This window comes from Pistacia vera, unplaced genomic scaffold (genome assembly GCF_008641045.1).
Source record: "Pistacia vera cultivar Batoury unplaced genomic scaffold, PisVer_v2 Contig497, whole genome shotgun sequence".
NCBI lineage: Eukaryota > Viridiplantae > Streptophyta > Magnoliopsida > Sapindales > Anacardiaceae > Pistacia > Pistacia vera.
In genome coordinates this window covers 127639-199727 of record NW_022196331.1, presented here as the reverse complement: position 1 = coordinate 199727, position 72089 = coordinate 127639, and the positions used below count along the sequence as shown (strand labels likewise).

The 72089-nt window shown below is 32.9% G+C and overlaps 3 protein-coding genes and 1 pseudogene across 5 annotated transcripts; 1 reads left to right on the top strand and 3 right to left on the bottom strand.

Annotated features, from left to right (window-relative positions):
• Positions 1–10853: 10853 nt before the first annotated feature.
• Positions 10854–16064, top strand: LOC116105321 (phosphatidylinositol 4-phosphate 5-kinase 6-like). 2 transcript variants are annotated; one of them, XM_031391757.1, is made up of 8 exons: positions 10854–12042; positions 12675–12842; positions 13078–13243; positions 13618–13734; positions 13851–14044; positions 14631–14770; positions 14871–14940; positions 15423–16064. In XM_031391757.1, exons 1-8 carry the CDS (start codon positions 10874–10876, stop codon positions 15709–15711), a joined length of 2313 nt encoding a protein of 770 aa, XP_031247617.1. In that variant the 5' UTR covers positions 10854–10873; the 3' UTR covers positions 15712–16064. The 2 variants fall into 2 exon arrangements, with proteins under 2 accessions (XP_031247617.1, XP_031247616.1); XM_031391756.1 differs by having other exon boundaries at positions 14862–14940.
• A 17620-nt stretch (positions 16065–33684) lies between these two features.
• Positions 33685–41111, bottom strand: LOC116105304 (annotated as a pseudogene).
• Positions 41112–45736: 4625 nt separating this feature from the next.
• LOC116105303 (protein LATERAL ROOT PRIMORDIUM 1-like) lies at positions 45737–48390 on the bottom strand. The gene is made up of 3 exons (XM_031391743.1): positions 47679–48390; positions 47081–47381; positions 45737–46049 (listed from the first exon to the last, which is right to left on the bottom strand). Exons 1-2 carry the CDS (start codon positions 48388–48390, stop codon positions 47083–47085), a joined length of 1011 nt encoding a protein of 336 aa, XP_031247603.1. The 3' UTR covers positions 45737–46049; positions 47081–47082.
• A 10731-nt stretch (positions 48391–59121) lies between these two features.
• Positions 59122–71312, bottom strand: LOC116105320. Of its 2 annotated transcripts, none has more exons than XM_031391755.1 (8): positions 71045–71312; positions 63415–63699; positions 62716–62775; positions 62409–62615; positions 61001–61116; positions 60761–60858; positions 59825–59949; positions 59122–59751 (listed from the first exon to the last, which is right to left on the bottom strand). In XM_031391755.1, the coding sequence occupies exons 1-8, from the start codon at positions 71231–71233 to the stop codon at positions 59590–59592; spliced, it is 1242 nt and encodes a 413-aa protein (XP_031247615.1). In that variant the 5' UTR covers positions 71234–71312; the 3' UTR covers positions 59122–59589. The 2 variants fall into 2 exon arrangements, with proteins under 2 accessions (XP_031247615.1, XP_031247614.1); XM_031391754.1 differs by lacking the exon at positions 71045–71312 and adding an exon at positions 67195–67488.
• Between the last annotated feature and the right edge of the window lie 777 nt (positions 71313–72089).

Genomic DNA, 72089 nt, shown 5'->3' with positions numbered 1-72089 from the left:
TCGGTTCCCTTGGTGACCGACCTACGGTCCCACGATAAGAACTGGAAAGACCGCTTCTTCTTCTTGAGGGTCAGGCCGTCTTTGGGGAGAGGGGCCCGGCGAGATCCCGTTCGGCTGGCAAGCTACTGGTGAGAACTAAGTTTTCCTTCGTACTTTGATTACTAAAATCTTGATTGTGTTTTTTTGTTTGTAGCTTGATTTCAATCGGGCTGGTCAGAGTGGGGACGGCTTGGACGTAGTGACCCAGAGGGTGTTAGCCATCCCATTAGAGCAGAGGGACTGGCGAGTAGTGCTAGCAGAATCTAACTTAGGACCAGCATTCTTTGGCCAGGGTAGAAACGATCCGAGAGGTACTCCCTTCCCCACGCTGAGCACTTGGGATGTGCTCCTAAGTCGTAACTGCAACCATGTCATTTTTGGTGAGTCCGAGCTGAACCCCCTACTTTTTACAAACGAGGGAATCCTACTCCATTCTCGTAACCTTACTCATCCCTTTCTAATCTCAATCTCATCCTATCCAATCCACAAACCGCCATACCCTAGATCAAATATCATTTATGTTTATTAAAAAAAAAAAAAAAAGTACTCAATTAAAACAAGGGAAGTGATTTTAGCCCCCACTTATTTGATTAATATGCCCTAGGGCTGTCAGTCGAGCTGAGCCGACTCGCATGTTAAATACTCGAACTCAACTCGACTTCGACTCGAGTAAGTTACCGAGCCAAGTTCGAGTCTACCGCGACTCGGCTCAATTCGGCTCGCGAGCCAATAGTGGCTCGTTTAGGGTTTTTCTAAGCATAATACAAGTTTTTTGTTTGTTTTGTAATTTGAGATGTAAAAGACTAAAAGGTTTAAAAAATTACAAATTAACCCTTAACCAAACAGTCCCAATTAACCCAAATCAAATCGCGTAAATTCATTCTCCCCTAGAACAAGAAACCCGAAAAACAATTTCCCGATTATCACACCAAGCCACCCACAAACACAAGAACTACCCAATCACCGATAACCACTGCTTCTCGTCACCTTGTTCGTCGCCGACGACGCTGATTTTTGCGAAGAATTTGTAAGGAGTTGTGTACCTCGACGGCAACAGGTTCGTTCCTTCATTTGTAGTGGGGTTTCTATTTTGGATTATTGTAGTTGCATTTGGTTGTTTGTAGTTGGGTTAGTGCAGAAATGTTTAGAAAATTGTTTTGATTTAGTTTAGGGAATGGACAACAACTGTAAAATTGTTTTTTGGTGTGATCCGCAGCTATAATGGTTATAATCTATTTATTACTTAGATCATAATCTCATCATTGAGTACTTTCTTTTTGTCAGTGTTAACCTGAAACATTTTGTTCTAAGTGTAATAATATTGAAGATTATGTTCCCATTAATGAATGATGGTTGTTTTTAAGATCTTGGTTTATTGTTTCAGTCACCCCTGCCCCTGATTATGTTCCCATTAATGAATGATGGTTGTTTTGACGATATATGAGATCAAAGTGTTGTGTTGTGAAATAAGGAACTAATATTTTTCTGTCAAATTTATATGGATCTTGCAAAAGTAGACTCTGGCTCTTTAGTTTAACACTTAACTAGATGATTATTGTAGACGTAAAAATCTACCTGTACGGAAAGGAGGGTCTGATCCCGTGAGGTTGAGGCCACTAGCGATCTGCTGTACCTATACACGTAGAGAAACACACGCGTGAAGCGAACGGGAAACACCAGGGTGGTGTTTGCCGTAGGCACTCCGACGCTCAAGTCAGCAAGGCTGAAAGGCTTAATATAGTGAGGGCTAGGGAACAAGAAATTACCGGAAGTCTAGTCGGGGACCGTGACTACGGCGAATAAGTGAAACTCTCAAGTAAAGAGTCTCGGGTATGAAGGGGTAATGTTGATGTCCTTTGTGAGAGGGCTGGCCTCTACTTATATAGTGATTATTTGGTCTCCCAATCCTGGTAGAAGTAGGAGTCCTAGCGTGACTCTGATGTCAACCCTAGAAGAATCAGGGCCGTAACCAGCTGTCTTATCAACGTCCGAATAGGAAGTTAACTTTGATTAGGAGAACTCCGAACAGAAAAGTGACCAGGAATGGGAGGTGAGTTCGTGGGTTCTATACTCGCCCATAGACTTGAGAAATGGGCTGGGATTAGGAGACTCGTGCCCACGTGGTTCGGGCCGGCTACACATTGTACCAAATGGGCTTAACGCAGTAGGGTCATCAGGATTGGGCTTTGCTGTTGCTTCAGTGTCACGCCTATTTTCCAATTTGGGCCAAGGACGATTTTTGGCCCTAACAATTATCCAAGTCTCCTTAAACATTATTATCATACTATGTTTATTGCTTCCCAATTTTTACCATGAGTGTATAGTAAAAACTTAGTTCTCCCTAGCCTTAAATGGTCATTTTCCTTTCAATTATTGGTTTTTGTATGTTGGCCCCCTAACAGATGATGTACATCGTCCTTCAACTACATGTGCATTTTTCTCCAGATGGATCTTATTTCAACTAACAACATAATAATATCATAAAAAAAAAAGAATTTCAGTTTCCTGTAGCACCAACAAGTTTTTGGTAATCTTGCTCTCACTTATTGTGCTACTTACAACTTGACCCTTTTTGCCTAATTTGAACTTTTGTGTTGTGCACTAGTTTTGATGAAATCTGGCAGGAAAGTAATCTATTCATTTAATAGTAATGCTAATATATTGCTGACAATTCAAACTAAAAAGAAGAAGAATATTGGATTGGATTGGATGGAATAGTGGTTCGTGGGTTCAGGGCACTTTTAATTTAATCATAGCATGTGAGAGATATTGGTTGGATTATTAATTAACTAAATATTGATATTAACTTTTTTTCTGTTTTAAATTTCAGATACAGAAAGAACCATTGGAGATTCAACTTCCGGAAGTTTAAGTTCTATGCAGTTTTGATGATAATTTTGATGTATTTTGATGGACATTTTTTTTTTTCTTGGATTGTATAATTTGTTGTGTAATACATTGTTTATGTTGATTTAGATGTGATTTATGTTGATTTAGATGCAAATTTATCAAAAATTGGATCTGATTTGTATAAAACAAAATCTCCAGGTTATATTAAAAAGTCAAACGAGCTGTAATGGAGCCATAATCGAGCCAATTCGAGCTCACATTAAACGAGCCGAGTCACGGGCTGGCTCATTTATAAACGAGCTGAGTCACAAGCCAAATTTTCTTGACTCGGTCGACTCGAACTCGTCTAATACTTAACTGAGCTAAACTCGTTTAAGGTGATACCCGGCTCGACTCGACTTGTTTACACCCCTAAATTATTATGCCCCATTACTAAATACACCAGTTTTATATATAAAAATCTCTCTTTAAACCCCTTTAATGGCCAAAAAACCCTTCAAACCTTAATTAGATTTTTTTTCTTTACACCCCTTTCTCCAATTTCATTTTTAGAATCAAACTATCAGTTTTAAATGGCATGAAATCTAAAAAATGGAAGTATTTTTTCATTAAACAAACAATTTCTATGATTATGATTAATTTAGATTTAGAATTTATGCAAAAAATAAAGGCTTAAATTATAAAATAGAGTATTGGTGTACTTAGAATTTATAATTTCTTTCTCGTAATTGCCTAAACTAGAGTTAAATGTATTTGTCGGGTGGGTGTGGCCCATGAAAGTTGTGTTAGGCCCAAACTTGNCATTTTACATATTTTATTAAATTCATTTATCTTAACCAAATTTATTTTTTAATTAAAGTTTGTTTAGATTTGTTATGTATACGTGTAACCTTGAAAAGGTATATTTGTAAGTTCAAAGTTGGTTTTGTGGATTTGGTCTATCTGGATATTTGAGTGAAGGTTTTAAGAAATTGTTTTAAGTCGGCAGCAAGTGATAAGAGACTTCTGAATTTAAAATTGGATGAAACCCTAGTATATCATTAACAGTAGAGGTGTTCTTAATACTTTTTTTAACGGAGTTTAATACTAATTGATCTCACGAGGGTGTAACAAATAAACCTAAAATTATGGGCTATTTTATCGAATTCAGTTGTAATAATGGATTCCATAATGTAATAAAATATACATATACATTAAATTGTTAATTTAAGTTGGATTGTATTTTCATTAAAAAATGTATTTCATTCATTAACTTTTTTTTATTTTTTTATTACAAACAAGGGAATCCTATTCCATTCTCATAACCTTACTCATCCATTTCTAATCTCAATCTCATCCTATCCAATCCACAAACCGCCATACCCTAGATCAAATATCATTTATGTTTATATAAAAAAAAAAGTACTCAATTAAAACAAGGGAAGTGATTTTTAGCCCCCACTTATTTGATTAATATCCCCCATTACTAAATACACCAGTTTTATATTTAAAAATCTCTCTTTAAACCCCATTTAATGGCTTCAAACCTTAATTAGATTTTTTTTCTTTACACCCCTTTCTCCAATTTCATTTTTAGAATCAAACTATCAGTTTTAAATGGCATGAAATCTTAAAAATGGAAGTATTTTTTCATTAAACAAACAATTTCTATGATTATGATTAATTTAGACTTAGAATTTTTGCAAAAAATAAAGGCTCAAATTATAAAATACAGTATTGGTGTACTTAGAATTTATAATTTCTTTCTCGTAATTGCCTAAACTAGAGTTAAATGTATTTGTCGGGTGGGTCTGGCCCATGAAAGTTGTGTTAGGCCCAAACTTGTAAGTTACATGTAAATCCAATGTTTAATCAATGTTTGGATACTTACAAATTCCAAAAGTTGTAAGGTTAAAATTCTATATTATTAATGAGTATACAAATTCAATTTTTTTTTTTTTTTTTTTTTAATCTTTGTACCTTTGGTTCTAAAATCCCAACTCCGTCTTCATTGATCATGGACATTTTCTGCTATCTAAAAATATTCGAGCAAATCTCATTCAAAAATTTGCCAAATAATCGCCCCTAAAATTCGATAAATCTTTGAATGATCCAAATCATAAAAAAAGAAAGAGCTTCTGCTTGGGAGAAGACATTTGCTCCTTCACACCCTAAATGGTTAATCTTAGACATTCCCTTCTTCATTCTCTTAAACTTCTTTCTTAGTATCTCTGTCTCACACTCCTCTTTGCACGTGTATAATATACAAACAAAATCAACAACTTTGTTATTTCAATACCAACTTCCTTTGATTTTACACGTGTCAAGAAAAGAGTAAAAAAAAATATATATTATTATCATTTTTTAGTGAAAGAAAGTATGAGTGTCAGTGGTTGATCTTTTTTCTTGACTCCTCTTCTATTTCAATGTAATATACATCTACTTTAATTTGTGTGATGTCACATAAGTTTAGAAAAATGTTAACGACGGCACTAACATCCCACGAATAAATGACCATAACATTGCACACATTGGATACATAAAATAAAAGGTGGTTGCATTGCACATACAATTAATGAATGTACCTAAAAACCTTCTCTTCTATTGAAAATGAAAAGAAAGCAAAGACGACAAAAAACAGTAAGAAGGGCTTTTGGCTAAAATCAGGTTTTAATTGGTGAAGTAAGAAAGAGGTGGAGACAGCGCCGCCTAATGCCTGCCAAGGCAACTGAGGATGAAGATGGAGTATTTGAAATAGAAATGGCTCAGACTTTTGACTCTTGATATCCTTTAGGTAACTTATGGTGTTAGTAAAGAGAATGAAAGTGCTGCTGCAATTAACAAGTTTGTCAGTTTCACTTTTCCCCATTCATGCTTTCTCATTTCTCAACATTATTTACTCTTTTTGTCTTTTCATCTATCCCTTCTTATCTACACTCTCTACTCATCCAAATTTTCTCTAGGTTATTGTAATCACAAATGGAAATATAAGCAACTTCCTTTACAGGTTATAGTATATAAGAGGATATAAATAGAAGAGTTAAACTATATACAATAAATTCATATTAGATCCAATAATTTTAAAAAGAAATATATATATATATTCTTCAGTGCCATAAATTCAACTTTAACTTTCTCACCCAACCACTCACTTATAAGTTACTCTAAATTCCAATTAAATGCATATCATGAAAATGGTCCTTCTCTTTTTATAAGTCTACCCATGGCTTGTAATAAATTTATTCACAAATCTACTCCAATCTTACTTTATTATTTAATCACTTTGACACAATCTCAATTCAATGCTGCCCCCTCTTCTGCCTCGTTCAATTAATTCATATATTTTATAATATCATGTTTGGAGAAAACCCATTAAATAAATTAAGAAGAAAATGTGTGAATCTTCTAGCAATCAGGAGGAGATTCCCCTTTATTTTATTAAATTAAATTAAAATGGAAAGAGAAAGAGAAACATGGAGGGCAAGTAATATGAAAATAATGCAGCAAAATAAATTGTGCACAAAATCATCTCATGCTTTAAGTTAAGTGTGCTTTCATATATGAAAATTGTACGTGATATTAATTATTTAATGAATAAAGCTATGCTTCATATGACATGATTAATGATGTGTCACTACCGCATTAGTTATAAATTATATTTGAATAATCTTTTGCTATAAATATTATTTGTATATTATGTTAAGAATATTCTAAGTCATTAAAAAAACATTATTTTACCATCAAAGTAGGCTCAGATAAGAAAGGAATTCATTCAATCTCGATGAACTCTCAGGTTCAAGTGTCTGTCCCATTGACCTTTGAAGAGATAGTATATTTATGTTTATATGCCCACTCACATACCTTAGTTTCGATGCCGGCATAGATGCAATGGAGTTATCTTTAGATGTATGTGTGGAGGAAGGGTGGGAATGGCCCAATATTCTCTGTCGATAAAAGGGTCAACCCTTCTCCATACTCCTTTTTTTTTGGCAAAAAAAATAATTCAATATGAAGAATAGTAGTAAGCAAAATCCTAGGGAGTATATTGATTCAATATAATAATACGAAATACAGCTTTCAAATGAATGCAACGACGTTGTTAGTGAAATCTAAGTGGGATTGGGATTCATTAAAAGCAAAGTTGAAACTAAGTTGAAAATGGGTCCTCAAATTGAAGAGGAAAAAGAAGTTTGCGGCTAAGATTAGATATGAAATTCAAAGTTTGAGGTTTGAAAATGTTGTTTTGCCCTTGTCTCCTACTAAAAGATTGAAGCTCATAGTTAGAAGAGACAAAAGGCTATTCCTTGTTCACATAAATAAACCTTAGAGGAGACAAATCCTTAAATTGTAGAAATCAAAATAAATTAGATGGCAATGTGAGCGTGAAACATATCACTACCAATTGCCTATATTTATGTTGACAACACTATGCTTGTGTCTCCTATTTTGTATAGTTTTTGAATAAGACATTATTCAATCCTTCGATTCAAGAATAAATAATAAAATTATTTAATTGCTTCTGAAACAGCAGCTATCAAGTGTTTTACAAAAAGGAAAAAATATATATATTACTTAATAAAAAATTAATTATATCTTATAGGCAAGGCAGCAGCCTCCTGGGAATTATAAAATGTGTTTGCCTTTGTTAAACCTTAAACACAGCAAACTCACATAATTAATTGAACCCAACTGCCCAATTCAAATCAAAATTGTTTGTTTAATTTGGATTGGGTGGTGTGGCATTCAAGATGCTAGCTGGCTCGATGGTGATGAACAAATTAAATTAAATTCAGAGGCAGCCTCTCCAAATGTCATCGATACAAGTCTCAACCAATTACTATTTACTACATTATTTAATTAAAGTCAATCTTCATATTACTACTTAAACGACAATATCTGTAATTATGTTACGGGGTTTCTCCAAAACCCACCAAAATCGCTTTTAGTAAATCAACATTATCTCCCTAAACACTGTTTCCCTAATGGTTTAAAAGGTAGAAACTAAAGTTTAAATATAATAAAGATTGGTTCACAGCTCAATCCTACAAACTTTTTCTCATAACTTAGATATGACAGTTCTCAATTGAACAAACGATATCTATTATTAAGCAGATATGACATATAACGAAATGACTAATTACAAATTATTACGTTAAAGTTTTAAGAAAATATTTATGAGATTGAGTTGTAAGTATAATATTAATCTTTTAAATAAAGTTTTAATATCTTTCTGTTGACCGATTGTCAATTTTGGAAAAACAATTAATTATTTTGGCATTGTTATAATTTTTAAATCTTAAATGTAAAAATGGTCGATTTTTCAATCAACACTATAAGCTTTTTATTGAAAATTAGAGAGATAAATTTTTTTCTTTTTTTCACTGAACCTCAAAGGTCATAATTAATTAAAAAGATGTTATATTATATGATTGATGTTACATGAACATCGATGTATATGATCTAATCAACCTTTAAACTATAATCTAAAAGTTTGGATAAATATAATATTATCTTCCATATCGTGGTTTACACTTGATCCTTAAAACAATTATTTATAATATTAAAAAGTTTTTTAATCGATAAATTAATACAATGTAAAGAGTCTTAATTAGAAAAAGAGAAATGGGATTCAAATTTAGAAAACGTAGGATGAGTCGTCATGTAGACATAGAATGAGACGGAGTAAGACGAAACCATTAACTATTGTATTTGTTTGTTGTTAAAAACGGGACAAGTGTCGAAAAAACATAGCATCCAAACAAGGCGTAACTTTTGTGGGTCCCAAAGATTTAGGGTTTAGGTTTGACCTTGTCTGAAATGTATTACAAGACCAGGCTGCACGATTGGGACCATCTCGACGCGTTGTCTTTCTGATTCTGTTTGTGATTCCCATTACCTCTTTCTTTCTTTTCTTTTCTTTTTCACTTTTTCCCCTTTTACTTTACTGTATTATAATTTTCATCTCCTTTACTTTTAACATTTTGCATTTATAACCCTTTCTAGAACACCATTTTCTTATTTATTTATATATAGGGCTATTAATTGGAGGACACTTATTTTAAAAATTAGCAAAAGTAATGCAAATTCCATTTGTATTAATAAACGAATATTTTATTACACTTTTTATCAATAAACGAATACTTATTTAGAGAAATATTTTAAAAAGTATTCATTGTATGATAAAAAAAAAAAATTATTTATTGATACAAATAAAACTTCTCTCTCTCCCTCTCTCTCTCTATCTATCTATATATATATGTGTGTGTGTGTGTTTTTTTTTTTTCTTTCTTCCTTTCAACTCTTCAAATTACTAATGTTAAAAACATTTTTATTAGTTTGTTTTTATAATAATATTTCAAATTAATATACAAAAAGCATTCTTAAGCATTAAAGATATATACATTAATTTATTTATTTTTATTTGAAAAAGTTTAAAAAAAAAAATATAGAACATTAAGAATGAACATTGAGTTGTTGCTTGATTTGTATATGCCTCTAGAAAGTAATAAATGATTTTAACAAATTTTTTAAATAAGTTTTTACATTTATTGAATCATTTTGGTTGATTATGTGAATTCTTTTTACAATATTTCTCTTTATTAAGAATTAGATATTTAGATCTTTAAAAAAGTCTTATAATGCTATAAATTCTCATCAAACCACTTTTTTTCTTTTCCAAAAATCAAAAACTTCTTCCTTTTTATGATTCTTGTACTACATTTTTGTAAGAACTAGAATAATAAAGGAAAAATAACTTTGACAATTTCTTGCAAATTTATTTATTAATTGTTGATAAGAATAAATCCAATATTACATTTTAACAATATTATCTATAAAAAAAAAGTAAGAAAAGAATAATTTTATGTTTTTTCTTAAAATTTGCAAGTGGTGACTCATTACTTTTTCTTTTTAAGTTTAATACTAGAAATTAAGAAATAAATTTAGTGTTTTTCAAAGAGTTAAAAAAAAAATAGACTTTTTGAAGTATGATATAAGAACAAAAATTCTTCTGAAATTATGCAATAACACTAATTAATATGCTATTAATGAACTGTTAGTAAATCATTAAAATTTATATTGTTATGAAATAGCAAATATTACCAAATTATCCTATTATTATTTTTTTTTAATTTTCAAAACCTCAAGAAGATTAATGTCATTATACATTATGAAAAAATCATTTTAAATGTTTCCTACAACAAAATTGTGAAAAAATAGAATGAAGCAAGTGAAATTATAAGAAAATATAAGGACAAATATGCAAAGTTATGTTTAGATAAGAATGATTAATTAAGACAATTGATAAAGTAATACTAAAATTAGCGGCATTTGGTTATCGGGTTCGGTTGGGACACTAAAAATGGGAGTCACATCATCCAATAATTCTCTTCTTCTCCCAACTGTTTGGTCTGCTAGTCATTTTAGGAGCCAAATCAGGAAACTAAGAAAATTGTTTTGTTGAATCACAACCAAGCAAACCAAAAAAACATTTCCCAGAAACCGAAAAGAAAAAAAAAAAGAGTCAGTGATTGGTATCAAACTCTCCTTTTGGCTTTTGCTTTCTCTATCAATCTATCAGCTTTTCATTTATTTTTCTTTTTCTTTTTTATTTGTTTGAATATTGAAAAATACCCATTTCTCAAAAGTTCCCTAGAATCACAACAAATCATTAAAAAACACTTCTTTTTTATTTTCTGTACCCCCTCCATTGTTTCCTCTTATGAGTTTGTTAAAGTAATGCCATTGATGTTATAGACTTATAGTAGAAAGAAGAAAGTTTTGTTTTTGTTTTTGGTTATGGTTTTGTTTCTGTTTTCATGCTACTGGGATTGTAACAAAAATGCTTTTTTTTTTTTTTTTTTTTTAAGTTTTTGAAAACATGCATTGGAACATTGGAGGAACAAGAAAGAGAGAGGGGTTAAAAATTTAATCTTGATGTGGGTAGTATTAATGAGAGGAATGAGAGAGAGAGAGAGAGAGTTGTGTTACTGTTGAGAAAGAGAGAATGAGCAGAGAACAAGCAGGCGTTGCAAAGGCCTGGGAAACCACAGTACGAAAAACACAAGCAGCTGCAAAGAAAAAAAACAATACATTCTTTGGTACAATGTCTGTGGCTCATGCTGATGATGATGAATATGGTCCAGGTGAAATTTATCACGCAGAGAGAGTTCTTGCCAATGGTGACTTTTACACAGGCAAATGGGCTGATAATCTTCCCCATGGTTATGGTAAGTATCTTTGGACAGATGGTTGCATGTATGTAGGTGAATGGTATAGAGGTAAAACCATGGGAAAAGGCAAATTTAGTTGGCCCTCAGGTGCCACATACGAGGGTGAATTCAAAGGTGGGTATATGGATGGTAAAGGGACTTATACAAGTTCTTTAGGGGATACTTATAGAGGTTATTGGGTTATGAACTTGAAACATGGACAAGGGACTAAGAGTTTTGCCAATGGGGATTATTATGATGGAGAATGGAAAAGAGGGTTGCAAGATGGTCATGGAAGGTATCAATGGAAGAATGGGAATCATTACATTGGTCAATGGAAGAATGGGAGTATTAATGGTAATGGAACCATGATTTGGAGTAGTGGAAATAGGTATGATGGTTTTTGGGAAGATGGTTTGCCTAAAGGAAATGGAACTTTTAGATGGGTTGATGGGAGTTTTTATGTTGGTGTTTGGAGTAGAGATCCTAAAGATCAAAGTGGAACTTATTATCCATCAGGTTCTCCAACTGGGAATTTAGATTGGGATCCTCAACAAGTATTTTTGGTGGATTTGAAAGATTGTAAGATTTGTCCAGGAGAGAAAGTTTCAATCTTGCCATCACAAAAGATGACTTATTGGCCTGGCATTGCAGGGGAAGTTAATACCAATAATAGTCAAGTGCCTTTTAAGAAATGGAATGATCTTGGCAGGCTTAGGAGGACTTCAGTTGATGGAAGGACTAGCAACTATGGTAGCGAAAACGATGGCAGTAACCGTGGTTGTGGTGTTAGTGATGTGGATTTTAGGGATGGTGATGAGGGTTTGGAAAATCTTTACCTTGAGGAATCAGATTCAAGGGGTAGGGTGTTGTTGAAATTATATCCTACAAAGAAGCAGGGGGAGACAATATCTAAAGGGCATAAGAACTATGAGCTCATGCTAAATTTGCAGTTAGGGATCAGGTATAAGCAGTTTGTGTTTGTTTGCTAAATTTTGCCTGCTCTAATTATTATGTTCCAGGTCTGATTTTTTTTTTTTCAACATGTGTTTGACCAATGTTCTGATAGAAGAGTTTCTTGATAAAATATGTTTGCTTTATATCTATCTAGCATAATGGATTTTGGTATGTTGTTTTAAATTAGTGTTCATCAGTTTGATCATGTTTAGAATTGAGTGAAATTTTGAGTCTTTTCAATATTTCGAATGATTTTCTTGCTGCTTTGGAGGTCTACTATTTGTTTTCTGTTATTCCGCTGCAAAATATATATTCAGATCTTTAATTCCCTTTTGAAACAGTTTGTAGTCAAGTTTTTTTGTAGTAAATCTATGTGCCTCAATTTGAAGAAATGTGCAGCAGCCATGAACAGTAAAGTTAGAAGAAAGTCTTCCTTTAGCTGAAAATTGTTGCAGTTTTTAGTTGATGACAAAACCAAACAATTATGAACTCTTTGTTTCCTATAAATGAATCAGTTGGGTCTCGGTTTTTGAAATTGGTCACAATTTCCGAAAACACCATTCGAGTTTAAATATGCTGTCACTAGATGCCTCTCTACATCTTTGTCACAATTAGTTGACTTTTCTTGCCGTGGCACAGACACTCTGTTGGGAGACCTGCTCCAGCTACATCTCTTGATCTCAAGGCTTCAGCTTTTGATCCGAAGGAGAAAGTATGGACAAAATTTCCACCAGAAGGATCAAAGCACACTCCTCCCCATCAATCTTGTGATTTCAGATGGAAGGATTACTGTCCAGTGGTTTTTAGGTATGGACATCATGCATATGTCTTTTACAATGAATTGTCCTCCATTTTGAAAACATTCAAGTCTTAATTGTTTTGCATAAGGCTGTCTTCACTTAAGTGGAATACATTCATATTGTATGGTCCATTATTTCCATAACCATATAAAACCATAATGACACATTTACCTTCTATTATGATTGCTGGTGTTTGAGACTTCTTGGTAGAACCTAACAGTTTTTTATATATTTATTTTCAGGACTCTCAGGAAATTGTTCAATGTGGATGCAGCTGACTACATGATATCTATATGTGGAAACGATGCCCTTCGGGAGCTTTCATCCCCTGGAAAAAGTGGAAGCTTCTTTTACTTAACAAATGATGACAAATACATGATAAAGACCATGAAGAAGGCAGAAGTTAAAGTAAATTCCCGTCTTCATTTTGTTTAATTCGGTTTTTCTGTTTTGTGTTTTTGTTGCTATTGTTGTGTTCAATGATTTCAATTTGAATCTGAGACTGGCTACTGAGTTTTGTAACTCACTTTAATTTGAGTCCCATTAAAAGCTTTATGACTACATTTTCCAAGTCCTATGTACTTTACAAAGGATACCTGACTCCATACTTCTTTTTCCTGAGGTTATTACCATGTTCTGCCATTGCCGTTCTCTGCTAAACACTTTCATGATATTTGTGAAGCACTACCAGAATTGATTTTTCATTATTGTTATTATTTATTATGATTTCATTTTCGGTGTGTTGACTGATATAGAAAATTTGATTGGCCAACATATTTTAGGTTCTTATAAGGATGCTACCAGCCTACTACAATCATGTTCGGGCCTTTGAGAACACTCTAGTCACCAAATTTTATGGCCTGCATTGTGTGAGATTAACAGGGTCTGCACAGAAGAAGGTACAGTGATGAAATCAGAGCCTTAAATTCAAGATTTAAAGATTCTGATATCTCATGAACTTTTGTTAAATCATTTACATTTCACACTTCACTCAATTTTGGGATTCATGCGCCAGGTACGATTTGTCATTATGGGGAATCTATTTTGTTCTGAGTATGCCATCCATAGGCGCTTCGACTTGAAAGGTTCTTCTCATGGTCGGACAACTGCTAAACCTGAGTCATCAATCGATCCAACGACAACACTTAAAGATCTAGATCTCAATTTTATATTTCGATTACAAAAAGTTTGGTTCCAAGAGTTTTGCAGGTGAAGCACATTCCTATATATATTCTTTCTTTCTTTCCTTTGGATTGAAGTGTTATTACTTCTCTAGAAAATTCATATTCTATAATTAGACCCAATTTAGCCTGGATATGATTGCAGGGGAGTGTAGAAAATTTTCCTCTTTCATCTAAGGTGCTGTACTACTTGCATATAAAATTTGTAAAATGGGAATTCTAGAAGATAGTGTCAGATTGTTGTAGGTATTTGAAAGCAATTTCTGTTGTACACATTCAAAAGAGATAAGTATTCATCCTAATAATGCCTAGCTAGTGTTTCGGAAAATCAGTTCAATGATCCTCATATTTGTCATATGTATACTTTTTCCCCTAGTTCTTGTGAAAATCAAGTTAAAGGTCAAAAAAATTTATAGCAAACTGTGACTTGACAATTACATGAGTTGTTGAAGCTGAAATACATCTAACATTTCAAATCAACACTTATGATGATGATAATTGTTTCAGTGTTCTCAATATGGTGCCTAACTAGTAATTTTTATGTCTCTATCTTAAATGACTCTTCAACATTGAATGTGGTTCTTTCATTATTAAGCTGGTCTCCCTTTGTGCAGGCAAGTGGACAGGGACTGTGACTTTCTTGAACAAGAGAGAATTATGGATTACAGTCTTTTGGTTGGTCTTCACTTTCGAGAAGCTATTTCATATAGGGATACTCACACTCCTCGCACTTCTGGAGTCCACACTCCTAAAGGTTATTTCAAGTCCCATCCAGAAATGCATTTTCCACTTAAACATCAGTCACTGCTGAAAATATTCACATCTCTTTTGAATTTATTTCGTAGGATATGCAGAGGATAATGAACCAGGAGCCCCTCGCCTTTCAAGAGTAGACATGGATCAGCTTCTTTTCGACCCAACTCGGTAAACAAATTAATGACATCCACCTAAAACTTCTCATTGTCTTGGAAAACTAGTGATGCCTCATTTCATTTTCTCATTAGTAATCCAAATTTGCCCTGCACATTTCTCAAGTCTATGAGTCAAAGATAAACAAGAATTAGAAATAGTTCTCTATTTACAGAATGATGCCTCAAACGATGCATTGTTACTCCTTAAATCTAATATCAACTCTTTATTTTAACTTTCACTGACTTAAAGTTACTTTCTTTAGAGTGCTCAGTAACAGTGTTAGACACTTGTTAATCTAAGCTTTTACCTCATGTGGTTATTTAACAACTTAGCTTTCTAACCTCATCAAACTACTAATTCAACGTTCAAGTAGTCTTTATGTATCATGAATTTCAAATAGTCGCCATGTTTACTGGAATTGCTCGGTAGTACTAATGTAGATTTTCAGCTCTAAGGTCTAGCTTTCCTCATAATTTTCTTATTGCATGATGCAGTTGGGCTTCCATAAAGCTTGGTGTAAACATGCCCGCACGAGTTGAACAAACAGTGAGAAGAAGTGACTGTGAAACTCAGCTGATTGGAGAACCAACTGGTGAATTTTACGATGTCATTCTCTTTTTCGGTATAATTGACATACTACAAGACTACGATATTAGCAAGAAGCTAGAGCATGCATATAAATCAATGCACTATGATCCAACTTCAATCTCAGCAGTTGATCCAAGGCAATACTCAAAACGCTTTCGGGATTTCATTTTCAGAGCATTTGTAGAAGACACTTGAAAAGATATAGGGTTGACACAGATCTTCAACTCGCAGCCAGTAGCCATTCATGTATAGTCGTTTTTTCTTCATAATCCTTATACAGATGAGAGTTAAGTTACCGACGATAGGTATACATTTCAGTTTTTGACATGGCCACGAAGGATGATTTATGGCTGCCGGAAATACAAGCTTTTGTCACACATACTAGCAGTTTCTCTCACTCTTAGTCACACTGGCAAAGTATATGATATGTTTTAGTAAAGGTATAGAAAAATGTCAGAACCAGAGCTACCGAAACCTGTTTTGATTGTAAAATTGATTATTAACAAAGTGGTGAACGTGTAGCCTCACTGATTCTTTTTGTACGTAATTTTTTTTCCCAGAAGGTCAGGTGTCTTTGGGGTTGACAAAAAGACAAAAAAAAAAAAAAAAAAAAACAAATGTACAGAAGGATGATCATACTGGAACTAGCCTTTAGTTTACTTATTTGTCTCAAATGAAATTCTTTGTGATACAAGCCTTGTTTCTGTCTATTCTTGGTGCATAATTCTTGTGATACAACTTAATCTCTCACACTTCCAATCTAAGATCTATCCTTGTGTTCATGTTTGCACAACTGAAGGATTGAAATAAAGGTATGAGTGGATCATTAGTCACATTGGGACCAATGTTTTAAAATCCAACTCGGGGTAAAACTTGGCAAAGTTGCTAGGTCCCAGGTTGACCGATTTGACTGGCCGATTAAACAGTGTGACCAAACTTTTAAAATTTAGCAAATACACCCCTGAAATTACATTAATTCCCTATAGATTTGAAATTTAGCAACACACCCCAAATACAAATCGGCCAACGACTGGTTGGTGGTGACAACAACACCCCAAATGCAATCTCAATCGTCCTTAAACCCATTCCCCTAAAAATATACCCAAGATCTAGCAAAAATCGGTTCGATTTCGGCCAGATATCACCGACATCGACGTCGACATTCCAAGCTAGATCTTACTAATGCTACCGTCGAAAACCCTCCCCATCACCCCGAAAATACTCCCCTTTTCCTCTCAACCAAAACCCATCTTACTCCACCCCCGTTAGCCTCGCCAATCGCTGGCAAAAGCTGGCTATTGCCGTCGCCAGTTTTTTTTCGATTTTCGGTCGATTTACTCATCGGAAATCAACTCAGTCGCCACCATTACACTCACTAGCACTTTCTCTTCAAAAGCCCTAACATCCCGGCCTTCAATTGTTTACCAATCATTATCCCAAATTTTAGGGTTTTAGGTGAATAAGAAAAATGTAAACCCAGTCCAATGAAGTTTCTGGGTCCGGATTAAACCGGTTGGATCGGGCCAGGTTTTAAAATAGTGATTGGGACTGAGACACAACCCAGATTCTTACAGAAGGCAGCAGTGGGAAATTTTTTGCGATGGGTGAAAAGCCTGACAGAGAGTCTTCAGGTTGGGATCCAATTCTCTTTTATAATTTATCAGTAATATTCCATGTTCAGAAATATAATAGATATATGTTTACTGCTCTTTGATCTTTTCATGGATCATATGACAATAAAATAGATGCCCCAAGTCCAAATCATTCAGCCGTGAAGAGTTGGTTGATCTATTTACGCAGTGGCGAACTAGAAAATTATGATCGGGAGGTCAGAGTGTGAAATTTAATGAATAAGGAATCTAAAGTTGTATAATCTTTCGAATCCCCACAACTACTAACCACTAAAAGCTTACTTGGCCGTTAATTTCAGGACCCTGAGAGAAAAGTCGAGGTGCGTGCAAGTTAACTTAAATACCCTCGGATATCCCAAAAAAAAAGTTTTATAATTTTCTTTAAGAAATTGCATTTAAGGAGGTTAAAATGAAAGTTTCAGGAACAACTGGAGCCGTTGCTAAAAAGATTTTTTTAGATGTTGAAATTGCAATATTCATATATAGAATTTCAAAATTTTTGTAAACTAGGGTGGCCTCCCCAAGCAGCAGCCGCAATCCACCGGGTGAAGTTTTGGACTATGATTCAAAGGTTTAGAGAGGATTATGTTACGATCTAGTAGGATTAGGGGCGGTGGGGCACAATGTTATTGATCTAAAGGTTAGATTTCATCCCCTCAGCATAGATTAGATCTTATTATAGTCCAAGCTTCTATAGTTTATATAACAATTGCACATTGAGTTTATAATTTAAAGTGGATCCATTGTCACCTGAACCTCACTAATTAACTATAAAAGTCCCATTTTTTAATATATTTTATAATAACAAATTTATCCATATATTAAATTAATTAAATTAATTTTATTATTCTAATTCTTTTACCAGCAATTTCAACACTCTACTATTATCTCATAAAGTCTATTTTTTTTTTTTATTATTCAAATCATTCTTAGAACAAAAATATTACGCAATACAAATTTATAAGTTTTTAATTGCTCCACATATAAATTTATTGTTAATTTTTTATTTAAAGTCTTGGTAACTATTTTGACCTATATCTTTTTGTGTTGTTTAATTATATTATATTCTTGGAATTATTTGTTAAAAAAAAAAAAATTAGCTCTAATTTTTTTCTTTTTAAACTTTCAATTTAATCATCTAAAATTTTATTTTAAGGATAGCAAAAGTGGAGAGTATATAGTATAAGTAAATGAAATGAAATGTTAACTCTTTTGATATATAAGAAAATAGAATGAAGGGCATTTATGGAATTTATGGGGTACCACAATAAAAAAAAATAAAAATTTAAACTTTGATTATAGGGGTGTTAAAAAAACCCGGAAAGCCAAAACCGAACCAAAAAAATCAGGTGCCCAAAAATTTGATACGGGTTTGGGTTATTGTGAGAAGGAACCCAGATTTTTTGTTTGGATACCGGTTTAACTGTGCATAAAACTGATTACCCGAACCAATCCGTTTTTCTTCCAAAAATTAAAATTGATGGGTGCATTTGTTTCGGTATTTTACTAATATTTCGAATCTGATTTTGAAAATATGCGTTTGTTTTATTAGTCAGGATTTGATTCCTAACTCAAATAGCCGTTTCGATTTAGGCGGCACCTACAGTTTTTTCTCTCTCTTTTTTCTTTTTCTTTTTTTCCTTATTTCTTCAGTTTTTTCTACTTCTTCGTATACCACAACAGCTTCCACCTTCTTCTTCAAAAATCAGAACCAGCGACCGCCACCCTCTTCCACGTTTCTTCTTCAAAATTACAACAGAAACCGCCACCCTCTTGCATGTTACAACCTCCCTAACACCCTCTTCCACCTGCATTCAAAAACACCACCCAACTGAGGACTCAAGAAACACCATCCAACTGAGGACTCAAGAAACACCACCATCTTCCGGTTTCCTTCGACAAACCGAGGCCAGCAGGTACGACCATGATCGCCGGCCACCATTTTTGAGTTCTTCGAACCACCGTCGGCCACCTCCTCCAAGCCTAGGCCACCAGTTTTGAGCGCCACCACGGGCGCCTCGAACTCGAGATCCGCCAGCATCGTCAGTTCCCTCATCCAACCCAAGCCCACCATCTTCTTTAACCACCGCTGGCGCACCTTTTCCAGTGAAGTTCACCTACCTTCAGCCACCCTCCTCCAACCTAAGGCCACCATCTTCTGATTGCCACCACCGGTGCACTTTCAAAATCCGTTAACCTATCATCAACCACCCTCCTCCAACCTGAGGCCACCAACTTCTGGTTGCCACCATCGGTGCACCTTTTCCAGTTAAGTTCACCCACCGTCGACCACCCACCTGTACACCCACCTCCAACCAAAAGCCAACAAAGTATTATTGACGAAATTGTGCATGTGCGGGATAACATAATGTCATAGTTGTTAATAGAGTATAGTTGTATAAACAATCCTAAGGGTTGACAATCAACATTGAAATATGGGAAGAAGATATAACCAATGTCATATTGTTAATAGAGTATATCTGTATAAACGATTCTAAGGGTTGGCAATCAACAACTTCACCAAAGATGTATTAATGTGGTGTGTTTAAATTATGTATTAGTATTTGGAATTAATAGTTCCAAATTTTTTTTAAAGTTAGTGATTATGAAATTAACAATCAAATATTTAATAATATTAAAACGTTAATTGATAAGTTTTTAAGGCTATAATAGTAAATTAATTTAACAAAAAGCAACAAAGAATTCTATCAGTAAATCATTTATAAAAAAATATATCAAACAATTTTTTTACCATTTATTCAACTCTAATATACTATTCTAAATATTTTATCAAACATTAAATCATATTCCCGTAATAATAACCAAACTAAATACTCTACCAAACATATTTTCTTCAAATCATATTTTCAAAATAATAACCCAACTCAATTTTACAATAATATTTCAAAAATAATACCCAAAATAATTAAACAAATGCAGCAGATATCAATTTTGTTTTTTCCTTCGAATTAGTTTACGAATCCTAACCTAGTTATCAACTTCTCTAAGTTCTCTTCTGAAATTATATGAATATCTGATCCTCTCACTTCTCAACATCATCATCAAAACCAATAGAAATTATCTAAAACCTAAATTGGAAATTTAAAATCTGCTCCTCAACATCAAAAACACTACTGCTGCACCGTCACTCATCACTGCATCTACGCACCAAAAACACCATGATAATTTCTTATCCATAGTTCACACAACCTACCACAACACACCCATATTTACACCAACCATCACAAGAAGATAAACCCAAAAAATTAAACCACTCTAAGCCACTATAATGTTCGAGTCCCTTCATGCAACCGTTGCGACGGTGGACTACGCAATCGCTGCTACCGCCACGCCACGCACAAGACAAGGCAGTGGTTGCTGCCACTTCGTTGGCGGTTGTGCCCAATAGCCTCAGTTCATAATTGGGTTATGCTTATGAACTCTTTTATTTTATTTTTTCAATTGAGGGCGGATCTATATATAAAGGTGGATTTAGAGTTGGTTATTAGATGGGTGAAGAGCCGGGTGTTTGTGTTAGTGTATACCCTAGGAACCAATCGTGTCGTCGGTTCCAAAATATTATATTTTGTATATATATATTAATGTATATATTTTGTATATACATTTTTATCTTATCAATAGAAGAAAGTGTTCTTATTTCACATGTGGTTTATTACTTCATTTATATATATGTATTACATGTGAAATGTCTGGATAATACAAATCTTTAGAATATCAAAATCATCGAAGTATTCCCTACATAGATAATATTAATTGGGCAATAATATTATATAGTAGGCATGCTAAATACCTCCGCAGAATATTATATGATGGTATTAGTGTGGGTGATTAGAAAAGTTATATCACTAGGACATTAGCATGGATAAGCGGTTAGTGAACTGTTTATCGAATATGACCATTTATGATGAATCACATGGACATTTAAAATGTAGTCAATGATTCATCATAAGATCGTACTAGTGTATTATTAATCCTTAGACTTGAGATATCATTTTTGGATTTTGTATAAACGCATATGGTTCATATGGTGTATAAACACGAGGCTAATCATGTCATGTGTTAATAAGCCGATTTGGCCACGTGTTATTTATGTGTGAAGACAAGTGATAGTCAAGATGAGATCCGTTGACTTGGTATAGATTGATATCAAGTTCCTAGACAAATATCAAAATACATTGGAAAAGGGAAATCTCCGACCATGGTACATAAAATGTTATCTGAAAGGTTGTTTCATGGTGACACGTTCCATATGTATTGATTGTCAATTTGATATAAAATTAAGATAAAGATTTTGACATACCATGAATCCATTCTTAATTGGGATTAGACAAAGGAAGGATTTGATTATACAGTGCGTATGATTATAAAAATGTTCATTGGAGTATATCTTCATTGTAACTTAGGGGGTATGGAGCATTGCTAGATGCCTACCATAATCGGTGAGAGTTTTGTTCATAAAGAGTTATGACAAAACATATCGAAATAAACTATGATATTGGGCCCACGGCTAGGTCATAGTGAACCTAAGAGGTCACACATAAAAACTGAGGAGAGTTGAGAAATAAACAAAGAGAGTTGATTATCCAAGGTTGGCTAGCACCTACCAATAGTAACAAAGTTATTTATATTATTATCATTTAATTAGATTTGATGGAGGGTTATATTAGTTATTATGAATAATTTAAGAGTTAAATTGCTAATTGTAATTAAATGGAATTCTAATTCATAATTAATCATTTTCTTTATATTAAATTGAATTTAACAATGGGTTGTAATTGTAAACATATGAACAATTTAAGGGTTAAATTGTTATGTAAACAATTTAAGAGTTAAATTGTTAATTGTGATTAAATTTTAATCTAATGTTATTATTTAAGGAAGTTTAATAACTTCATAATAATTATGGAATTATTTACAACTCCAAAACAATGATGGAATTGTTTAAGAAAGTCCAAAACAATTATTGAATTGTTTACAAGGCTACATATATATAAAAAAAATGATATACCAATTTTAAGATAGAAATCAAAATTTCTAAGAACCCTAAATGTCTCTCTTGGCCTAATTCTTCGTTTACCTTAGTGTGGTTACTCTTTTGTTTAATTTCTCTTGAAATTAAAAGTCTCCAAGATTGTTAAGGACTTAAGGTAACAAGTTATACTTTACTTGTTTTCAATTTGATTGATTTTTTTTGCAAAATATGAATATACATGTTATAGTATCACATGCATCATTCTCCATGCATTCCATCATACAGTTTGATACTAGAAGATTCAGTTCAAAAACCAGTTTTTTTATTAACCAAAGCAAATTTTCGGTTTGGTTCAAAACCGGATAGGCTACAAACCAGTTCGGATTGGGTTCAGTTTTTAGTCTGAACTAAATTTCTAGTTCGGTTTAGTCAAACCCCTAACTGGTTTAGATACTCGATTTTGAACACTCCAATATGGGCATCAAATTAAGTTTCTTTAATTCATTAGTGAGTTGCCAATAACTCCACTCTATCATTTATAGAAAAAAGAAAAGAAAATCAAGAATATGTAATTTCCAAGTCCAACCATCAATGAGTCTAAATTTGCACTTGTTCCCACCCAAGGTTTGGTGAAACGACAAGTTCCCCCCCTTGGTTTTATAAATTCTAAATTCCCACCCTTAAATTAACGGAAAATGGTTTAATGTAATGGTTAAAGGGTAAATTGGTCATTTATATTGCATTAACTTTGAAATAAATATAAAAATTTCAAAATAACCCTCCCCATCTCAAATTTCTCTCACAAGCACCCTCCACGTCTCAAGTTTGAAATATGACGATCCCACCCTTACGACAGAAACGTGACTTGGCAGCTCGTGGACAACAAACGGCGAGCGGGGGAGGCCAATGGCAGTGTGGATTTTGTTGAGGAGAGGATGGGGGTTCGAATGGTTGTGAAGTGGGGTATTTCCGGTGTCAAAAGTAGTCGAAATCTGGTCATAAACTTGGAGAATCACGTGAGATTGCAAGGGTTGTCGGCCGACGATTTATGAGTGCATTGGGGTGGGAGTGTGAGGGGTTTTGGTGATTGTGGTGTGGGGTAGCTTGGGGATGTCTGAATGGGTCGAAAATGGCCTCGAAGCGGTAGTGGGTGAGAGAAAAAGTCACGAAAATTGATGCAATCCAACAGTCCTGGTAGGCGGCGGTCAGGCGAGGGTGAGGGGTGCCACTCCTAGTCTCATTCGTGTCTCCGTTGCCATGGCTTTGGCCGATCTATGGTGCCGATTGTGGTTGTTGGGGTTTGCCCAACTCATAAGGGTGCAATGGACAAGCTTCCATCTTCCAGGGAGGTTTCTGATATTTAGCTGCCATGATCAAAAGTAAAAGTTAAAAGGCAGTTTGGTAATAACACATTCTATACTATGTCAGAGTTAATTTAAGGGTGGAATATGAAATTTATGAAACCAAGGGTGGGAACGGAGATTCGCCAAACCGAGGTTGGAAACATGTGGTTTACTCTTTGCAGAAAAAACATAGCTGGGCCTACTTAATAGGTCAGTATGGGCCACATAATGTTGGAAATTCACATTAAAACTAGTCTTATTTTTTTTTTTTTTTTCTAATAGCCCAAATGGAACATATGACTTGTAATATGAATAGAGTTCGATTATAATACAGCTTCAATTTTCAAAAAATTATTTGTTGTAAATTGTAATATGAAAATAAGACTTTATTATATAAGAAATCATATTATTTTAAAAATTAATATTCAATTTTGATTCCGTCCCCCCAGCGAAAAATTACAGAACCTACACCGCAATTACAAAGCCAACGTCGCTACGACGAAGAACGAAATTCCATACTTCACCAAAACTCAACCAAAATCAGGGCAAACACTTAACCAAACAACTAAGCCTCAACCAACTGAAAATAACAACATACAACGCTCAAATGAGAACAACTCAATAAACATTCAACCATTTAACATAATTTCTACGTACCTCAAGTGGGAGTTACAATCACAACTTCTCAAGTTCTCTTCTGAAATTATTGAATCTTGATCTTCTCACTTCTCAACATCATCATCAAAACCAATAGAAATTATCTAAAACCTAAATTGGAAATTTAAATCTCTCTCAACATCAAAACACCTACTGTTGCACCATCACTCATCCTGCATCTACGCACCAAAAACACCATGATAATTTCTTATCCATAGTTCACACAACTACCACAACACACCCTATTTACACCAACCATCACAAGAAAATAACCAAAAATAAACCACTATAAGCCACTATAATGTTCGAGTCCCTTCATGCAACCGTTGCGACGGTGGACTACACAATCGCTGCTACGCCACGCACGACACAGACAAGGTAGTGGTTGCCGCCCTTCATTGCGGTTGTGCCCAATAGCCTCATTCGTAATTGGTATGCTTATGAACCTCTTTTTTTTTTATTTTTTCAATTGAGGGCGGATCTATAATAAAGTTGGATTTAGAGTTGGTATTAGATGGGTGGAGAGCGGGGTGTTTGTGTTAGTGTATGCCCTAGGAACCAATCGTGTCTCGGTTCCAAGTATTATGTTTTGTATATATTTTGTATATACATTTTTATCTTATCAATAGAAGAAAGTTTCTTATTTCACATGTGGTATATGCTTCATTTATATTATGTTTTACATGTGAAATGTGGGATATACAAATCTTTAGAATATCAAAATCATCAAAGTATTCCTACATAGAATATTAATTGGGCAATAATATATATAGAGTGGCATGCTAAATCCTCCGTAGATATCATGTGATGGTATTAGTGTGGGTGATTAGAAAAGTTATTCACTAGGGCATTACATGGATAAGCGTTAGTGACTGTTTATCGAATATGACCATTTATATGAATCACATGGACATTTAAAATGTAGTCAATGATTCATATAAGATCGTACTAGTGTATTATTAATCCTTAGACCTGAGATATCAGGTTAGATTCTACATAAACCATATGGTTCATATGGTGTATAAACAGAGGCTAATCATGTCATGTGTTATAAGCCGATTTGGCCACTGTTATTTATGTGTGAGGACAGTGATAGTCAGATGAGATCCGTTGACTTGGTATAGATTGTATCAAGTTCCTAGACAAATTCAAATACATTGGAAAAGGGAAATCTCCGCCATGGTATCTAAAATGTTATTTGAAAGGTTTTTTCAGGTGACACGTTCCATATGGTCGGCGCACCTTTTCCAGTGAAGTTCACCTACCATCAGCCACCCTCCTCCAACCTAAGGCCACCATCTTCTGATTGCCACCACCGGTGCACTTTCGAAATCCGTTAACCTATCATCAACCACCCTCCTCCAACCTGAGGCCACCAGCTTCTGGTTGCCACCATCGGTCCACCTTTTCCAGTTAAGTTCACCCACCGTCGACCACCCACCTGCACACCTACCTCCAACCGAAAGCCACCAAAGTATTATTGACGACATGGCGCATGTGCAGGATAACATAACAACTGAAATGTGGGAAGAACATATAACCAATGTCGTAGTTGTTAATGGAGTATAGTTGTATAAACGATTCTAAGGGTTGACAATCAACAACTTCATCAGAGATGTATTAATGTGGTGTGTTTAAATGATGTATTAGTACTTGAAATTAATAGTTCCAAATTTTTCTTTAAGTTAGTGATTACGAAATTAACAATCAAATATTTAATAATATTAAAACGTTAATTGATAAGTTTTTAGGCTATAATAGTAAATTAATTTAACAAAAAGCAACAAAGAATTCTATCAATAAATCATTTATAAAAAATTATACCAAACAATTTTTCTACCATTTATTCAACTCTAATATACTATTCTAAATATTTTACCAAACATCAAATTATATTCTCGTAATAATAACCTAACTAAATACTCTACCAAACACATTTTCTTCAAATCATATTCTCGAAATAATAACCCAACTCAACTTTACAATAATATTTCAAAAATAATTAAACAAATGCAGCCGATATCAATTTTGTTTTTTCCTTCGAATTAGTTTACGAATCCTAACCTAGTTATCAATGTAATATCTGCTTTCTAATCAAGTATCAATAAAATATACATAATGAAATTTCATATAAGATAGTAAAAGAGTTGGGCCCAAATTTTTCTTTTATTAAGCATATACATTCTTTTTACAAAGTTTGGATTATGTACAAAAGTTATCAAAAACATGATGGACAGTGTAACCATTTCTTCTCGCGTGCCGACGCCCATCCGACCGCGTTCTCACCTAGATCCTGCAACCACAAAGAAAACAAAGGGGTGAGCACAAAACAATGTTCAGTAAGTAAATCCTCTACTCGGTTGTCCCGTAATTCTTTCTCTTAATTCTTTCCTTACACTTTTTCTCATTACATTTATTTTCTCTTTCACACAGCTTTCTTACTTAACTTCTGCTATTGTCACGGCCTCATCTTACCGGAGGCACGGCCGGGTGGAGTTCACACAGCACCAACCCACTCTTTGTGACTTTCGGGTGGAGATCACATAGCACCAACCCGTTTTTCGTAACTATTGGGGTGGAGATCACAAAACACTAACCTATTTTTCATCACTATCGGGTGGAGATCACAAAGCACCAACCCGTTTTGAATAACTACTGGGTGGAGGTCACAAAGCACCAACCCGCTTTTTGTATTTTCTCATCCTCTCTACTTTTAGAGTAGTTCATACACATAGTTCTCTACTCTTTTTCAAGCCACTTCTCAATGCACAATTAATCTTCTCCATTAATGCACTCATGATATGCCAACATGCAATGTTGCAAGAATTAAGGTTTACTACTCAAGATTCTCTTAGGCATTTCATCAAACAACTAGTGTGCATACATAAACTCTACTTTATCTATGGTTCCATCCCTCTCTTGAACCATCCAAAATGGGAGAAAACTCCCTCACAAAGTTATAATTCTTGTCATAAAATAACACTTCCAAAAAGATTTCTCAATCTCCTCCAATTTCATCTTAAACTACATCCTTAACACACAACTCACTTCTCATAATTGAAGTGTATTTAACAACTACAAAGCAAATAGTCATCTCCATCTCAAATCTCAATAATATAACATATAACATACATACATAATTTCTATTCAATCTCTACTCAAGAGAGTTCTCAAATCTCAACTTGGATTGGGATTTACTTACCATGTAATGGAGAGATCTCACTAGCACTTTCCTTTCCTTTACAAGGCTTGTCTCTTCTCTACCCTTTAAACCATAACACCATAAGATTTTAATACACATATATATGAAAAACTTCACATCTAAAGCAAGAATCCTTACCTTAGGATGCCTTATATTAATTCTCTACCAAGATCCAACTAGAAACCCTCAAAAATCCTTGAAAGCTTGAAGGAAAAGTTGAGAGGAAATGGAGAATGAAAGAGGCGGTGGAAGATGAAAAATGAAGGGTTTACTAAGCTTAACCCCTTTTTAGCTCAAATTATCTTCACTCATTCCCATATTGCCCTTGCTCTTTCTTGAAAACTCCATCCTTATCCTTTGATTCATTACAAACACACCCCCATTCTAACATATTCTCCATAAAATTTCCTTATAATTCACTCCCCACTTTTCCTGCTAATTAGGGGTAGAATGGTCATTTTACCCCTATGGAGAATTCTTTAGAAACCTTAATACATTTTTCTGCCGTCCCGTCGCCGCGACGAAGAAAGTTCCGTCACCCCAGCGAAAAATTACAGAACCTACACCGCAATTACAAAGCCAACGTCGCTACGACGAAGAACGAAATTCCATACTTCACCAAAACTCAACCAAAATCAGGGCAAACACTTAACCAAACCAACTAAGCCTCAACCAACTGAAAATAACAACATACAAGCTCAAATGAGAACAACTCAATAAACATTCAACCATTTAACATAATTTACTACGTACCTCAAGTGGGGAGTTACAATCAACTTCTCTAAGTTCTCTTCTGAAATTATCTGAATCTCTGATCTTCTCACTTCTCAACATCATCATCAAAACCAATAGAAATTATCTAAAACCTAAATTGGAAATTTGAAATCTGCTCCTCAACATCAAAAACACTACTGTTGCACCATCACTCATCACTGCATCTACGCACCAAAAACACCATGATAATTTCTTATCCATAGTTCACGCAATACCACAACACACCCCTATTTACACCAACCATCACAAGAAAATAAACCGAAAAAATTAAACCACTATAAGCCACTATAATGTTCGAGTCCCTTCATGCAACCGTTGCGACGGTGGACTACACAATCGCTGCTACTGCCACGCTACGTACAAGACAAGGTAGTGGTTGCCGCCGCTTCATTGGCGGTTGTGCCCAATAGCCTCAGTTCGTAATTGGGCTATGCTTATGAACTCTTTTATTTTATTTTTTCAATTGAGGGCGGATCTATATATAAAGGTGGATTTAGAGTTGGCTATTAGATGGGTGGAGAGCGGGGTGTTTGTGTTAGTGTATGCCCTAGGAACCAATCGTGTCATCGGTTCCAAGGTATTATGTTTTGTATATATTTTGTATATACATTTTTATCTTATCAATAGAAGAAAGTATTCTTATTTCACATGTGGTATATTGCTTCATTTATATTTATGTTTTACATGTGAAATGTATGGATGATACAAATCTTTAGAATATCAAAATCATCAAAGTATTCTCTACATAGGTAATATTAATTGGGCAATAATATTATATAGTAGGCATGCTAAATGCCTCCGTAGAATATCATGTGATGGTATTAGTGTGGGTGATTAGAAAAGTTATATCACTAGGGCATTAGCATGGATAAGCGGTTAGTGAACTGTTTATCGAATATGACCATTTATGATGAATCACATGGACATTTAAAATGTAGTCAATGATTCATTATAAGATCGTACTAGTGTATTATTAATCCTTAGACCTGAGATATCACGGTTAGATTCTACATAAACACATATGGTTCATATGGTGTATAAACATGAGGCTAATCATGTCATGTGTTAATAAGCCGATTTGGCCACATGTTATTTATGTGTGAGGACAAGTGATAGTCAAGATGAGATCCGTTGACTTGGTATAGATTGATATCAAGTTCCTAGACAAATGTCAAGATACGTTGGAAAAGGGAAATCTCCGGCCAGGGTATATAAAATGTTATTTGAAAGGTTGTTTCATGGTGACACGTTCCATATGTATTGATTGTCAATTTGATATAAAATTAAGATAAAGATTTTGACATACCATGAATTCATTCTTAATTGGGATTAGACAACAGAAAGATTTGATTATACAGTGCGTATGATTACAAAAAGGTTCATTGGAGTATATCTTCATTGTAACTTAGGGGGTATGGAGCATTGCTAGATGCCTACCATAATCGGTGAAAATTTTGTTCATAAAGAGTTATGACAAAACATATTGAAATAAACTATGATATTGGGCCCATGGCTAAGTCATAGTGAACCTAAGAGATCACACATAAAAACTAAGGAGAGTGGAGAAATAGCCAAAGAGAGTTGATTATCTAAGGTTGGCTAACACCTACCAAAAGTAAAAAAGTTATTTATATTATTATCATTGAATTAGAGGGTTATATTAGTTATTATGAATAATTTAAGAGTTAAATTGCTAATTGGAATTAAATGGAATTCCAATTCATAATTAATCATTTTCTTTATATTAAATTGAATTTAACAATGGGTTGTAATTGTAAACATATGAACAATTTAAGGGTTAAATTGTTATGTAAACAATTTAAGAGTTAAATTGTTAATTATGATTAAAATTGATACCAATGTTTATTTAAAGAAGTTAATAACTTCATAATAATTATGGAATTATCACAACTCCAAAACAATGAGGGAATTGTTTAAGGAAGTCCAAAACAATTATTGAATTGTTTACAAGGCTAAATATATAAAAAAATATATACCAATTTTAAGATAGAAATCAAAATTTCTAAGAACCCTAAATGTCTCTCTGGGCCTAATTCTTCTTTACACTTAGTGTGGATACTCTTTTGTTTAATTTCTCTTGAAATTAAAAGTCTCCAAGAGCTAAGGACTTGAGGGGAACAAGTTATAACTTACTCGTTTTCAATTTGATTGAAATTTTTTGCAAAATATGAATAATGTTATAGTATCACATGCATCATTCTCCATGCATTCCATCATACAGTTTGATACCAGAAGATTCGGTTCAAAAACCGGTTTTTTATAACCAAAGCGAATTTTCGGTTTGGTTCAAACACGGATAGGCTACAAACCAGTTCGGATTCGGTTCAGTTTTTAGTCTGAACTAAATTTCTAGTTCGGTTTAGTGAAACCCTAACTGGTTTAGATACTCGATTTTGAACACTCCAATATGGGCATCAAATTTAGTTTCTTTAATTCATTAGTGAGTTGCCCATAACTACTCTATCATTTATAGAAAAAAGAAAAGAAAATCAAGGATAGTAATTTCCAAGTCCAACCATCAATGAGTCTAAATTGCACTTGCTCCCACCCAAGGTTTGGTGAAACTGCAAGTTCCACCCATGGTTTAATGTAAGGTTAAAGGGTAAATTGGTCATTTATATTGCATTAAATTTGAAATAAATATAAAAATTCAAAATAACCCACATCTCAAATTTCTCTCACAAGACACCTCCAGTCTCCAAGTTTGAATATGACGATCGCACCCTTACGACAGAAACGCGACTTGGCAACTCGTGGACAACAAACGGCGAGTGGGGAGGCCAGTGGCGGTGTGGATTTGTTGAGGAGAGGATGGGGGTTCGAATGGTTGTGAAAGTGGGGTATTTCCGGTGTCAAAGCAGTTGAAATCTGGTCATAAACTTGAATCACGTGAGATTGCAAGGGTTGTCGACAGAGATTTGTGGGTGCATCGGGGGGGGAGTGTGGGGGGTTTTGGTGATTTTGGTGTGGGGGTTCTGATGGTGGTGATGGGGTAGCTTGGGGTGTCGGAATGGGTCGAAAATGGCCTAGAAGCGACAATGGGTGAGGAGAAAAGTCACGGAAATTGACACAATCCAATAGTCTTGGTAGGCGGTGGTCAGGCGAGGGTGAGGGGTGCCACTCCTAGTCTCTTCGTGTCGCCGCGCATGGCTTTGGCCGATCTATGGTGCCGATTGTGGTTGTTGGGGTTTGCCCAACTCAAGGGGTGTGATGGACAAGCTTCCATCTTCACGGGAGGTTTTGATATTTAGCCGCCATGATCAAAAGAAAAGTTAAAGGGCAGTTGGTGTAATAACACATTCTATACTAGTTAGAGTTAATTTAAGGTGGAATATGAAATTTATGAAACCAAGGGTGGGAACGAAGATTCGCCAAATGCAGGTGGAAACATGTAGTTTTATCTTTGCAGAAAAAAGTAGCTGGGCCTACTTAGTGGGGCAGTATGGGCCACATAATGTTGGAAATTCACATTAAAACTAGTCTTAATTTTTTGTTTTCTAATAGCCCAAATGGAACATTTGACTTTAATGATATAGAGTTCGATTATAATACAGCTTCAATTTTAAAAAATTATTTGTTGTAAATTGTATATGAAAATAAGACTTTATTATATGAAAAAATCTATTATTACAAATTAATATTCAATTTGAGAAGATTTGGTTATGTTAAATGTGGGTTATTCAGCAAACTCTTTTAAAGAATCTCTCATTTTGCTTTACTTCTCTCAAGTCAAACACTCACAGTCCACTAATTTCTAAGTCTAGATATTATTGAAGATCAAGACGTGTTCCATAATGTAAGAAAAAGAAAAGAATTTCCCCAATAAGGTATCTTGTAACATATAAAATGACCCTACTAAAGAATAAAATAAGATGGTATGCAAATGGGGAAGCAATGAACCTATTTATTTGAAGAAAGATTGATGGTGCCGACATGCCTAAACCTAAGAATAAAATTGTGTCATGTCAATACTTCATAAAAAGGAAAAGCTTGATTCATTAAAAGAAGAAAAAGATAGCTTCATGTAATCTTCCATCTCAATAAATTCTTAAGCGATATTCAATCACAAATCCATAAGTTCGTAAATGGTTGATTGTTGTGTAAAGAGAAACCTCTTTTAGAACTGACATCTTATGGCGTCTTACTTAGTTGGACTGAACGGGACTCCCATTTTACCAAAGTTTTGGGGTAATGAAAATTCCAATGTAATGCAAATAAGAAGCATAATGGTAGATATATATTTAGTTGTAATATTAAAGATAAAATATGCTTTTACATTCACATCACAAACAAAACTGTTAGAGAGCTCAACCCACAATTCACACCAACAAAAAGAAAACTGGGTTCAGCATCATTCACACTAATTAATTCAGTAGCACTTCATAAGCTAGTACAACAGTTCAGGCATCACAATAAGTCACTACAATATCTTGGACAGTGGACGATAAACTTAACACTATATACGATGATTTCAATATGCATATTCATAGTAGCCTCGCATTGCAACAGTGGATCCATCTTCCACACCTGGCATATGAAATCTGCATTAAATCAAAAAGAGCTATTCTTGTGCTGTCAGCAGCATCTACTACTAGATTGATAGTCATTTGAAGGAAACTGAAAGCTAAAAGCAATGAACCTAGAGACGTAATGTGAAGCATGATGTAGAGACTATGCCTGTTCAAACTTGGAAGAAGAACTACGTATAGCAATTGGGTCCCGAGAACAATTTCCATAACCGATTCACAAACAAAAGAGAGGAAATCAATCATGTTTAGATGAATGATCATAAATGAATGCCTTCTTTCTCAATTGAAAAGCTAAAGTGTCTCAAAGAGTTAAAAGTAGATCGGAAGAAGGCTGAGGGTGAGCCTCAGCCACATGCCATTCCTTTTTCTTTTTAACCAAAGATTGACATTGACCTTGCAACAACAACGCAAATCTTGCTTGTTTAGAGTTATGCCCTTTTAAGATCCCTAATAAGACCTATGAATCAAAACAAAAGCACAAATTTATACTAGGTTGCGCATGAATAATTTCTGACATCTTTAAAAACAACTTTAGATATATTGAACGTTAAAAGTGAATGAATCACGCTAAGCTTATTAGATCTTAAAATTTAATATTAAAGAGTTTACCCAAGCTTTAAGGTCAATTTTGGAGCTAACTCATGTCGGTTTTGCAATGGACCCATAAACAAAGAAACTAGGCTTTTCCAAGGCAATAAACAGCTACAGGACAATTTTACTTGCAGTAATATGAGGATTAAATAATAGCAAAGATTAAAGTTGTAGCAAAATATGGCAGTTTAATTAGCTCTTAAATCAGCAATTAGACCCAAAGACAAAGCAGTAGTTTCAAAAAAAAAAAAAAAAAAAGATGAAAAAATGGGTGGCACCAAGACTTAGTTACTTATAGAAGAAGGGGGCTTTTGTTACAAACACAAAATAAACAGAGTTTTATCTGTCCGTGGGGGCATGAGCCCATTCAGACCTTAGCGGCTGAATTTAGACCAAAAACAAAGCACTAGTTTCAAAGTTTATACCTTCAAGTGGCAGAGGCTGCAAAAGTAGTGGAAGGATAACAATTGGAGAAGAAGAAGAGGAGTCCCTATTTTGGCACTGGTAGCTTCCATTTTTGATGAAATGCAAGGGAACAAATTCTTCTCATCATTAATTCCTTGGTCATAAAGAAACCCCTTGAAAACATGGCCGCTGATGTTCACTGTACCCACATATCCAATCTCATTATCTTCCCATCATTAATGGAGGTACACACTATGCACCTGAAAACTGCCGGCGCCTTCACTTTCCCCGGTAATGCTTTCTTGAAACTCGTATCTGTTTCGCCACAAAACAAACTCACATCACATTTTTCACTAAATTTCTCTAAAGGCACACATAAAGATTGGTTTTATTATTTTATTTATATTTTTACATAATATACATCCAATTAATGAACTTTTTTGTCTCGCATTGTCGTGTGCCTTAAGTCACACGAAGACAACCCAATTTCATATTAGAGAATCAAAACAAAACCGCATCATATTTTTTACAAATTTCATAGAGAGAATCAAAGACTCAACTCTACTCTCTTTTTTTTTGAATAAAGATTGAATTTTGAACATAACCTTGAGGGACAGAGCCAGTGAAACAAAGGTGGGGAGATGAAATCAGAAGAGGTGGTGGTGAGATTGTCAGAAGACAACGCGGGAACAGGAAGTCTTGACCTTTAGCACCAGAAGAAGAAGAAGCAGAAGCTGAAGAGCCAACGTCCATGGGAATTTCTTGTCTCTGCGTTTGAAGAGGGGATCCACGTGGTCCTACGTGAGTAGCACAATCATAACCACGGCTCTTGCAGCAAGTTCTACACCGGCTAAAACAGCACCCTCTTGGCTCGGTGCCGCAATCTTTGCAAACTTCATGAAGTTTTGATTTTCATGATCATCATCTTCTCTTCATTATCATTACATCTGATCATCATGAGCAACATGAGCTTGTGGTCTTACGAGTGGTGGAATCTTGGCGTTTCTTGAAGGGCTCCAGAAGTTGGGCCGGAAGGGAGGCGGAGAAGGGTGGTGGTGGTTGTTCAGAATGTGGTGGTGGTGGTGGGGCAGGAGGAGGAGGAGGGAGCGATGAGGAGGATGTTGTGGAGGCCGAGCATGGCAGAAGAGGGGTGATCAAGAGGGAATGTGGGGTGGTGGTGGAAGGGAGGAGGAGGTGGCGGAGGCCATGTTTTGGCGGTGGAGGAAGGAGGAGGGGAAGTAGTTGTGGTGGCCACAGTTGGCATGGGGATTGCTTATTACTTGAATTCACCATCATTTTTCGACACTTTACTCGTCATTTTCACTTATTTATAGCAAATTTTTCATTTTTAAATAATTTTTTATATAAATTATGAAAATTTCCAAAATAAAAAAAGAATGGTACCCATAAATATAATGAAGGATATATTGTGTCACTCAGTAGATATTTTACTATGTAGTATTTGTTAATCAATACACATCTAAAATATTAATTTGCTAATTTATTGATCAATTTGGTAAAATAAAAAAAATATATATAAATTTTTTTTATGAATAATACTCTGGCAAATTATTATACAAACTAATATAGTCAAAACGTATTATGAATTTGTATACAAAATTAAATAATAAATATAATTAATATAGATGAATGATATAGCTAATTTGTGTATATAATTTATATATGTATCATCGCCACTTTTTTTTCTTTTTAAATCTATTTGGTCTGCGAAAGCCATCGCTGTAAAATAATTAACTCATAAATTAATTGTAACCATTTTAAAGTGAAATCATTTTGTAAGATTTAATAAAAGTTAGAAGGGAGGGTGATGACGGTAACTTTACTTTGTTAGTGATGTGATAAAATAATTAATTTTTTTGGTTGGTGATTAAAAAAAATATAAATTTAAATATGATATAAAAACAGAGTTAGGTGTTAATATTTTTAGTTTAAAAAATGAATATAATACTCAAAAATATTTCATTATAGAAAATAAGAAAAATGTTTTCTTTTATTTCATATTTTAAATCAATGTTAAGTACTTATCCAAAAATTATTTCTAAAAGAAATTCATGTATAACTATTTTCAAATGAAAATTATTATTCAAATTCTACAGTAAAATGGGCCTAAAATTAAAAAAAAAAAAAATTTAGTATTATTTTTATTTATTTTCTGTAAATTAAGTGTATCGACATAGCCAAATTTTTTATTTATTAATGGTATTTAAGAGTACTTATGATTAATATGTTATTTCTTTAATTATTAAGTTTGAATCAATTTGGTTTTTGGTTGTTTAATTTAATCTGCCAAATAATAAAAAGTAGCACTTAATCGATTAATTTAATATGATGTTATAATTATCAGCAAGGAAATGGGTTTCATGTAATTATTATTTTTAATGTCAAGTCAAATCTTATCATCAAATGAGAACATAATTATTAATTATTCATATAAATAAAATATTAATTATTTAAACTACAAGTTAACTATATTCAACAAATTCCCACCATCTAAATGGATATCCACTTCAAAAAAAAAAATAAAATAAAAAATTATTCAAATCCAAAAAATCAAGTGGTTTTTTTTTTTTTTTACCTATTTTCACAAAAAAAATAATTTATAATTATTATTTATCATTCTCATTGAGATTTTTTGAAAGAGAAATTCTAGTGCTAAAAGCATTAGCACTATTATGTTTGAATTTGTGACATTGAAAATAGCATCATTATCCGTATGTCCACTAATATTATAAACTAGAGGTCCAAATTTTAAAATATTATGCCTCATGTATGGTCGATTTCTATCTAGCCTCATGTCGAGTCATGTCATATAACCTTTTGTCGAACAATAAATTTGTGTTAAAAAGATTGTTTCATGATTTTAAGTGTTAAAATGAACATTTTCTTTCAAAATTTTAAAAAAGAGTGAGAATTTTATACCTATATATGTGTTTTTGACACCCTTTTTAAGTGCACCCACAATAATTTTTTTTTTACTCCATAAATCATAATATTTTTAATACAAATGCACTATGGTAGGACTTAATTGAATATAAAACATAAAAAAAAAAGTTTGTAAAAATTTGATTAAAAAAATTATTTGAACATTATATAATATGCATACTTAAAAATAGATGTAACATATGAAATTATATGGGAAGTTAATTAAGATGGAGAGTAATTGATTAATAATGGTAATATAATAATAGTTCCAATACTATGATTATTGATTAAAATTATATATTGTTTGTAATGATAAAGTCAGTCATAGAAATAGCAATGAATTTGAAATTCACAAATTTGCAATTTGCATCCTAATCATGTCAAACAACATATTTATTTATTTCTTTTTAGCCCCTTAATTAGAAAAAAATAATATTAAATTTGGGTATCTTTTATAATATGATAATGATACAATTCATCATTTAAATTTCCCACTTCTAAACACTTTTGGGTCATGTTACGCTATTGGACCTAATAAGGCAATAATTTGTTCATATTTTTATTATATCTAGTGATGTAGTAATAATATTTTAGATATTAATAGATAACTAAATCATTATTATATAATAAAAATATCAACAAAAAGTACACATTATGTAATATCATTTGGTGGTAATTTCATTAGTGTTAAGCCTCAAACATCCAATCACCGAAAACTCTGTAAAAAAACATAACCCTTAGGGGTCATTTGGATCATATAATGTTTTATTATATAGAGATATTATATTAACAAAATAAAAAATCACTTTGAAAATCACTGAGAATGTTTAGAAAATGTGTTTGGTTAGTTTGAATAAATTGGTGAATAATATGTTTGGTTTGGAGGATAAATGGGTGGGTATGTTATGTAGATTATTAAATTGCCCTCCTTTTTAAATATTAATATAACAATATTTTTTATTATTATTTTTGAATAATTTTTTTAACCCCCAACTTTTCAGATTTAGCAAAAACACCCTAGCAACCAAAAACATTTTAAACTTAACAAAAACACTCCTACCTACCCCAAGCCATTGCTGGCAGCCAGCCACCACCGCTGGCGGCCGCTGGCAATGCCACAAATCTAGTCGTGATGTCGATAGTGCCACAGATCTGGCCGTGAAACGCCAGCTATTTCAAGGCTAGATCAGTTGTTGTTTCACGGCCACATCCTTGGCTGTTTCACGGCCATAGATCTGGCTTTTTCTGACCATGGATCACAGATTCATGGTCGAAAAAAGTCTCACCGGCGCACAGTCGGCCATATATGGCTAGTCGTACACCATTATGGCAACTTTTGGCAGCCTCCAACGACGATCGACAGTGGCTACCGGTGGTGGTGGCTAGTTCTGGGTATAATGATATTTCTGTAAACAATGACAATAACAAGGGCAATGTTGTCCGAAAAATTTAAAAAGCGAGGACAAAAGTCTCTGCATGAGTGATTAGGTGTTTTGTAAACATTAACAAATATAAAGTTAATTTCAACCAAATGCTCAACAGTTGAGGAGCAATATGGGAAAAAAATTGTAATACTAGGGGGTAAGTTTTAATAACAACCAAACCACACCAACCCAACCCGACCCCCCTTTTTTCCTTCGTATTAAGATTACTGGAAATATACCCCCCAAATACTACTGTTTGTCATAAAATATTTCGAGAATAATTTTTTACAAACTAATCAAACATCGTCATCTGCTCAATTTAAAAAATATTACCACAGTTATCTAATATTAACCCGATCCAAATGGGCCTTTTAAAAAATATAAAAATAACCTCTCTACAAATATATATATAAAAAAATCCTTTAATAATCTAAAAGATACAAATGTTTTTTTTTTTTTAATATTTTCTAAATTGCGTGTTTTGGACTTAATTATCTCTTATGGCGAATGAAATAATCCTATCATTTGAAATTCTTACTTAGATAATGATATTTTATTTTATATATAAGTAAAAGTTTAATCAAAACTAAATATAATTATAAACTCCAAGAGAATGATATGATAATTAATAAGGTTTGTTTCATTTATGGACTTTGTAGGTTTCAATTTCGAGACTATTTATCATATTTATATTTATGATTAACTTTAAAACATTGAGATTAAAACATTAAATATTATATAGTTATAAATAATTAAAATTAAGATATTGATGTTCTTATTTCAATGTAAATAAAATAAGAGGTATAGACTATAGAGTAGGAGGATATAATAGAGGACACGTATATGGATGAGATTACTTCCATAGAAATAAGGACATCAATAATAAGCCAAGAATGTTAGGTAAAACATCACAAAAACAAAAACAAAACAAAAAAATAGGGTTTAGTCTCGTAGGTATATCAGAGTCGGAGAGCCCAACACAGCAATAATAATAGGGGTTGTGTAGGTAGTGGACCATCCTAATCCTAATCTTAGATCAGAATAGGTCAAGTCTAGGGCCTACCCTGGCCTGACTTAGATTAGCCTACCCCTGCAGCCTTGCTATATCTGTTTTTGTGGGTCTGCAGGCTAGCTACTGCCTACTGGGCTAGTTAAAGCTAGGATGGGATAGGAATAGAACGAGGATAGGATAGGGAAAGTGTTATTCTCACCTTGGGCCATGGATTTGACGTGGCATTAATCGAGAGATGATGGTGACTGTTTTCAATTTTATTATTAGAGTTAAAAACACTTTTGTTTTTCACGTGTTGCTTTTTCAAAGTAAAGTTGTTTTCTTTTCATTTTTGGAAACGAAAAACAATGGGATTATGTCAATATGTTTGGACTCTTATTAAGAATCTACTACTAGATTGATAGTCATTTTGAAGGAAACTGAAAGCTAAAAGCAATGAACTAGAGACGTTATGTGAAGCATGATGTAGAGACTATGCATGTTCAAACTTGGAAGAAGAAACGTATAGCAATTGGGTCCCGAGAACAATTTCCATAACCGATTCACAAACAAAAGAGAGGAAATCAATCATGTTTAGATGAATGAATCATAAATGAAATGCCTTCTTTCTCAATTGAAAAGCTAAAGTGTCTCAAAGAGTTAAAAGTAGATCTGGAAGAAGGCTGAGGGTGAGCCTCACACATGCCATTCCTTTTTCTTTTAACCAAAGATTGACATTGACCTTGCAACAACCGCAAATCTTGCTTGTTTAGAGTTATGCCCTTTTAAGATCCCTAATAAGACCTATGAATCAAAACAAAAGCCACAAATCTTATATAGGTTGCGCATGGAAATATTTCTCGACATCTTAAAAACAACTTTAGATATATGTTGAACGTAAAAAGTGAATGAACTTCAGCTAAGCTTATTAGATCTTAAAATAATATTAAAGAGTTTACCCAAGCTTTAAGGTCAATTTTGGAGCTAACTCCATGTCGGTTTTGCAATGGACCCATTAAACAAAGAAACTAGGCTTTTCCAAGGCAATAAACAGCTACAGGACAAATTTACTTGCAGTAATATGAGATTAATAATAGCAAAGATTAAAGTTGTAGCAAATATGGCAGTTTAATAGCTCTTAAATCAGCAATTAGACCAAAGACAAAGCAGTAGTTTCAAAAAAAAAAAAAAAAAAAGATGAAAAATGGGGGGCACCAAGACTTAGTTACTTTCATAGAAGAAGGGGGGCTTTTGTTACAAACACAAAATAAACAGAGTTTTCTATGTCAGTGGGGGCATGAGCCCCATTCAGACCTTAGCGGCTGAATTTAGACCCAAAACAAAGCACTAGTTTCAAAAGTTTATACCTTCAAGTGGCAGAGGCTGCAAAAGTAGTGGAAGGATCAACAATTGGAGAAGAAGAAGAGGAGTCCCTATTTTGGCACTGGATTAGCTTCCTTTTTGATGAAATGCAAGGGAACATTCTTCTCATCATTAATTCCTTGGTCATAAAGAAACCCCTTGAAAACATGGGCGCTGATGTCACTGTACACATATCCAATCTCATATCTTCCCCATCATTAATGGAGGTCACACTTAGCACCTGAAAACTGCCGGCGCCTTCACTTTCCCGGTAATGCTTTCTTGAAACTCGTATTGTTCGCCCACAAAACAAATCACACTCACATTTTCACTAAATTTCATCTAAAGGCACACCTAAAAGATTGTTTTTTTATTTATTTATTATATTTTTTTAATAAATACATCCAATTAAATGAACTTTTTTGTCTCGATTGTCGTGTGCCTTAAGTCACACGAAGACAACCCAATTTCATATTAGAGAATCAAACAAACCCGCATCTATTTTTACTAAATTTATAGAGAGAATCAAAGACTCAAATACTCTCTTTTTCTTCTGAATAAAGATTGAATTTTGAACATACCTTGAGGGACAGAGCCAGTGAAACAAGGTGGGGAGATGAAAATCAGAAGAGTTGGTGGTGAGATTGTCAGAAGACAACGCGGGAACAGGAAGTCTTGACCTTTAGCACCAGAAGAAGAAGAAGCAGAAGCTGAAGAGCCACCGTCCATGGTGAATTTCTTGTCTCTGCGTTTTGAAGAGGGGATCCACGTGCTCCTCACGTGAGTAGCACAATCATAACCACGGCTTGCAGCAATTCTACCGCCGCTAAAACACAGCACTTTCTTGGCTCGGTTGCCGCAATCTTTGCAAACTTCATGAAGTTTTGATTTTCATGATCATCATCTTCTTCTTCATTATCATTATCATTGATCATCATGAGCAACATGAGCTTGTGGTTTCACGAGTGGTGGAATCTTGGCGTGTCTTGAAGGAGCTCCAGAAGTTGGGTCGGAAGGGAGGCGGAGAAGGGTGGTGGTGGTTGTTCATGAATGTGGTGGTGGTGGTGGTGGCAGGAGGGGAGGAGGAGCGAGGAGGAGGATGTTGTGGAGGCCGGCATGGCAGAAGAGGGGTGATCAAGAGGGAATGTGGGGTGGTGGTGGAAGGAGGGAGAGGTGGCGGAGGCCATGTTTTGGCGGTGGAGGAAGGAGGAGGGAAGTAGTTGTGTGGCCACAGTTGGCAGTGGGGAGCTTATTACTTGAATTCACCATCATTTTTTCACCTTTACTCGTCATTTTCACTATTTATTAGCAAATTTTTTCATTTTTAAATAATTTTTTTATATAAATTATGAAAATTTCCAAAATAAAAAAGAATGGTACCCATAAATATAATGAAGGTATATTGTGTCACTCAGTAGATATTTTTACTATGTATGTATTTGTTAATCAATACACATCTAAAATATTAATTGCTAATTTATGATCAATTTGGTAAAAAAAAAATATGATATTAAATTTTTTTAGAATAATACTCTGGCAAATTCATTATACAAACTAATATAGTACAAAACGTATTATGAATTTGTATACAAAATTAACTTAATAAATACTAATTAATATAGATGAATGATATAGCTATTTGTGTATAAATTTAATAGTATCATAGTCTTTTTTTCTTTTTTAAATCTATTTGGTCTGCGTATAAGCCATCGCTTGTAAAATAATTAACTCATAAATTTAATTGTAACATTTTAAAGTGGAAATCTTATGTAAGATTTAATAAAAGTTAGAAGGGAGGGTGATGACGTTAACTTTACTTTGTTAGTGATGTGATAAAATAATTAATTTTTTTGGTTGGTGATTAAAAAAAAATATAAATTAAATATGATATAAAACGAGTGTAGGTGTTAATATTTTTAGTTTAAAAAATGATATAATACTCAAAATTATTTCATTATAGAAAATAAGAAAAATGTTTTCTTTTATTTTCATATTTTAAATCAATGTTAAGTACTATATCCAAAAATTATTTCTAAAAGAAATTCATGTATAACTTATTTTCAAATGAAAATTATATCAAATTCTACGAAAATGGGCCTAAAATTAAAAAAAAAAAAATTGAGTATTATTTTTATTTTTTTTCTGTTAATTAAGTGTATCGAATAGCCAAATTTTTTTATTATTGGTATTTAAGATGACTTAGATTAAATATGTTTTCTATTTAATTTATTAAGTTTGAATCAATTTGGTTTTGGTTGGTTTAATTTAATCTGCCAAATAATAAATATGTTAGCACTAATCATTAATTATATGATGTTATAATTATCAGCAAGGAAATGGGTTCATTAATATTATTTTTAATGTCAAGTCAAATCTTTCATTCAAATGAGAACATAATTATTAATTATTCATATAAATAAAATATTAATATTTAAACTACAAGTTAACTCTATTCAACAAATTCCACCATCTAATGTGATATCCACTTCAAAAAAATAAAAAAATAAAAAATATAAATCCAAAAAAATCAGTGGTTTTTTTTTTTTTTTACCTATTTTCACAAAAAAAAATAATTTTATAATTATTATTTATATATCATATTGAGATTTTTGAAAGAGAAATTCTAGTGCTAAAAGCATTAGCACTATTATGTTTGAATTTGTGACATTGAAAATAGCATCATTTATCCGTATGTCACATAATATATAAACTAGAGGTCCAAATTTAAAATATTAGCCTCATTGTATGGTCGATTTCTTATCTAGCTCAGTCGAGTCATGTCATATAACCTTTTGTCGAACAATATTTGTGTTAAAAAGATTGTTCATGATTTTAAGTGTTAAAATGAACATTCTTTTCAAAATTTTAAAAAGAGTGAGAATTTTTACCATATATATGTGTTTTGACACCCTTTTTAAGTGCACCCACAATAATTTTTTTTTTTTACTCCATAAATCATAATATTTTTAATACAAATGCACATGGTAGGACTTAATTGAATATAAACATAAAAAAAAAGTTTGTAAAAATTTGATTAAAAAAATTAATTTGAACATATATTAATAGCATACTTAAAAATGATGTAACAATGAAATTATATGGAAGTTAATAAGATGTGAGATATGATTAATAATGGTAATATAATAATAGTTCCAATACATGATTATTGATTAAAATTATATATTGTTTGTAATGATAAGTCGTCAATTTTTTTTGCAAAATATGAATATACATGTTATAGTATCACATGCATCATTCTCCATGCATTCCATCATACAGTTTGATACCAGAAGATTCGGTTCAAAAACCAGTTTTTTTATTAACCAAAGCGAATTTTCGGTTTGGTTCAAAACCGGATAGGCTACAAACCAGTTCGGATTCGGTTCAGTTTTTAGTCTGAACTAAATTTCTAGTTCGGTTTAGTGAAACCCCTAACTGGTTTAGATACTCGATTTTGAACACTCCAATATGGGCATCAAATTTAGTTTCTTTAATTCATTAGTGAGTTGCCAATAACTCCACTCTATCATTTATAGAAAAAAGAAAAGAAAATCAAGAATATGTAATTTCCAAGTCCAACCATCAATGAGTCTAAATTTGCACTTGCTCCCACCCAAGGTTTGGTGAAACTGCAAGTTCCCACCCATGGTTTAATGTAAAGGTTAAAGGGTAAATTGGTCATTTATATTGCATTAAATTTGAAATAAATATAAAAATTTCAAAATAACCCTCCACATCTCAAATTTCTCTCACAAGCACCCTCCACGTCTCAAGTTTGAAATATGACGATCGCACCCTTACGACAGAAACGCGACTTGGCAACTCGTGGACAACAAACGGCGAGTGGGGGAGGCCAGTGGCGGTGTGGATTTTGTTGAGGAGAGGATGGGGGTTCGAATGGTTGTAAAGTGGGGTATTTCCGGTGTCAAAAGCAGTTGAAATCTGGTCATAAACTTGGAGAATCACGTGAGATTGCAAGGGTTGTCGACAGACGATTTGTGGGTGCATCGGGGTGGGAGTGTGGGGGGTTTTGGTGATTTTTGGTGTGGGGGTTCTGATGGTGGTGATGGGGTAGCTTGGGGATGTCGGAATGGGTCGAAAATGGCCTAGAAGCGACAATGGGTGAGAGAAAAAGTCACGGAAATTGACACAATCCAATAGTCTTGGTAGGCGGTGGTCAGGCGAGGGTGAGGGGTGCCACTCCTAGTCTCCTTCGTGTCGCCGCTGCCATGGCTTTGGCCGATCTATGGTGCCGATTGTGGTTGTTGGGGTTTGCCCAACTCACAGGGGTGTGATGGACAAGCTTCCATCTTCCAGGGAGGTTTCTGATATTTAGCCGCCATGATCAAAAGTAAAAGTTAAAGGGCAGTTGGGTAATAACACATTCTATACTATGTTAGAGTTAATTTAAGGGTGGAATATGAAATTTATGAAACCAAGGGTGGGAACGAAGATTCGCCAAACTGAGGTTGGAAACATGTAGTTTACTCTTTGCAGAAAAACGTAGCTGGGCCTACTTAGTGGGGCAGTATGGGCCACATAATGTTGGAAATTCACATTAAAACTAGTCTAATTTTTTTGTTTTCTAATAGCCCAAATGGAACATTTGACTTGTAATATGAATATAGAGTTCGATTATAATACAGCTTCAATTTTTAAAAAATTATTTGTTGTAAATTGTAATATGAAAATAAGACTTTATTATATGAAAAATCATATTATTTTACAAATTAATATTCAATTTTGAGATAGATTTGGTTATGTTAAATGTGGGTTATTCAGCAAACTCTTTTTATAAGAAATCTCTCATTTTTGCTTTACTTCCTCTCAAGTCAAACACTCACAGTCCACTAATTTCTAAGTCTAGAATATTATTGAAGATCAAGACGTGTTCCATAATGTAAGAAAAAGAAAAGGAATTTCCACAATAAGAGTCTATCTTGTAACATATAAAATGACCCTTCTAAAGAATAAAAATATAGATGGTATGCAAATGGGAAAGCAATGAACCTATTTATTTGAACAAAGATTGATGGTGCCGACATGCCCTAGACCTAAGAATAAAATTGTTCATGTCAATTACTTCATAAAAAGGAAAAGCCTTTGATTCATTAAAAGAAGAAAAAGATAGCTTCATGTAATTCTTCCATCTCAATAAATTCTTAAGCGATATTCAATCACAAATCCATAAAGTTCGTAAATGGTTGATTGTATGTGTAAAGAGAAACCTCTTTTAGAACTGACATCTTATGGCGTCTTTACTTAGTTGGACTGAACGGTGGACTCCCATTTTACCAAAGTTTTGGGGTAATGAAAATTCCAATGTAATGCAAACTAAGAAGCATAATGGTAGATATATATTTAGTTGTAATATAAAAGATAAAATATGCTTTTACATTCACATCACAAACAAACTGTTAGATAGCTCAACCCACAATTTCACACAAACAAAAAGAAAACTGGGTTCAGCATCATTCACACTAATTAATTCTAGTAGCACTTCATTAAGCTAGTACAACTATGTTCAGGCATCACAATAAGTCACTACAATATCTTGTCTAGTGGACGATTAAACTTAACCATATATACGATGATTTCAATATGCATATTCATAGTAGCTTCAGCATTGCAACAGAGGATCCATCTTCCACACCTGACATATGGAATCTGCATTAAATCAAAAAGAGCTATTCTTGTGCTGTCAGCAGCATCTACTACTAGATTGATAGTCATTTTGAAGGAAACTGAAAGCTAAAAGCAATGAACCTAGAGACGTTAATGTGAAGCATGATGTAGAGACTATGCATGTTCAAACTTGGAAAAAGAACTACGTATAGCAATTGGGTCCCGAGAACAATTTCCATAACCGATTCACAAACAAAAGAGAGGAAATCAATCATGTTTAGATGAATGAATCATAAATGAAATGCCTTTCTTTCTCAATTGAAAAGCTAAAGTGTCTCAAAGAGTTAAAAGTAGATCTGGAAGAAGGCTGAGGGTGAGCCTCAGCCACATGCCATTCCTTTTTCTTTTTAACCAAAGATTGACATTGACCTTGCAACAACCGCAAATCTTGCTTGTTTAGAGTTATGCCCTTTTAAGATCCCTAATAAGACCTATGAATCAAAACAAAAGCCACAAATCTTATACTAGGTTGCGCATGGAATAATTTCTCGACATCTTTAAACACAACTTTAGATATATGTTGAACATAAAAAGTGAATGAACTTCAGCTAAGCTTATTAGATCTTAAAATTTAATATTAAAGAGTTTACCCAAGCTTTAAGGTCAATTTTTGAGCTAACTCCATGTCGGTTTTGCAATGGACCCATTAAACAAAGAAACTAGGCTTTTCCAAGGCAATAAACAGCTACAGGACAAATTTTACTTGCAGTAATATGAAGATTAAATAATAGCAAAGATTAAAGTTGTAGCAAATATGGCAGTTTAATTAGCTCTTAAATCAGCAATTAGACCCAAAGACAAAGCAGTAGTTTCAAAAAAAAAAAAAAAAAAAAAAAAGAAGAACAAATGGGTGGCACTAAGACTTAGTTACTTTCATAGAAGAAAGGGGGGCTTTTGTTACAAACACAAAATAAACAGAGTTTTCTAATGTCAGTGGGGGCATGAGCCCCCATTCAGACCTTAGCGGCTGAATTTAGACCCAAAAACAAAGCACTAGTTTCAAAAGTTTATACCTTCAAGTGGCAGAGGCTGCAAAAGTAGTGGAAGGATCAACAATTGGAGAAGAAGAAGAGGAGTCCCTATTTTTGGCACTGGAATTAGCTTCCATTTTTGATGAAATGCAAGGGAACAAATTCTTCTCATCATTAATTCCTTGGTCATAAAGAAACCCCTTGAAAACATGGCCGCTGATGTTCACTGTACCCACATATCCAATCTCATTATCTTCCCCATCATTAATGGAAGTCACACTTATACACCTGAAAACTGCCGGCGCCTTCACTTTCCCCGGTAATGCTTTCTTGAAACTCGCATCTGTTTCGCCCCACAAAACAAACTCACATCACATTTTTCACTAAATTTCATCTAAAGGCACACATAAAAGATTGGTTTTTTTTATTTATTTATTTATATTTTTTACATAATATACATCCAATTAAATGAACTTTTTTGTCTCGCATTGTCGTGTGCCTTAAGTCACACGAAGACAACCCAATTTCATATTAGAGAATCAAAACAAACCCGCATCATATTTTTAACTAAATTTCATAGAGAGAATCAAAGACTCAACTCTTTTTTTTCTTCTGAATAAAGATTGAATTTTGAACATACCTTGAGGGACAGAGCCAGTGAAACAAAGAGTGGGGAGATGAAAATCAGAAGAGTTGGTGGTGAGATTGTCAGAAGACAACGCGGGAACAGGAAGTCTTGACCTTTTAGCACCAGAAGAAGAAGAAGCAGAAGCTGAAGAGCCACCGTCCATGGTGAATTTCTTGTCTCTGCGTTTTGAAGAGGGGATCCACGTGCTCCTCACGTGAGTAGCACAATCATAACCACGGCTCTTGCAGCAAATTCTACACCGGCTAAAACTGCACTCCTTCTTGGCTCGGTTGCCGCAATCTTTGCAAACTTTCATGAAGTTTTGATTTTCATGATCATCATCTTCTTCTTCATTATCATTATCATCTTGATCATCATGAGCAACATGAGCTTTGTGGTCTTCACGAGTGGTGGAATCTTGGCGTTTCTTGAAGGAGCTCCAGAAGTTGGGCTCGGTAAGGGAGGCGGAGAAGGGTGGTGGTGGTTGTTCATGAATGTGGTGGTGGTGGTGGTGGCAGGAGGAGGAGGAGGGGGCGAGGAGGAGGATGTTGTGGAGGCCGAGCATGGCAGAAGAGGGGTGATCAAGAGGGAATGTGGGGTGGTGGTGGAAGGGAGGAGGAGGTGGCGGAGGCCATGTTTTGGCGGTGGAGGAAGGAGGAGGGGAAGTAGTTGTGGTGGCCACAGTTGGCAGTGGGGATTGCTTATTACTTGAATTCACCATCATTTTTTCGACCTTTACTCGTCATTTTCACTTATTTATACAGCAAATTTTTTCATTTTTAAAATAATTTTTTTTATATAAATTATGAAAATTTCCAAAATTAAAAAAGAATGGTGCCCGTAAATATAATGAAGGATATATTGTGTCACTCAGTAGATATTTTTACTATGTATGTATTTGTTAATCAATACACATCTAAAATATTAATTTGCTAATTTTATTGATCAATTTGGTAAAATAAAAAAATATGATATTAAATTTTTTTTATGAATAATACTCTGGCAAATTCATTTATACAAACTAATATAGTACAAAACGTATTAATGAATTTGTATACAAAATTAACTTAATAAATACTAATTAATATAGATGAATGATATAGCTAATTTGTGTATATAATTTATATATGTATCATCGCACTTTTTTTTCTTTTTTAAATCTATTTGGTCTGCGAAAGCCATCGCTTGTAAAATAATTAACTCATAAATTTAATTGTAACCATTTTTAAAGTGAAATCATTTATGTAAGATTTAATAAAAGTTAGAAGGGAGGGTGATGACGTTAACTTTTACTTTGTTAGTGATGTGATAAAATAATTAATTTTTTTGGTTGGTGATTAAAAAAAAATATAAATTTAAATATGATATAAAAACAGAGTTAGGTGTTAATATTTTTAGTTTAAAAAATGATATAATACTCAAAAATTATTTCATTATAGAAAATAAGAAAAATGTTTTCTTTTATTTTCATATTTTAAATCAATGTTAAGTACTATATCCAAAAATTATTTCTAAAAGAAATTCATGTATAACTTATTTTCAAATGAAAATTATTATTCAAATTCTACAGCAAAATGGGCCTAAAATTTAAAAAAAAAAATTGTAGTATTATTTTATTTTGTTTTTCTGTAAATTAAGTGCATCGATATAGCCAAATTTTTTATTTATTAATGGTATTTAAGATGTACCTTACGATTCAATATGTTATTCTATTTAATTTATTAAGTTTGAATCAATTTGGTTTTTGGTTGGTTTAATTTAATCTGCCTGTTTAAATTAAATAATAAAATATGTTCATTAATTTAATCTGATGTTATAATTATCAGCAAGGAAATGGGTTTCATGCAATTATTATTTTTTAATGTCATGTCAAATCTTATCATTCAAATGAGAACATAATTATTAATTATTCATATAAATAAAATATTAATTATTTAAACTACAAGTTAACTCTATTTCAACAAATTCCCACCATCTAAATGTGATATCCACATTAAAAAAAAAAAAATCAAATCCAAAAAATCAAGTGGTTTTTTTTTTTTTTTACCTATTTTCACAAAAAAAAAAAAATAATTTTATAATTATTATTTATCATATCACATTGAGATTTTTTGAGAGAGAAATTCTAGTGCTAAAAGCATTAGCACTATTATGTTTGAATTTGTGACATTGAAAATATCATCATTTATCCGTATGTCCACTAATATTATAAACTAGAGGTCCAAATTTTAAAATATTATGCCTCATTGTATGGTCGATTTCTTATCTTAGCCTCGTGTCGAGTCATGTCATATAACCTTTGTTCGAACAATAAATTTGTGTTAAAAAGATTGTTTCATGATTTTAAGTGTTAAAATGAACATTTTCTTTTCAAAATTTTAAAAAAGAGTGAGAATTTTTATACCTATATATGTGTTTTTGACACCCTTTTTTAAGTGCACCCACAATATATATATATATTTTTTTACTCCATAAATCATAATATTTTTAATACAAATGCACTATGGTAGGACTTATTGAATATAAAACATAAAAAAAAAGTTTGTAAAAATTTGATTAAAAAAATTAATTTGAACATTATATTAATATGCATACTTAAAAATAGATGTAACAAATGAAATTATATGGGAAGTTAATTATGATGTGAGATATTGATTAATAATGGTAATATAATAATAGTTCCAATACTATGATTATTGATTAAAATTATATAGTGTTTATAATGATAAAGTCAGTCATAGAAATAGCAATGAATTTGAAATTCACAAATTTGCAATTTGCATCCTAATCATGTCAAACAACATATTTATTTATTTCTTTTTAGCCCCTTAATTAGAAAAAAATAATATTAAATTTGGATATCTTTTATAATATGATAATGATACAATTCATCATTTAAATTTCCCACTTCTAAACACTTTTGGGTCATGTTAGGCTATCGGACCTAATAAGGCAATAATTTGTTCATATTTTTATTATAGCTAGTGATGTAGTAATAATATTTTAGATATTAATAGATAACTAAATCATTATTATATAATAAAAATATCAACAAAAAGTACACATTATGTAATATCATTTGGCGGTAATTTCATTAGTGTTAAGCCTCAAACATCTAATCACCGAAAACACTGTAAAAAAACATAAGCATTAAGGGTCATATAATGTTTTATTATATAGGGATATTATATTAACAAAATAAAAAATCACTTTGAAAATTACTGAGAATGTTTAGAAAATATGTTTGGTTAATTTGAATAAATTGGTGAATAATATGTTTGATTGGGAGGATAAATGGGTGGGTATGTTATGTAGATTATTAAATTACCTCCTTTTTAAATATTAATATAACAATATTTTTTATTATTATTTTTTAAATAATTTTTTTAACCCCCAACTGTTTAGATTTGGCAAAAAGACCCTAGCAACCAAAAACATTTTAAACTTAACAAAAACACTCCTACCTACCCCAAGCCATTGCTAGCAGCCAGCCACCACCGCTGGCAATGCCACAAACCTGGCCGTGATGTCGATAGTGCCACAGATCTGGCCGTGAAATGGCCAGGTTTTTTGCCGTGAAACACCAACTGTTTCAAGGCTAGATCGGTCATCGTTTCACGGCCACATCCTTGGTTGTTTCACGGCCATAGATTTGGCCCTGAAACAGCCAGATCTGGCTTTTTTCGACCATGAATCACCCTGAAACAGCCAGATCTGGCTTTTTCCGACCATGGATCACAGATTCATGGTCGAAAAAAGCCTCATCAGCGCATGGTCGGCCATATATGGCTGGTCATACACCATTATGGCAACTTTTGACAGCCTCCGACGACGATCGACGGTGGCTACCGGTGGTGGCTAGTTCTGGGTGTAATGACATTTTCTGTAAATAATGACAATAACAAGGGCAATATTGTCTGAAAAATTTAAAAAGCGAGGACAAAAGTCTTTGCATGAGTGATTATTTGTTTTGTAAACATTAACAAATATAAGGTTAATTTCAACCAAATCCTCAACAGTTGAGGAGCAATATGGGAAAAAAATTGTAATACCAGGAGCAATATGGCTGTGAAACGCCAGCTGTTTCAAGGCTAGATCAGTCGCCGTTTCACGGCCACATCCTTGGCTGTTTCACGACCATAGATTTGGCCCTGAAACAGCCAGATTTGGCTTTTTCCGACCATGGATCACATATTCATGGTCGAAAAAAGCCTCACCGGTGCACGGTCGGCCATATATGGCTAGTCGTACACCATTATGGCAACTTTTGGTAGCCTCCGACGACGATCGACGGTGGCTACCGGTGGTGGTGGCTAGTTCTGGGTATAATGACATTTCTGTAAATAATGACAATAACAAGAGCCATGTTGTCTGAAAAATTTAAAAAGCGAGGACAAAAGTCTCTGCATGAGTGATTAGGTGTTTTGTAAACATTAACAAATATAAAGTTAATTTTGACCAAATGCTCAACAGTTGAGGAGCAATATGGGAAAAAAAACTGTAATAAGTTTTATTAACAACCAACACCACCCCCCTCCTCTTTAAAGATTACTGGTAATATACTCCCCAAATACTATTGTTTGTCATAAAATATTTCGGGAATAATTTTTTACAAACCAATCAAACATCATTATCTGCTCAATTTAAAAAATATTACCCCAGTTATCTAATATTAACCCGATCCAAATGGGCCTTTAAAAAAACATAAAAATAACCCCTCTACAAATATATATAAAAAAAATCCTTTAATAATCTAAAAGATACAAATGTTTTTTTTTTTTTTTTATATTTTCTAAATTGCGTGTTTTGGACTTAATTATCTCTTATGGCGAATGAAATAATCCTATCATTTGAAATTCTTACTTAGATAATGATATTTTATTTTATATATAAGTAAAAGTTTAATCAAAACTAAATATAATTATAAACTCCAAGAGAATGATATGATAATTAATAAGGTTTGTTTCATTTATGGACTTTGTAGGTTTCAATTTCGAGACTATTTATCATATTTATATTTATGATTAACTTTAAAACATTGAGATTAAAACATTAAATATCATATAGTTATAAATAATTAAAATTAAGATATTGATGTTCTTATTTCAATGTAAATAAAATAAGAGGTATAGACTATAGAGTAGGAGGATATAATAGAGGACACGTATATGGATGAGATTACTTCCATAGAAATAAGGACATCAATAATAAGCCAAGAATGTTAGGTAAAACATCACAAAAACAAAAACAAAACAAAAAAATAGGGTTTAGTCTCGTAGGTATATCAGAGTCGGAGAGCCCAACACAGCAATAATAATAGGGGTTGTGTAGGTAGTGGACCATCCTAATCCTAATCTTAGATCAGAATAGGTCAAGTCTAGGGCCTACCCTGGCCTGACTTAGATTAGCCTACCCCTGCAGCCTTGCTATATCTGTTTTTGTGGGTCTGCAGGCTAGCTACTGCCTACTGGGCTAGTTAAAGCTAGGATGGGATAGGAATAGAACGAGGATAGGATAGGGAAAGTGTTATTCTCACCTTGGGCCATGGATTTGACGTGGCATTAATCGAGAGATGATGGTGACTGTTTTCAATTTTATTATTAGAGTTAAAAACACTTTTGTTTTTCACGTGTTGCTTTTTCAAAGTAAAGTTGTTTTCTTTTCATTTTTGGAAACGAAAAACAATGGGATTATGTCAATATGTTTGGACTCTTATTTGAAAGGAAAAATTATAGAAAACCAAAAAAAAAAAAAAAGGTTCATTTTATAGAGAAATTACAAAAATATGTTTTTAATTATTAAAAATCTTTATTAATTGTTTTAATAATTTTAAAGATAAAAAATAAAATTACTTACTCCAATTTAATGAAAAATTATACAAGTCAAAAGTTTTAAGTTTTGATAAATTAATCTTTTGATAGGAAAAAATAATTATAAATAATCTTGTTTAAAAAAAAAAATTGTATAAATTTTCTTTGGAGATAACGTTACTTTATATTTGATTGGGATATTTTCAATTTAGGTATAATCTTTTCATAAAATACTAAAAAAAGGACATAAGTTTTAATTTGTTCAATTTTGGGACACTAAAATAGTAACTTTGTTCAATTTAGGGACAAAACAAACATATTTTCAATTTGTTCAATTGAGGAACACTAAATAGTAACTTTACTCAATTTAGGGACACTTGTTTTTAATTGAAGTTACATTTAATAAGAAACAAGGGGAAATCAGTAATTATATAAGTTATAGAAAAAATAAAAGCAGTATAAAGTCTTCTAAAATAATTATATCCAATAAATCGCTAACATGTGTCTAAAAATTAAAAAAAGAAAAAGAATTAAATCATTGGCTTTCCCTCGGGCTAGCGACACATATGGCAAACCCTAATGTATCAAGCTCTGTTTTAAAAATCGGACCGGATCGACCGAGACTTGGCAGCTTCTCCGGTCTGGTTTAGGTCTTAAGGAGGTTTTTGTAATATTTTAAAATTATAAGGGTTACTTTGTAATTTTATAGGGGTGTTTGGGAGATATGTCAAAAGTTTAAGGATTAATTGGTAATTTTTTAGGGGTATTTTTGAAATAAATAAAATTTTTATGGACTAATTTAAACTTTTTTAAGGGAATTTTTGTAATATATTAAAATTTAAGGGATTAATAATAATTTTTAAAAAATAAAATTGTCCCTGACGTCGTCGGTCCAACTGATTGGACCGGTTGACCCGTAACCTAGGCAGCAAAACAGGTTGCCCTCTGATCCGAGTTTTAAAACAATGGTATCAAGCCCGACTTAAAAAATAAAATAAATATTTAAAAAAACTAAACAAAGGAAAAGATGTTGGTTTTTTAAATTTTAAAATGTCCGTGCTTTCTTTTATGTAATTTTTTTTGTAAGTTTTTTTTTTTTTTTAATTTTAAAACCAAATTTTCTCCTTTTTATATAAATAATTTATTTTTCTTATTTTATAATTATTTTTAATATTTAAACTTTGAAATCGAACAAATTTTTTAATTTTTAATTTAAAAACTAAAACCAAATAAATAACTAGGGATATCTAAGTCTTTTTGTTGTTTTATGTTAAAATTAACAAGTATCCTTAAATTGAACAAAGTTACTATTTAGTGTGTCTAAATTGAATAAATTAGAACTTGGGTTTATTTTTTCCCTAATTGAACAAAGTTACTATTTAGTATCTGTAAATTGAACAAATTAAAACTTGGGTCCATTTTTTTTCCTAATTGAACAAAGTTATTATTTTAGTGTCCCTAAATTGAACATATTGAAACTTGTGTGGGTGTTTTAGTAATTCATGAAAAAAGTTGTACCTAAATTGATAATATCCTATTGATTTGATGTTTATTTGACATTTTTATTAGGATATATACTTTAAATAATGAAAAGAAAAAAAAAAAAAAAGTCATGTATGAGATGCGCACAAATTCTAACTAAATCTAAATCTATATAAACAATCACTTGTTGAAATTTATTACTTTCTTTTTTTCTTCAAATGTTTTTGATGATTATAAATATATAAATTTATACCAACATTTCAATGTTTATAATTTTTGCTAATTATTTTATAATTTATATAAGAAAAAGAAAAAGAAAGTACATGAATTAAAAAAAAAAAAAAAGACATTTGTAATACATTAAAGCAATTTAAATATTTAAAATATTCTATTTTTGCATTTTTATCAAATATTTTTAGAGTAAAAAATATATTTGATGAGCAGACATACCAAATTATCTATATTTTATGCATACTTTATCTATATCATATATGATATTATAATTAGGGCATTTATGTAAAAATCTAATATAAAAAGACTCTAAGTTCCCCGATCCAAAATAAATTATATGTCAAACCGTTTACTATTGAAGATAAAACAAGTTAAGTTTATAAATTTAATTTCAAATCATTATATAAAGTCCAATTTAATAAATTAAAGAACCCCAAACCCATTTCAACTTTTATCCTATACTTTTCTAATTTTTCCATTTCAACTATTTTTTTTTAAACTTCTATATATAGTTTTCTTTAAGTTAAATGCTACTTTAGTTTTTATGCAAAATTCTGTTATTTTCAATGACCTTGATCAATTAAGTGACCATATATATATATATATTGTAACACCCCTCTCTAACCGGGTACCCTCCAAGTATTCCATTATGATAGAAACTTAGAGAATTCACGCTTGAAAAGTTGTGTAAATTAAAACATAAATCTTAGTTACAAACACGTTGTCTATGAAAATAAAAACTTCTCTTCTTATGATGTTATATGAAGAATATTATTTTTGAAGTAAGGTATATAGTTTGATGTTTATAATCTAAGTTTTATGAAATAATGAATATGTTTTGCTTATAAATGATGGAGATATTTTAGATTTGTTTCTGCTGTTAAACAATTGATATAGTTGTTTTCTTTAAACAATATTTTTTTCATATATAGTAATACTTCGAGAGATTGATTATGAAAATAATATAAACGAGAGGAGAAGTTTTATTTATTTATTTATTTTCATATAATACATGTTTGTAACTAGGATTTATGTTTAAATTTACACAACCTTTCATACTTGAATACTTAGATAATACCTGGTTGGAAGGGGGGTATATATATATATATATATACACCCCTTCCAACCAGGTACTATCTAAGTATTCAAGTATGAAAGGTTGTGTAAATTTAAACATAATACATGTTTGTAAGTCCGATATATATATAAAAGACCCCCCTTCCAACCAGGTACTATCTAAGTATTCAAGTATGAAAGGTTGTGTAAATTTAAACATAATACATGTTTGTAAGTCCGATTTATTGTAAGTAGGATTTATTGCACAACATTTCATACTTGAATGGAAGGGGGGTCTTATATATATATATATATATATATATATATATAAAAGACCCCCCTTCCAACCAAGTGCTATCTCAGTATTCAAGTATGAAAGGTTGTGTAAATTTAAACATAATACATGTTTGTAAGTACGATTTATTGTAAGTACGATTTATTGCACAACATTTCATACTTGAATACTTAGATAACACCTGACTGGAGGTGGGGTCTTATATATATACACGATTTTTTTCCATAATGAGACTTTGCCACCCGTCACTTTTCCCACCTATCAAGTTTCAAAACGACACTATTTCCACCCACCATTATGTTCCATTAGGGAAATCCTTTCTCTGACATGGTATAAACGGTGTAAAGACGAAAATACTTTTCCCTCTTATTCTTCTCTTCGTCGCTTTTGGTTCAGGCTACGATTCCGGTCAATTTGTTGAGTAGGGCTTTTTGTCGAGCACCTAGTGTGCATCCGAGAGGAAAAGAAAGGGGAATGGTTGGGGAAGGTGGAAAAACCAAGAAAAACACCAAACTCAAGCCAACAAACGCAACTCAACACACTAACAATACCAAAACAACCAGAACAACAATCATAATGCTTCAAAAAAGGCAAAACCTAGCTACGGTGGAAGGTCGCTGTTCACGGGCGACGAACTGTGAGTAACTAGGTGTTGAGGTTTGAGGGGTTTCGTAGAGTGGAGGTCGGAGGTTGTAGTTAGTGGTGGAAGATTGAATTTTGGCTGCCATAATCAAGCAGAAATCAACTTAGAAACAGCGAAACCTAACTTGCAGCTGGCGGTGGACAACGGCTTGAAAGAGGCGGGGATCAAAGGGTTTTGGTTAGAGAAGGTCAGGGAAGCTTGTGGTGGTGACAGGGAAAGCCAACAACAACAAATTCTGACCAAATCGGTCGGAAACGGTGGGTGGGGAAGTAAGTAAAACTTGACGGTGGTTGATTAATTTTTTTTTTTCGAGTTAATATATAGGGGATAAAATGACGTAATTATCTCTTGACTACTTTTTAAATTTACTATTATATCATTCTTCAGTTAAACTTGACGGATGAATTTTAACCTCGGCGATAAAGTTGTGTTTTGAAACTTTTAGGTGAGAAAGTGTAGGCCAAACTTTGGGTGAAAAAAAGTCGTTTACTCCTGTATAAACCTACCAATCTTTTCGATGTACTCGTGAAATGTTGAAAGCTAGAGAGGTCTTTGTAATTAAATCTAAAATTTGGTCATAATTTCTCAACCATACAATTATCCCAATTCCCATATTGATTTCCTTTCTAATCACAATTTTTTATTTTTACCTAGCCCCATCTATTTGACTGTTGCTACACTATATTGTCACCCCATAGATTTCTTTTACATTTTACTGTTTATCTGCAGGGCTATTATTGCCTCCAAGATTGTTTTACTTTTACTTTTACGACAATATTTCGATTCATTTTATCTGCCCCATCTATTCTACAGTCGCTTCTACAGTAGCAGGCAATGTTATGGACCTTATGGTACAAGTTACTGTTACCCAAGCAACGTTACTCTTATACTTGGTATCATCTTCGTTAAAATCGTGATTTAAAAACAGCCATTGGATAGTTTGATAATGAAAAAGTAAACGAAAATTTCATGAGTTTTTTAGTTTGAATCCTCCCAATCACTAATAGGGGTGATCATTAAAACTTTTATCTAACCGGTACTTCTAGAGTCCTGAAAGATTAGTTGAGGTATACATAAACTGATCCGAATATTCTTAGTGACTAAATATGAACCCGTAAATATTATTTGAAGATTAGTATTGGTTGATTGTATTAAAAAAATCATCATAAGATGTTGATCAACTCATTCAATTGGTGATTAAAGATTTGTAACTTGTTACAACTTACATTCATACATTATTTTATTAAAGATTAGTGGTAAAAAAAAAAAAAAAAAAAAACAATATGATGGTAACCAAACTCTTTCTTTAATGGTTCACGAATAGTATCCTCGTAGCATTAATAGCCTTTGGATTATGCGGGACTTACACGGGACTTGGAATTTCTACCTTTCGGATTTTGATCTACAGAACAATGATATGATAGTTACCAACCTTTTAGTAACTTGTTACTCGGGGCTTAAACCCATTAATGTTACTGAGAATTATTAGCCGTTAGATCTTGTTCAAAAGAAACATGATGTGATGGTTCCCAGCCCTATTGTAACATTAAAGGGGTGTTCCAATGACAAACAAATTTTCACATGAAACGACAAAAGTTTTATCTAGTTCTAGATTACAAAGTATGATCCCGTCAGAGGTTTAAAGTTCGTACAATTATTCAATTAAGAAAAATCAATACTTTGATATTTTCAGCAGTAGAAAACAAACTAAATATTATAGTAATTCTTTTATTTTATTTTTTTACACTCAAGCAAATATCATCAATGTCCTATTAACACGGCATCAATACCAAATAATTTTTAAATTCAACCAAATTTCTTTAATATCTCTTGGCTAGCTAAAACACACACTACAAAAATCTAATATTGCACTTGCATTATTATTGCTAATTCAAAATCACACAGTTACAACAATTGCAGTTTTATTCTACTTCCAAGTACACTACGACAAGAAATTTCGAATTTTTCATTATTTGTCAGATATATACGAGTATCATATTACCGCACAAACAGAAATCTACAGACACTGATGCATGTTACAAGTATGCCAATCGAATCTTTTGGCGTCGTCACAGAGATAATAGAACCCAGACCCTTTTAAAGCTCATATCATGCCTACAGATGCTAACTTCAGAACATGTTTAAAGAAGATCCGGTGTACCCCACTATGATGACCACAACGTTTTCGATATGCAAGTGGGGTAAGAGTTAGATATTCGATTGGTCTTACTACTCTTCTCTATTGCTATGCATCCTGCTATTATCATTAAAAGCATTGCAAGCACTTTTCGGATTATCTAACCCTTGCACAAGTGCACACTCAAATTTGATAAACTCTCTCCTTAGTGAAATGATTTCATCACTGGTTTAGCAGTGCTGCATGCAGGGCAAATGGTACATAAGGCACTACCATGGTTCGGAGTTATTACCAAGAAAATTTTTAACGTATGAGGGCTTGCTCCAACCTTCCTCCATCGAAATGAGGTTGAGGCGTATCATCAGTTTTTCCACAGCATCATCCTCCAGGGAGCTCGTTGGATCAGAGGATGGCTTTTCTAGTGAAGAACTCTGTAATGTTAAATAGAATTCCTTAGTCTGTTACAACATAAAAGTCATTAAGTCGTGTTACAGAAAATTGTACCTTCGCTTCCTGATACAATTTGAGATATTGCAGAGATTGCTCATAAAGTCCGCAATGATAGAGAAGAATGCTGTAATCTCTTAATTCCTTGACATCAGTTTCCATGAGAATAAGACGCTCGCACGCTGTAACAATAGTAACAGTTTCCAGATGAAAAATATGTATGCCAGAGCAATGCATGTAGAAAAGATTTTAAATGAAAAAAGAAAAAAAATTAGAGAAGAATATATAGTGAGAAGGAAATCATTTCACCATCATGTTAATTCTCTAAACAGTCAAATATCCGAAAACAGAAATAAGTTATTTATAGGGTTAAAACGTTACTAAAAAGAAAATTAGAAATTTACCCACACAAGCAAAGGAATACTAAATCAACACAAGTAAGGGAGAAATAGATAAAAAAATTCCAGAATAAAAATAACTCCTCTTTCCATAAAATAACTTCTGTAAAATCTTAAATCTTGGCCTCAAGAATGCAAATAAAACAACGAGGAGAGGAGAAAGCATAATGGGATATGGGAACAAAGATCTTCAAGTGTCCTTTATCTTCAAGCTGTCTTTATGTTCACCTTAACTTTACACTTTCTAGATCGAACATTTTAAAAGTTCCTACTCAACTCAATATACAAAACGACTAGGAATTTCTTCCAACAACTCTCAAAATAAATGAAAATTGTTAAACAAATACATGGCAGTACTATATTAATAACTCCTTTCAGAACTAAATATGCCAAATCATCGTGGGTCCAAAGTGCATCAAGTGCATGGAAGAGGCAGCAAAATCCTTCAATCTCTATGGCTTTACATGAATAACATGCCAACAACAGCATGCCAAACGCATCTTGTTTTTTTTTTTTTTTTCTCATATTCTTGCATAATCAGCGCAAGTACAAAAAAGAATATACTAAACACATCTATTATCTTACAATTACATACCGGCTAATGCACGTCTCATATCCCCAAAGCGTACACTGGTCCAAACACCACGCTCTAACCTGTGTTTAGCAGCCTTCGCTGATGCAAGCTGCAAGCCACTGCAGTAGAAAAAAAAATGAAATCAGAATAAATAAAGCCCAAAGGGGCGGAGGGGAGGAGAAAGAAATCTCAGTTGAGATTATAAAAACTACAAAGAGTTTTCATATAATCACAGGTTAGTTTGCAATATAGCTCAACTACCTGTCTTCACTGTCTAATTGTTCAATGCAGTTAGCAGCATGTGCTGCCCTTAAGAATAAACTCCGGGAGAAATCATGTTGAAATGGCCAGAAGGCACTCTTTAAATTCCTTAAAATCTGCACAGATTGTACAGTATAAACTGAAGCAGGCACTACCATACATAAACCAAATAAAGAGCCTCAAAGATAGCAGCCATGCCGTGAATGTAAACAGGAACATCTCACAAAGAATCCAAACAAGACTCAATTGCCGTGAATGTCGGCAACGATATGCTAAACTCACACGAAATCACATTTCTATGCTTTCTCAAAATGCATATTTCTGGGGAAAACTTTAATTTGACTCTGTTTGTATATCTAATTCTAGCCTTCAATATGTCCCTCAGTGATGTTCTTTTTCTATTCTATTTTTTTTTTTTTTTTAAAATAACCCCTGCATATATCATGTATTATTAATGTTGCAAAATATAAATGAATCTCTACGCTTAACTTCAATTCAAACGCATTAAAGTGGAATTACTTACAATGGTCTCATAAATGCCTATGAATTTCATAAATCTTGTGAATGTTTAACATGCAGTCTTTCTGAGAAATTAGAGTATATGCATTATCAAATTAGTTAACTAACAATTGTCATCTAAAACAGCATCATATTGCATTTTTTCTTCAATTGAATCTCACAGAGAAATACTCCTGATCTAAGTATGATGATCCAACTATGAGAATAAAAAAAGAAGGAAACACAAAAGTCAATAATCATTCCCAAAGTCGACTAACTCATATATGACAAAACGTAATAGAAATCATTTCTAACATTTTCAAGGGTAAAGTGCACACATTCAAGTACCATAATGGATCTTCGGTCTTCTTTCCTTAATTTCCCAAATGCAATTTGCCATATGCTAATTGCAAATTATTTACTTTAGTTTCTTAGTAGTTAGTACCATGAGTCCACAATTGATTTGCTGATTAGTTCCAGAAGACAGTTATCATGACACAGAGATTTTTTCAGTTACCATTTACCCTTTGTAAAAAGAAAATATGAAAAATGGAGAATTCAATCTTTATTTAAGAATTGAAAACACAAAACTTAAAAAAGATGTTTTCCGTCCTTTCATTCTCAAAATTTTAAATTTATCATAAGAAAATGATAGCAAACACATTTTTACTGTTTTTATTTTCAGATACTGTATTCAAAAAATAAATTTTTTACTGTTTTTATTAACACAATTTCAAATTCCGAGAACACAAAATAAAACTCCTTATTTTTATTTTCGAATGCATTTTTTTTTTTTTTTTTTACAAAAACACCGAATAACATATATCTAGTATCTTAGCTTAACAGACTTGAGGTTTGCTAAATACAGGAAAGAAAAATAATACAAATGTGAGCAAGTATATAAAAGTACCTCCTCCAACAATATTTGCACAGTCATAATGTGTGACTGATCAGATTCCCTGCTCTTCTGCTTCTGATATCCCCTAGGAAGACCATGGTCAAGAGGGAATGCTATCTCCACGTCAAAATCTACAAGGCCCCATAAGCGAAGCATTTTCAGGATTTCTGAGTATACAAGCGATAGCATAACAGCGGAGCCCGAGCGATGTGTCAGAACCTGCTCATGGTGTTAAGACAAATAACTGAAAAATTCCCTTATGATAATGTTTTCTCCAATGAGGAATATAGAATTGTTGAGAGAAGGAAGAATTCCATACTGAGTGAAGATATAGTGCTCTTGGATCTATTTGATTTCCCGCACTGGTTCTCCGAAAACCCTAACATGAAATCATCAAATCAGGTATAAGAAAGCTCCACTGCCTGACGATACACTATACAGTTTATTAAACACATTTTGGATTGATATAAAAGAAAACAGAAGCATATGAAGATTATGAAGAACTCTTTACAGCATTCAGTACAGAGCAGGGGACACACTTATTAGGATATTCTAGTTCTATAGGTTCTGCAGTCTGCTCATGTTTGCAAATTTATTTTATTCATTTTTTCCAATAGGATGCTGATTAGATGTATATCAATAGAAATTACAAAACTGGATCCGATTCCACAAGACTACAAAACGACTCCCAGCAGAGGGGAATCTGGAACTATACAAAGATCATTCCAAATCCACTACATTACATGTTTGGTACTTTAATGTGTATCTCAAGACCAGTTCAAATGGACTTAGTTAGCTATGAGTGAAAAAGCATTACTGAGATCACACACACAACACAAACACGCATGATAATGCCAACCTGCTGACCACTTACACTATATAAACTTCTAAGTGTCATAAAAATACAAAAATGTACTCCTTCCTTTTCTGCATTTCCTTTTATTTGAGTAAACAAAAAGATTAGCTCAGAAAAATTACCAAGAATACAAAATTAACCACTGTAAACATGTCTACCAACCTTTTTATCAAACAAATATCTCTCTATACTATCCAAAAAATTTTCTCGTGATGACTTCAAAGATGAGTTATAATGAGGGCAATATCCCACAGAAAGATCATCCAATCGGTCGATGAAAGCATCCACAGGGAGGGGAACTGATGAATGTGATATCAGGGAGTCATCCTCTGCTGCTATATGAAGAGCTGTTTTCCCCAAATCAACACATCTATTAATGCTAATACTGGTTTCCCTTTCAATATTGGATAATTTATTGATCTGAGAGCAAAAACCCTCTCTAGCCTCCTGTTTAGACATAAAAAAAGAATTGAAATTAAAGAATTTAACTTTCATATGGAATAAAGAGATGTAAAGTAGTTAACATATTATTCAATTTACTCATCCCACTGATATAATCAGAAAGCACAAGCATGTTTTTCTGGTAAAAACAATGGCAAACACGAATCACCTGGTGCACAAATTTAACAAACATTTTCTTTTTTGTTTTTATTTCTTTCATCCTTTTGGAAGATACAATGCACATCAATTTGAGCAAACAGTAATATTTCTCGGTTCACTAAGAAAAGTAATTAGCACACCTTTAATCTAGTAGTAGAGAAATGGATACTTAAGTCTATGAACAAGTCCTGGGTAAGTTAGGTTCAAACCCTTCTTTAATCACAGTCATTAAGATTCACTAGATTATAGTTAATTGTCTCCTTGGAATGTCCTTATCAGTCTCTAAAACACATTTGTTTCCTTTTGCCAAAATTTATTCAAGAAAATTAGGGGTCAGTTGGTATTGCTTTAAGAATATGTTTTGACAAAATGAATTCAAAAAATGAAAACAATGAAATGCATTCAAAGTTTTATTTATTTATTTTTTGTGAAAATGAGAGCAATATATTTTAAACATACAATAGTAGAATACCTTACATAAAGATTCTTAATAATCTTAAAAATAAAGTTAAAATTACTTAATTTGTTTTGTTATTTTGGGTAGGAATTTTGAAATAGTATTGTTAAGTTGAGTTGAGTTATTATTACGAAAATATGATTTGAATAAAATGTATTTGATAAAGTGTTACTTGAATATTGTGCCAAACGTGTATTTTTGAAATAGGATAGAGAATAGTATCTGAAATAGTAAACCAAAGACACCCTAAACAACTCAAAAGTGCTTAATGATTTTGAGAAAAACCCAAGAGCAAGCAATGCACAAACTTTTTCTTTGTCTTTTCTTGGTTAAAGATGAAGATGAAATTTTCTATTTTATGAAAAAAAAGTCTCTAAAAATAATTGAAATGTGTTTTTCTTATTTTCTGAAGATAAAAAAAAAAAAATCATTCTCAGGAGACATTAATGAGTAGCTCTCATGTCTGTAAATACAAGATCATCTTCCTTTTTCTTATTTTCTGAAGATATTAAAAAAAAAAAAAAAATAAATCATTCTCAGGAGACATAAATGAGCAGCTCTCATGTCTGTAAATACAAGATCATCTTCCTTTTTCTTCCTAATCAAAACTATATTCTCATTTACAGTCAACATCTTCCGCAATTATGAAGAATACATATATGTGTGTGTGTGTGTAAATCAACATCTTCCGCAATTATATATATATATATATATAGAAAATAAAACAACTTGTAGAAGTCTTAGCCATTAATTTTCAACAAATTCTTCAGTCATTCAAGGATCTTTCATTCATAAGATTAAAAATCCATTAACAAAAAATTTTAACTTCCAAGGATTCGCCTCTTTTCTTGACTAAACGGAATATTACCTAGTAATTTCATTTTCACATGTAATTCTTACCATAAAAGCACTTATAAACAAATATTCTAGACTTCCACAGATAAACCAAATTCAATAATGAAAGTTCTGTAATGACACTGAAACCAGAACCCTTAAATGCAAAAGATCATGTGAAAGAGAAAAGATTCAAATTTGCTTATATCCAACGTTCTATTGATAAAGATTCCAAATAAATTCCATTCCAGAAGTAGAAATTGTGAAACGTTCTGGGCCCTTTTCATTTTTCGAGGATTAGATTTGGATAATACAATATAATATGGAAACTAGAAATTACAGAAGTACAACACCACTCTGACACTGGCTTATTAACATCCAGTCCCCAGACAATGAAAACAGTAACAGTTATGGCCTATGGGTCATGCATTATTTATTACTAAAATGATCTAGTATTACAATTCTTATTTTGTTATTAATTTGAGACTAAATACTATAAATATGATGTTGCTTCAATATTATCACCCGTTGCTTCAATATTATCACCCACAGAAATACAGAACAAGACCAACAACGTAATGCATGAAAAATCAACAAACCCAAATAACAAAAACTTTTAGAATTTGCAAAACAAGAAGATAAAAATTAATCTGACCAGAAGAAAAGCATCAAACTACATGATAAACAGACATTTTAATATTATAAACATGACTTCACTATGATATCACCAAAGAAATACACAAGACCAACAATCTAAGTACCAAAAATCAACAAACTCAGATGGAAAAAGTCACTTAGATTACATAGAATCATATGGAGAGTATCAATCTGGCTCATTAAGAGGACCAAAGTTCCTGAAAAGCAGACATGCTAAGATTATAAATATAACAAGAGCAACAATGTAAAGCACTGAAAATCAACAAACCCGGACAGCAAAAGCACTTAAATTGCACAAAAGCACAATATAAACATTAATCTGACTCAATAAAAGCGTAAAAAATCCATGAAAAGCATACATTTTAATGTTATAAATATGACTTTGCAATGAAGATCGACAATATAAAACACGAAAAATAAACAAACACAGATAGCAAAATCACATAAAAAACATCACTATGGCTCAATAGAAACATCAAAACCTTAGAGAAACAAACATGTGACAAACATGCTAGTGTTATAAATATAACAAGACCAACAATCTAAAACAAAAAAAATCATCAAACTTAGATAGCAAATCACCTGAATTTCTTAAAATCAAATGAAGAACATCAATATGGTTCAATAAAAGCATCAAAAACAAAGAAAAGCAAACACGTTGATATTATAAATATAACAAGACCAACAATGTAAAACACCAAAAATCAACTAACCCAGATTGCAAAATGACTTAAAGTAAAGAAATTCAGATGAATAGCATCAATCTGACTCAACAAAGGCATGAAAATTCAAGAAATAACAGAAATGCTAATCTTAGATATGACAGGACCCATAAATTAAAACGCCAAAAACCAACAAACCGAGATAGAAGAATCACTTAAATTACGCAAAATCAATGCGACTCAATAAAAGCATCAAAAACAAAGAAAAGCAAACACGTTGATATTATAAATATAACAAGACCAACAATGTAAAACACCAAAAATCAACTAACCCAGATTGCAAAATGACTTAAAGTAAAGAAATTCAGATGAATAGCATCAATCTGACTCAACAAAGGCATGAAAATTCAAGAAATAACAGAAATGCTAATCTTAGATATGACAGGACCCATAAATTAAAACGCCAAAAACCAACAAACCGAGATAGAAGAATCACTTAAATTACGCAAAATCAATGCGACTCAATAAAAGCATCCGAATTCATGAAAACACAGGCGCATTAATATGATAAATATAACGAGACCCATTATGAAAAACTTCAAAAACCAACAAACCCAGATAGGAAAATCACTTAAATTATAAAAATCACAAGTAGAGGATGAACAAAAATCAATAAAAGAATCAAAATTGATTGAAAAAAAGAAAAAAGAAAAAAGAAATGAGAATGATTACTCGGGCATAGGTTGTATCGATTCCAGTAGAGTCCAAAGCGTCGTGCAACGCCAACTTGAGCTCACTCGCGGCGTACGGCGCTTGGGATCCGCCATGACACACTACTCGGAAACACGATGACGGCAGCGGAAATTTGGAGAATTTCGGAGAAGGACAAAACGACGCCGCAGGGTATAAGGAAAGAGTCATGATTTACAAAGAAAGAGATGAGAGAATAGAGAGAAAATAAACTCTAATTATTGGAGGGAGGAAGAAGAGAAAGTGAAGGTTTTGTGTGGTAGAAAATGGCTGATAAGTAAGAGAAATTAAAAACATCAAGGTTGTGCCTGTGCATGAAAAAGACAAAGCTTTCGAAAATGACTGATATGTGGATCTTTTTGAGATTTTTTATTTTTGAAAAACGGTTACAACTTATCACTTTTTAGTTGGAGTAGGAAAATAAATAATAAATAAATGTACTATTTTACTAAAAATGTCACCAAATCTTGAGTTTAGCCCACAGATAAAGACTCAATGAAATAGCTACATGTGACGATATGTTGCCGCACAATTTATTGTCAATTTTCACATGTGTACGAAATTATATAAGTAATACATTATAAAAAATATACGGATATGGAATTACTATTATCAATTACGAATTAAACTATCCTATTACTATTTGATCAAATCATATTTTATGAAAGAAGAATCTAAATTAAATAAAATTAACAATTAAAATTAAAAAAAAACTAAACAGAGAACAATTAAAATAAACATTTGGGTAAAAACAAGATGACTAGACCTAGGACATAGACTTCACACCAACTCTTATTCATATGTATCAATCTCTTATGCTAATTTTATTAAGTTTTTCCTACAGGTCAAACTCCTTACAGGCTTCGTTTGGTTCAAAATTTAGGGGTTTTGGGAAAAGTTTTTTGAAAAAAGTTTAAAAAAAGTTGAATTGGGTGGGTATTACGATGTAGGATTTATAAATTAATAAAATGTCACCTATGTTTGTTTTTTTACAAAATACCCCCTATAATAAAACATTAAAAGTTAACAAAAACAGCCCCAATCCACCCTCAAATACCCCCAGCCGGCCACCACCACCGAAGGTGGCCGGAGTCGCCTTATCGGCGTATGACTGGCTGGATCTTGCCGGTCATACGCCGATATGGTATTTTCCGGTCAGATCCACGGTGGATCTGGCCGGCAAAGGCTAGATCTACGGCCAGATCTGGCCGTCAATGGCCAAATCTGGCAGTATTTGCTCTCAACGACTGCCAACAAACGGTCGTCGTTGATGGTCAACGACGACCGTTTGTTGGCCGTCGTGACCGACTGTTACGGCCAAAGATTTGGCCGTCAACAGCCAGATCTTTGGCCTTAGATCTGGCCTTTTTCGGCCAGATCCACCGTCCTACCAGATTCCGGCTATTTTCCGGCGGTGATGACCAGAATCTTGTAAATGTGGATTGTTGGGGTGTTTTTGTAATTTTTAAAAAAATGTTTAGGGGTATTTAATTAAATTAACAAATTTAGAGGGTTTAAAAAAATTTGAATAATATTGAAAGTAGTATTCCCCAAAATGAGAGTTTTTGAGTATTTTATTATTTAACTTTTTTGGGAATACTAAAAGTAGTATTCCCAATTTTGAACCAAACGAAGCCCTTAAATTTCCAATAATTTTCTCTCGAATAATTATCAAATTAATCCCTAATTATCTCTAATCATATTTAAGCAATTGGGGATCATTACGCTCTATGGAGTTTACCAAAGCCTCACAAGTCGCAGTAACCTATCTCTAGCGTTCGCTCAACTTATGGTTTTACTACCGTAGACCAACTAAGTATTATCTCTCGATCTCAACTTAGTCCATTAGTTCATTCAATTCTTGGGCCCTTAAGAATCAAAAGCATTAGGAATAATAGTAAAACTTAGAAAGAATTCTTAATACAAATTAACAATCAAAGATCAATACATAATTAAGAGATTGGGCTATATCTAGGCCCTAGAGAATAAAATTAGTTCATAATAAACATAAAAAAAATAATCATATTTATTAAAACATTCATCATGAGTTTACAAGAAAAGAATAAGGAAAACTTCTCTATATTGTGAATCAAAGCTCCAGAATTTATGTTACTTCTCTTCTCTCCAGATTTTTATCCCTTTCTTCTCACCAAAGAATCCCTTAAATAATATTAAAAGACTTCTATTTATATCCCACAAGGGTCAGGGTTTGTTTTTCCTTAATTCTATTTGGTTTGGAACTCTTAACCTTATTCTCCTAGCTAAAAACGGACAACAAACTAGTGCCTTCTGTGACTGTGCCGCGGCACTGTGCTGTGGCACAGTAGCTACTGAAAAAAGTGTGTCGCTGCACAGTAGCTGTTGCCCTTTTCCCGCATTATTCCACTGTTCTTCAAAGATGTTTATTTTTGGACATGATAACGATGGAATTTGGAAAAGTTTTAAACATATGAAATGTAGCCCTTTGAATCAGATTTCCAATGGTCTAAGAATCATCTTAATCTGAGTTCTACATCTCAAGATATTCTCAAAATACCGAGGCATGTGCAAACTAAAACGTAATCTAGAATCTTCTCTTTACTTCAACTTCCATAACTTCTTCAATTCAACTTTGATTCTTGATCCGTTTGTTTCCACTCGTCACTCATTCCGTTGCAAACATGATTCTTCATTCGAGCATAACATTTAAGCACTAGTAACCTGAAAAACACTAAAAAACACTCGTGATTCTGTAAAAGGTAATTTTAAAAATATTAAGAAGCCTAATTTTCGACAATTAATCCCCCCAAAACCACTAACTAAATGTGTATTTTTATCACAATCCAATCCAATCTCTTTACCATCTGTTATCTCATCAAGGTTGAAGTACATAAATAGTGTCAACTTCAAACATTTTCCTTGACACATTGGCATTTGGTTGTAAAACAACAAAAATCAACAAACCCAGATTGCAAAATGACTTAAAGTAAAGAAATTCAAATGAATAGCATCAATCTGACTCAACAAAGGCATGAAAATTCAAGAAATAACAGAAATGCTAATCTTAGATATGACAGGACCCATAAATTAAAACGCCAAAAACCAACAAACCGAGATAGAAAAATCACAAATTACGCAAAATCACAATATAAAAATTAATGCGACTCAATAAAAGCATCACAATTCGTGAAAAACAGACACGATACATGGTAAATATAATAAGACCCCGACAAACTCAGATAGAAAAAGCACTTAAATTACACAAAAAGACAGGAACAAAATTAATCCGACTCAATAAAAGAATCATAATTCATGTAAAACAGACACTTTTGTATTAGTAATATAATAAGACCCACACTGTAAAACACCAAAAACCACCAAACTCAGACGGAAAAGCAATTAAATTACACAAAAACCACCAAATTCAGACGGAAAAGCACTTAAATTACACAAAAAACACAAGATAAAAATTAATCCGTCTCAGTAAAAGCATCCGAAATCATGAAAAATAGACACGTTAGTATTTTAAATGTAACAAGACCCATAGTGAAAAACTCCAAAAACCAACAAACCTAGGTAGATAAGCACTTAAATTACACACACGCAAAAAAAAAAAAAAAAAAAAAGATAAATTAATCTCACTCAATAAAAGCATCCGAATTCATGAAAACACAGGCGCATTAATATGATAAATATAACGAGACCCATTATGAAAAACTTCAAAAACCAACAAACCCAGATAGGAAAATCACTTAAATTATAAAAATCACAAGTAGAGGATGAACAAAAATCAATAAAAGAATCAAAATTGATTGAAAAAAAGAAAAAAGAAAAAAGAAATGAGAATGATTACTCGGGCATAGGTTGTATCGATTCCAGTAGAGTCCAAAGCGTCGTGCAACGCCAACTTGAGCTCACTCGCGGCGTACGGCGCGTGGGATCCGCCATGACACACTACTCGGAAACACGATGACGGCAGCGGAAATTTGGAGAATTTCGGAGAAGGACAAAACGACGCCGCAGGGTATAAGGAAAGAGTCATGATTTACAAAGAAAGAGATGAGAGAATAGAGAGAAAATAAACTCTAATTATTGGAGGGAGGAAGAAGAGAAAGTGAAGGTTTTGTTTGGTAGAAAATGGCTGATAAGTAAGGGAAATTAAAAACATCAAGGCTGTGCCTGTGCATGAAAAAGACAAAGCTTTCGAAAATGACTGATATGTGAACCTTTTTGAGATTTTTTATTTTTGAAAAACGGTTACAACTTATCACTTTTTAGTTGGAGTAGGAAAATAAATAATAAATAAATATACTATTTTACTAAAAAAGTCACCAAACATTTTCCTTGACACATTGACATTTGGTTGTTAGACCAATGACTAAACAAAAATTATATTTGAGTAACAATTCAATTCCACTATGGCCATAAATTTATGGTCATTGTCACTTACAAAATAGCCTAATGAGATAACTACTTTTGTACCTAAGAGTGATGAATCATTTGTTAGTCCACTATAGATATAGTGCTCTTCTCAATATAGACAATCACCACCTTATTGATAATCCTTAAAAAGACTGTGTTAGGCTAGCGTCAAAATAAACCAATATTTACACACGACGCTTTAGTGACCTCAAATCTCATTTGTTAGTCCACTATAGATATAGTGTACTTCTCAATATAGACAACCATCACCTTATTGATAATCCTTAAAAAGACTATGTTAGGCTAGCGTCAAATTAAACCAATATTTACACACGACGCTTTAGTGACCTCAAATCTAAGGATTACATACACCACCATCCGTTAGAGGATATGTTTCATAGACATTGGAGTTACCATCCATATAGAAATCTCTAGAGGGTCAGTTTAGTGAACTTGCATATAACAAACCCCCATGC

What these genes read in the sequence shown, in the direction of transcription:
- LOC116105303 (XM_031391743.1), bottom strand. Translation starts at nt 48,390, where the DNA reads ATGATGGTGAATTCAAGTAATAAGCAATCCCCACTGCCAACTGTGGCC. An exon ending in CACTGGCTCTGTCCCTCAAG is followed by an intron (nt 47,382 to 47,678) that starts GTATGTTCAAAA and finishes GGGGCGAAACAG; the next exon opens with ATGCGAGTTTCAAGAAAGCA.
- LOC116105321 (XM_031391756.1), top strand. Translation starts at nt 10,874, where the DNA reads ATGAGCAGAGAACAAGCAGGCGTTGCAAAGGCCTGGGAAACCACAGTA. An exon ending in AATTTGCAGTTAGGGATCAG is followed by an intron (nt 12,043 to 12,674) that starts GTATAAGCAGTT and finishes GCCGTGGCACAG; the next exon opens with ACACTCTGTTGGGAGACCTG. An exon ending in TGAAGAAGGCAGAAGTTAAA is followed by an intron (nt 13,244 to 13,617) that starts GTAAATTCCCGT and finishes AACATATTTTAG; the next exon opens with GTTCTTATAAGGATGCTACC.
- LOC116105320 (XM_031391755.1), bottom strand. Translation starts at nt 71,233, where the DNA reads ATGACTCTTTCCTTATACCCTGCGGCGTCGTTTTGTCCTTCTCCGAAA. An exon ending in TGCAAATATTGTTGGAGGAG is followed by an intron (nt 61,117 to 62,408) that starts GTACTTTTATAT and finishes CAATCTGTGCAG; the next exon opens with ATTTTAAGGAATTTAAAGAG. An exon ending in TATGAGACGTGCATTAGCCG is followed by an intron (nt 59,950 to 60,760) that starts GTATGTAATTGT and finishes CTATTGTTACAG; the next exon opens with CGTGCGAGCGTCTTATTCTC.